Genomic DNA, 72089 nt, shown 5'->3' with positions numbered 1-72089 from the left:
TCCAACAATAGTTTAAGCCTACATAACTGTTGCATTTTTCACATATGAAGTTCGACATAGGACAACATTATGTGAAAAGGCCAAACTTAATTTTTCATTACGTAGCATCTGTGGGTGGTTAGCCAGCGACGATGAGATTCAACTGTAAGATGGCTGCGGCAAATATAAAAAAATTAGAATTTTTCCATATGGGATTGCCGAGGACTGAAAAAAAGATCCGGATACCGGTTTTTGATATCCGGATATCAAAAACTGATATCCGGATATCGAAAACCGGTATCCAGCATCCGATATCTGCCTCATCCCTTCCCCTTCAATATCTGGTACTGATATCCATCTAACCCCTGATAGACGGATATCGCCCAATATCCGATATTCGATATCCGGAACCGTCCCATTTCTTTCTGGATATCGGATATCGATTGTCCGATACCGGATATCGGACGGATATCGGGACGGGCGAACCCTATGCTTAAGTAAGGGGTCGAACCCTAGGGAGGTGGTGGTAAAATTCACTTTTTATCAACTTAGGGTTTAGAACTCTAAATTGGAATGATATGACATCCTTTTACTCAAGTGATAGCAATGCTTGTAAGTTGTATTTAATGTTCTACTTTTTTAAATTCCAGTTGTTTCAATTAATAGAGACTTAATTTCTGATTTTTTTTCCAATGAGCATCAGATTTACGATTAGTTAGCAATTCTTGATAAGAATTGCTAAATGATCCCTCACTTAGATTGACTATGTGTCCATTTGATCTTAGATTTTTGGAATGTTAGCATTACTCTTCACTAAATTGTTTTAATCACTAAAATCTAGATCAGAGTTCGACCATTGACATTCATCATTTATTTTACCCAAAAACTTTATTCGCGTTGAATTATGTTTTTGGGTTATTTAATGAATTGGAATGGTTTAGAGAATTTATTAAATTCTAATTGACTTATTCAATTTTTTAGGTAAAACATGCTCACTGGTTCCTCACGGATTGGAAACCACAATAAAATTTTTTTGTTGTTTTTGAATTTTTATCAAAATTTAATCTCAAAATTGGGGAAATACATTAAATACATTATGATCTGCTAATTAAGGAAATTGGGATCTAATTTGAGTGATTAAAGATTAAATTCGATTCAAAATGGTTTAACCTAAACTATTGAATATTAATTGATTCGAAAACAAAATAAATATAATAACTTGGAAAAGTGATAGTTTGACAAGTGAAAGTACCCTAACTTATTAAAAAATATGCAAACGAAGGACTACATGTAGAAGTTGACTGATGACAGAATGGTTCGATGATTCATTCAATACACTCCTTTTATCTTCAAGATCACAGTGTTGCTTGGTATTCGATGGGCTGGAAAGTCAAACTATTTATGGGATAAAATATATTATTGATCAAATAAACTCTACAATGATAATGATGATTATTATAGAAAGCTAATAAAGGTTATCATACCAAGATTCATTAACAAGACTGATACACAAGCATGGGGAACGCACAAATGGTATTTTTGATGTTTTTTTATTGGTAAAATCATGATGCCATGTAAGTCTAACCTTGCAGTTATGCCTGTAGACCGATCCATTCATACCGTGTAGTGTTTTTCATCCTTTTTGGGCGTGGAGTGAGCATACATGTCCCAATTACATACAGACCCTACTCGCCCATGCCCATGTTGCATGAAGGGAAAGGTACATAGGTGTTACCTAGTGAAGGCCGAAAGATGGTCACTCGTGCAAGTAGGAGTTGGGGGAGCCCTCATCGCAATGAAAAAGTGTGGAGTGCGTAGTCCGCCCCGCTGTTCACAGATGTCATCGTGGACGTGCGTGAATTGACGAACTATCACGTGAGAGGGTGAGCTCTCCAGCCTCAAGCTCTCCATGCTATCTGCCACTCCCGCGGGCCTGCCTTCGACAATGTGTGCGTACAAAGGGCTGGCAAGCTTAGGTATTCAACATAATAGCATCCACGAGCTGTCGGAGGAAGTGCTTGCCAAGAAAGGAAAAGGGAGGAGGGGGGTTGTGTGTGTACAACGTGGTTGGCAAGGGCATCTATTGTCTGATTTCCCTCGTGCAGTTGGTGACTAATACTAGTTGTGCGGGGGCGGCACCACATGATGTCCTGTCATACGCGTTGTAGTCTCCATTGGGAGCATTTGCTTGCACAAAGCATGTCAACTAATACTTGTGAGTCTGATTCTAGGACGATATGGTGAAGGTTTCGTTCCTCGCATAGAAGTAAACTATCACGCATCGCCATGGCCTCGACTAGTGTATTTGTTTGTATGCCGTAAAAAGAGGAGAAAGCAAAAAGAATACTCCCTGTATGATCCTGTAAGATACCACCTCCCCCTATTGGCCTCGAGTTCCCTCTTGCCGCACCATCCATATTTAGCTTGAGGATGCCGATTGGCGATGGGTGCCAACGCCGAATGCGAATGGGGGGGAGGGTCATCGGGATACTCCAAGATTGAAGGAGGTCGCAGGCTAGGGTTGAACTAGGGGCACGAGGTGGTGAAGGGTGATGTGTATGACGTATCTATTGGTTGACTTGTCACATAATATCCAAGTCGCGCATGTGAGTTCCTCCAAAACAATAAGAATTTCATCCTTTCCAAATCTCCCATAGTAAGTAAGCTATGGTGAGGTGTAGGAGGGGGGCTTCATTTGGAGCGTGTTGGCAATAGATACGTCTTACCAAAACACTCTAACAATGTTAGAGTAGAGTAGGTACCGAGAAGTGGATGCCAATGGTGTGTGATTTGGCGCCAACAAGCTAGAATTGTCTCACTGTGGAAGAAAATGTGCCCTATGGACTCAACCTAGGGAAATGTGGGGCAGCAATGGCAACGCGAATGGAGAGATTGACCGACATGGGTCACTCGATCATTAGTTGAGAGGCCACGATGCAAAATTCTCCTGAAGAAGAAGGAGACACGAGTAATAATTGCCGGATGCCAGATTCGACGATCCCAGTGCAAGGCGGGGATTTATCACAACCCATCAAGGGTAACAAGTCGACGATCCCAGAGCAAGAGAATGACCCATCAAGGGTAAGCGTCCAAATAGGACAATCCTAAGTGGGCACGATGGGAGTACTCAGGGCCTAGGGTAACAAGTTGATGGGAAGGCAATGTTGCTCCCAAAGGTGGCTTGTGTCGCCTAGTAATAGTTGCACCATAGTCAATCTAAGGCGATGGGGCTCAAAGTGGGGGTGACGGGCTAGGGGTGCGTCAGTGAGCCATGTATCATACCGGCATTAATCTCACCTCGGCCAAGTCTGCCACATGAGAAGGCCCTGGATATCCATCTCACGCGCCCACTCGCCATACTTCAATGAGATGAATCTCCCCAATGGGGAGTGCATGGTACGCATATGCCATACGAGCTTCTTTTGAAGCATGTCTTGGACGTCCAAAATATGTCTAATCCTTAGACCCCCCTCGTCCATCGGTCGACAAGCTATCTCTCAAGAAACCCAATGGTGGAGACTCTCTCCCTCGAGGTGACCAAACCATAAGAAACGTGCGCACAATTGCTCCACAGAGCGAAGGACTCTTAGAGATAATGAATGGACCTCAAGGGTATGCAGCGGAATACTCATGTGGATGTGTCAAATAAGTTGGATGCATCCTCTAGGGGATAGAAAATAAAGTTTCTGTCACTCTAGTTTCTTTCTCAATTCGACCAGCAAGGCATCAAAATAATGATGCCTCGCACTTTCGAGAAAGATAGAGCATTTAAGATAGTCGAAAGGGAGGCATCCTCGTTGGTACCTAGTATAGTGTTGAATAATCTGAGATTGTTTTACAGTGGTGGACGGACTGACCATAAAGTTTCCCTTCGAGGCATTGATGAGCTGGCCAAAAGCCTGCGCGTACGCAGCGAGGACGCTCATAAGTTACTTAATGGATAATTTAGATTCATTGAGGATAAGGATGTCATCATTTGCAAATAGAGAGTGCGAGAGGATTGGGCATCCCCTTTTTGTAAAATATGGTTGGATGAGGTCGCAGGCGATCGCTCGTGTGAGCGATCGGCTAAAGACCTCTTCCATCAATATAAAAAAGGTGGGTGAGATGGGATCACTCTGCCGTAGACCTCTCGTGGCCGTGAAAAAACCTGTGGAGTTTTCGTCCACCAAAAGAGAAATGATTCTCTCTAATGTAGGCATCCACAAGAGTGATGAATGTATCAGTGAACCCAAAGCAACATCACATTTGGTAAGTAAAGTCCACTCGACTCAATCAAAATCCTTCTCCATATCTAGTTTGATGATGACATTCGAGCCCCAAATATGAGTATCTAGTGACTAGGCTAACTCGTGAACGATCATGACACTGTCTTGGATCTGTCGACCCTTGACAAAACCACACGGTTCAGGTGAGATAAGTCTATCAAGGAATGTCCCGAGTCGATTTGTAATGATCTTGGATGCAACTTTATAGCATATATTACAAAGACTAATAGGGCGAAAGTTTTGAAATGAAGTTGGGTTGCCCACTTTTGGGATTAGCGCCAAGAAAGTGGATTTCCAACTTCGAGTTAGGACTTTGCGTGTAAAGATCTCCTTGATGGCAAGCACCAAGTCTGTGCCTACGATATCCCAACATGCAATATAGAATTTTGTTGGAAATCCATCCGGTCCCGAAGCCTTGCTCCTACCCTAGGAAAAGACTACCTCCCTGATCTCTATTCACGTAGGAATGGATGTGAGTAATGCATTTTCCTGGTTGGTCACCAAGTGAGGGATGGTGGCGAGTAGGTCCTCACTCACGTCAGTCAGTTGTGAGGCAAGAAGCGAGCTATAATAATGAACGAGGGCTGGGTGGGGGGAATGACAAGGGATGGGCTGACTGGGAGGCGTAGGCTGACTAGGAGATGGGCAATGAGGGGTACGTGTGGTGGAGGGCGTCAAGACTCGTCGGGGAGAAAGTGGAGGAATGGAGTGGCTAATAGTAACAGGAGATGCGGTTAAGGGATGTGGGGACGGTTGCTGAGTAGGGGGTGGTATGGAGGACTAGAAGATATAGGACAAGAGGAACTAGGGGAAGGGGAAGTGGGGGTAACATGAGGGGCACTAACACGACTCACACCTACCTCTTGGCGGCCATGAGTATCAGATCCATCCGCTACCTCTAAAAGAGCAAAGGTATTCGAGGTCAATGTTGGGAACCGAACCTCTTTCCTTTTTCTCGATAAGTGGCTAGTAGATGGGGCATCTTGTGCCCTAGGTTTGGGACGCTTATCAGCACCCTTCTTCACCGACGATGCCGCTTTCGGAGTAGGTCGAACCGAAATAGGTTTGGCCAGCACAGGGCCTTGGGCTAAGGAGGGCGACCCACTCGATACGCCCTGCGATGAGGGGGTCGGCCGTGCAATAGGCAATGGTCTCTGGATAGGGTGGCACCCTTGGGTAATGGCTTTCGCCTCTACTATATAATCATCGCAGGGGAATAGGGTGAGGTAGTCCATCTGGGGGGCTGGAGCGACCTGTGAATGGAGTGTCCCAAAAGTGTGTAGTGTGTACAGAACTGCGGGACGTTCTCATACACTATGGTTTGGTGAATCATCTCATCCCCGTTCCTAATAAGAATCATGCGATGGAGGGGCTAATAGGTCTGTCTCCACACAAACCCGCGCATATCCCAGGCGATTGAGCAGATGTACATCTTTGTCAAGATGTATAAATGTTCCTACAACACCGGATAATGACTCCAAGGTAGTGGGCGTGAAGAGATGAGGTCGTAGGCCCAGGAAGCCTATCCACATTGGGACAGAATGGGGGCATGATCACGTGAAGTGCTCAATTCTCATCATTCTGTCCCTCCCTATTCCAACACATGTGGGTCCAGGCTGCGTAGCCCATTCGCTTGTAGTCTTACTTGGTCCACTCGCATGTTTGACCAAATCATTAGGAGCGACAGCTAAACCAATCTCAAGAGCAGCACGTAAAGTCGCATCATTCCAAATCCGGTCTAGCGGGCCAAACTGTTCAAGATAAGCCAATTTGACTGTGTCGTCCCTAGTTAGTGCGAATGGGTTGACCCAGCCTAGGTTGGCCAGTTCGGTCACGTCAGGTCTGACCGTTCTGGCCGGGTCAGTCTGGTCGGGGTCGGTTGATTCTACTGGTTTGGGGTCGCCTGATGCAATCGGGGCTTCTCAGTCTGTGTCAACTGATTTGATCAAGTCAACCTAGTCGAGGTTGGCCAGGTCGACGAGGTTGACCCCCGACCAATTCGTTCGTGTTAGCCAGATCAACATGGTTTGAGTCAGTCGAGTCAACCAAGTGGACTCGGCCAAACTCATCCAAGTCGACTTGGACTAACTCGGCCAAGTCGACCGAGTCATCCTAGTCTGGATCAGCCAAGACGACCGGGTTGACTTGACTTTACCGAGTCGGCTCAGCCTAACTCGACCAGATTGACTAGGTCGACCTGGCTAGAGTTGACCAGGTTGATCCGACCTAACTCGACGGAGTTAAGCCAGCCTGACTTGGGCGAATCGATCGGGTTGACCCGATCAGACTCAGCCGAGTTGATTGGGTCAGCCTTGGCTAAGTCGACCAAGTCGACCCAATCAGACTCGACCAAGTCGACCAGTTTGGTCCCAGTCAGGATTGGCCAGGTCGACCGGGTCGAGCCCGGTCGATTCGATCAGGTCCACCCGGCCAAGATCAGCCTGGTCGACCTGATCGACCCAGGTTGAGGCATTTGAGTCGACTCCGCCAGGGTCGGCTGAGTCAAGGGGTGCAGTCAGCTTTGCTATTGACGTGGCCCCTTGACAACTGTTTGTTTGAATGTTTTCCTTCGCATCCGACAGTGGATGAAAAGGCAAAAAGTCAAAAATAGTGGGTGGGGCGGTAGTTTGAACTCCCGACAATGCATTGGGGGAAGGGTCTACGACTCCATCATTTGGACTGTCACGATCGCGACACCTGGGCATCACGACGGTCATGATGGGCTCGTTGACTGCTCTGCTCCCGATAGCATTTAATGCTGTCGGTGGCATAGCAGATGCAAGTTTATGGTTTTTATTTTTCTATTTTTTTATTTCTATTAAACGAGAGCCGTTGGATTTTTCTAGGCTGTCGGATTCGACAGCCTGGATGAATCCCATGGCTGATGTGGTCGAGCGATGCTCACTTGACGTGAGCACTACATCAGACGGACAGGGCGTCGATTTTTCCATGCCCAGAACGAAGCTCCGCTGGCATGCTGATGTGTTTTACACATCAGCTGGCCAGCTGGGAGGTCGCTCAGTTTCTTCGGCTCGCATTGGATTGAGGGCCGCAGAATTTTCACGATAAGAACAATTTAAAACATAAAAATTTCTGAAATTTTTAAAGGAAATGTCAAAACAATTAGAACGAGTAGATGCACCTTGCCGAGACAAACAAATGAAGCCCCAATTTGGTATATTTTCAATCTCTAAATTGATAGATATCGAAGATTTAAATTTTGAAATAGAAAACTTACCTTGGAACTTCAGTCCCTTCGATTAAAAGATATAGTTAATATTCAAGGATTTCTGTGAAAAATTTCTATTAACTATAAATAGGGGAAGGCCCATAAAAGTTTTTACTTGGTCCACAAATTTTCAGGTATCCATCCTTCTTCTCCAATCTCCCCTGGTCTCCTCTCCTCTCTTTATGCGATCCAAATATTGTAATGATTAAAATGGAACAATAATGGGAATCATAAAGATAAATAAAAATATTTGATGCCCGGGGATTGCATAGATACGTCTAGAGGATGGACACATCGACAAATCAACACATTTCTCTTGGAACTGATATATTTGGATTTGATGATTCATAAGAGACCAAAGTTGACCCATCCAAAGTTTGGCTAAAGTCATTTCTCTTTGAACTGATAAATTGTGGATATGCTCCATGCCAAGGTGATTTTATATTTATGTTTTATAGGTCATGACAATTCCATTATTCACCTTATGTTTCATGATTATTTATGTTCATCTCAACAATGGGTACAGGAAAGAAGACCGATCAAAATTGAGTGGACATCAGTCCTTTGTACTGTGATGGAAAGAGAATATAAGGAGTTAATGACTTTAGGAAAACTTTTAATGGGTCAACTTTGGTCTCTTATTAATCATCAACATAAACCTATACTATTCCAAGAGGTAGAACACTACACTAACAAATGTTATGGTGTAGACATGATAAATATTGATCGACATGAATGGTCAGAGCTTCCCCATGACAGATTGAACGATCTCATAAGCACTTAAGAGACAATGATAGGAAAACATAAATGATAGGACTATTTAATGGTTAACTGAGTTAGAAGCTGGAGAAAGCCCCTATTTCTTTCTTCCCATAAATGTAGAGCTGAATATGTGCAAGATAATATAATGAAGCACCAAGAGAAGGCTAAAATGAGATGCAAAACATAAATGAATCAATTCATAACAATAAGCTTAGCATCAATGTACTGAACATAGAAAATGAAAACTATCATAGAGATGTCAGAAAAAAAAACCTTAAACATGAGTCATTTAAAACTGCCACAGCAATATATCTTCACCATTTATTTTTAAATTAAAAATTAATCTCTGAAAGGGACCAAAAAATGCAAAATCAGTCAAAAACCTAGCACATGAACATATGCCAATACATATATCTTACCAAAATTTACTCTCCTTAAACATAGAAAGTCTCAAATACCTATTTAATTGGGAGAAAAGGTGAGCTTATGTACAATTTATACTAGGGTTGTAAATTCCTCCTTTCTAGAAATATGCATCAACAGTCCTCTATATAAAAGAAACTAAATGATATCTTCCAACATATATACATAAACTATATCAAATGAGTGTATGAATCTAGAGTCATCCAAATAAAAAACCTTTACACAATGACATAACACCAAAAAGTGAACAAAGCTGAGAATGTTAGTCATGCAAAGATATGATAATTGAGGCCCAAACAGAAAATGAAAACAAAAAAAAATAGTGATTACAATAAGTTTCATTCACTGCACATTCACTCTTCATTTTAATAATGCCAAACCAATAAGAGATTATTCAATTCAATGTGATGAAAAAGTGATAGCATCTTCAGACAAAAAATTAGATAAATATTGAAATCAATTAAAGATTTTGTATGTCAAAAAATTTACTTACGACACTCCTAAAGTGAAAGTTATCTGCAGCGAGTTGGATAAATTAAAACACTTTGATGCTGCCATTGTGGTTACAGCAATAAATGAGCCTCATGTATCGTCGCAATTTGGAAAATCTACAGGATTTAAGAGCTCATGAAGCCATATTATGAAGAATATGGGGAGTCAACAATAAGAATATTCAGATGGATATATGAATTTTCCTCAGAAAATGAATTCACTATCCCCTTATATGGATCGGATTCGGAAGATTGTAGTTCATTTTTTATCTAGAGATTTTCAAATCCATTGCTTCCAAGCTGGGAACATTTATTGATGTGGGTGAGGAATTAAGCTTATTCACAACCCTCGTATGGGCTACAACAAGCATGGAAGTGTGAATATATCTTCAAAATGATTGATTTACCTCAATATAATAGGGATTAGGGAAACTTGTAAGGGATAGAGTGATAGTTTAATGCTCTTATGTATTAGGTCACAAGCGAAAATAATGCAGTAAAATAATTACCTGACATATTAGTCTGGAATTTCCAAAGCCACACAATCAAAAATTATGTTACACAAAACCAACAACTACCTATTAATTGGATGTCTAAAATAAAATTAAAGAATGGAACTAAGCTCAAATCATGAGAAGCCTATTTCAAAAAGACATGATTCCAGAAAAATATCCCAAGATGAAGGTAGATCTAATCATAACATAAAATCCTACCGAAGCCTATTTCATAATAATACTTTGGCTTTATTAAACGTAAATAAATATATAAATGAATTTATCATAATAGACCTGGACATGTTTTACTAATCTATGCTTTTCTAAGGAGGAGAATGGAGCTGGTATTCTAAGTCTTTAATAAATGATAAATGCCCTCTATATGAATGAGCTTGGCATTTCCACAAACAATAATAATGTGCTCCAAATCAAATGGACATGTACCAAAAAATTCCAAAAGCTCTATGAAATATATTAAAGAAATGAAAGAATCATACAATGGAAATTAGGGCAAGGAAACATAAATGCCTGGTAAACAAAGCATACTGAAATAGGAATTTAAGGACACATACCTAGCTTTCGATTTAATTAGCCCCAACACAAAGTTAAATAGGTATCAAAATGAAATTGGGAACCCCGTTTAAGTAGTAGTAAAAGCATTGAACATATCATTTATGGGTATTATGTGGTAGTCAAGCCAAATCACACCACCGTATTTTATTTAAGCTCATTAATAAAATATGAGTTCATTATTATTCCAGTTTGATGTTTGTAATGTAGCCCATGAATACATGCAATGACACTGTGAATTATGTGAGATCATAATATCGTGACCGCTAATCTTGAACATGTATTTTAAATATTCCTATTGGATGGATAGTCGAGATGGATGATCCTACTTATAAGATGAGTATGGTTGATCTTGTGGTTGTTAGTGTGGCCATACTAATGATATATAGTGGGTGCTCTTTGGAGAAAGAGTTTGACGAATTGATCCAAATAATCTCTAAATGGTATTGTACCTAAACGTCAGTCAGGTTGACTCATGTTATGGTTGTATAAGTGATCTATTGACCTGAGACACCAAAGACATCGTGGGTGGATGACTATATTTTGATTACAACTTACAAGTCACTATTAACGAGATTCGAACAAGTCATAGCTCGGATGTAGGAAGATACCTGCATAGATGATTGAATGGTATAAGAGAAGATTGACTCAAGGAAGATAATGCAGCAAATCTCTAGCCAGGGTAGTGAGGATATTGGAGAAGGTGTTCAAAAATGATCCCCATTATACATTATTACTAATCAAATGACAGATTAGGCTTTGGCGATCAACCATACCCTAAGTCATTCTAGAGTCTCGTGTGGATGATGGATTACACATATACGGGGTAACAAATGATGCTAATGGTTCACTGAGAGAGTTCAAACACTACTCAGTATCTTCTAGAGCACAAAGTGTAGCTTGGCACTCCATGTTCTGGAAACTTAACCGATCAATTGGGTTGAATTAAACCTTAGTTAGATAAGTTATATGTTGATATAGTTAATTAATAAGGTTGACCAATAATTATAATTGGGCCATTAAAGTTACTTACTAGAATCATAGATGGGCCTAGAGGGTCACAAGCATAAGATCATAGGGGCATTGGTGAATATATTTTACTTAATGGGTTTTTGAAAAAAACTTAAGTGAAATATAAATAGGAGTATAGGCACCCATTTTAAGCATCCAGACCAACCAGTATTGGGACCATCCCCCTTTCTCCACTCTGATCTCTTATCCACTCAACCAAGGACAGTGTCTTCATGGTGAGAAGATCTTCAAGATTTTCAAGGAGATTTGAAGAAGAAGAAGTGGAGGTCCAAAAGCAACGTGATTGTGTGGATACTTCTAGAGGCTGTGCTCATGAATGGCTTCAGAAGAATCTCAGAGTGATCAAGTCAAGTGATGTAAAAAAATGGACGCCGAGATCTTACAGCTCGTGTTACACCACATTGAGGGTGAGGGCAATCATGTTATGTAGTGGAGACGACTAAACTGGACATAATGTAAGTGAAGATGTAACGATGAAATCAGTGAGAAGTATAAGTTTGGTGTCGACGAACACCAATGACCACTAGGCTATGGTAAGTGTGACTTGGAAATGTCACTAGGCTCCCGATGACCCAGACGACGGGTTGAGGGTGTACAGTGCGTGTACGACTATTGCCGCTTGTAGGAGCACCTTTCGAAGCTCCAACCAAGATCATACCAATAGAAATCTATTCCCACTTACATTTTCCTATCTATCACTAACCTAACCCCAGAAGTGGAGAGAGGCTCGGGAGGCACTGAAAGACATTATTGAACACGTAAGAGGGATGAAGTGTGAGCGTACTCGAATTGTGACGGCTGGGCTGACGTTTGTTTTAGCGATAACGAGGTCGGTAGGTGACCCATGGAGAATAGTCGATTGATGACGAGCAACGACCAGGCACTGACAAATGATGACAACGATGGGAACAAAAATGGCATTGACATGCGTGGTGGCAACATCGATGAGCGCGGTGGTGGCAATGATAGTGCGACAACAGAGTGGCACAGGCTCGGGGCGGGAAAGGTGGAGCAACAACGGGCATGGCAGTGAGACATGGCAATGGGTACCGCGGTGGACGCGGAAGCGGCCACTCCAAAATGCACTATGGCAGGAGCAACGTTAGGCGCAACGACGTAAGCGGCAGTAGGGCTTGGTGGCATAAGCCGCAGCGGGCGCAGCAACATGCGCAACAATGGTAGGGCGTGGCGGCGCAGAGGCCACAGAGTTACATGGCGCGGACGCAAAAAAGTAAGTAGGGCACGAGGGCTAGGCGACACCAGGGTAGTGCAGCGTAGAAGTTGCAGACAAAAAGGCGCGGATACGGCTGGGCGCAGCGGCAATGGCAGGGCAATGCGGTGGTAGCAGGGCGTGGCGACGACAGGCAGCTAGCTGCTGACGACCGCGGCAGCGGCGGTAGGCGACTGGTGGTCATGGCGGTGACGGCAGGCAGCTGGCGATCGCGGTGGCGATGGACGGCCACAGCTGCGATTGTGTCGGCGGTGGCGGCTGGCGGCCGCGACAATAGCTGGTGGACGCAGCTGCGGTTGCGACCACGGCTGGCGGCCCCGACTGCGGTTGTAACCGCGATTTGCGATCGTAGCTACGGCAGCCGCAGTTTCCGGTTGGTGTTGTAGTGGCGGCCGGGGATGCGGACGTTGCTATGGCTGGTGGCCGCGTGTTGTAACACGTTGATCAGAATTGACATCTTGTGTTACGTGTGGAGAGTAGACTCTAAATGCAATGAAATGACGTGAAATTAGCGTATATGATTTTAGAAATCAATGTGGAGAAATATTTCAGTCGTTGATGAAATGAGTCGTAAACCAGCAGATAACACGTGATGGGTGTGTCACAATCTATGTAAACAGTTCGAACGACGACAAGTGACGGACGTTCCCGTCCAAGAGCGTCCACACTACCAATATAGTCGATCCGATCCAACACCGTCAAGAAACCTCTCTAACACAACAGGGTGGCTATTCCTAAATTTTTGATTAAGATCACTCAAGGCGTGAGCAGCTAAGAGACCGGCACTGAAAGAACTAATCAACATAACAATTAATGAAGGGGAACGCACATACCTGGGGTGCTGCGGGTGAGGGAGATTGCACTGAGCAGGCGTCGTATAAGATAGTCTCAACTTAGGCGAAGGAGACGTCGATATGCCTCTATCAGCGTTCCCAACAAACCAGAGCTGGCTGTATTCAGGTTCTCAGAGCAATAACCAACAGATTTTTGGTCTCAGATGCCGACAGATCGATGAGTTCAGAGTCACAATACATCGTAAATGATCAGATTGAATGTATCCCGCCCACGGATCGTCACCCTGTGAGCACCATTCTCAACCAAGTCGGCCATTAAATCTTACGACGACTGTTTTCAGATTCTCAATCTCAGAGATCTTCAATGTGGACTGTTTGATCTTCACGGCTGGACGCAACAGAAGAATACAAGAATTGCCAAAAGGAGAATGATCGATACCCGCGTCGGAGCTATGACATTGGAATTTGTTGAGGGATAGCTTGTGCCACTCGGATTCAATTGACGACGGGAAATCCTGGGGCTCGTTGGTCGCGCAGTTAGTCACAGTATTTCCGTGTTAGGATTCTGTGGAGTTCGGGCAAGGAGACGGCACATACAAAACTGGATTTTCCTTGATCCGACAAGATCTGTAGCAACACGGCAGGGCTTTACTGGAGACATGATGGGGTTCAAGAAGCCCAATTTCGTGGAAGAGTACGGGAGACCAGACAGTAACCCAACGGAATTGTTCAGGATCAATGTGAACGTTCTTCTGGCGAGAGGATTCAGCTTGATCAGGCTGACCAAACTAATGTGGCGGCGCTTCAACAATGTGTATATAAAACACTCTAAATCGATGGGAAGAAACACAGGTCTTCTTCTTCTACGACAATTTCTTCTTCCTATGATTCTTCAACGATCTATTCTTCTTCGTCTCAAGCAAAACAAGCACACAAGGAACAAAAGTAACTGTTAATACTCAAAACGAGATGTAGCAGTTATGGAAGCCCAAATTGGGACCCTTTTAAGGGGAAGGCCTATTGGGCCTCATCTTAAAAGGGGATTCTTTAGGGGGAGAGGAAGCCCATTATGGATTTCTTCCCCCTAAAGATGACACTTAAATACAACTAAAATAAACACGAACGATAGGGTGAGTGGGAGAGGGAGGCCGGTACTCATGCAGGAGGGGCCTCCAACAATTCAAAAACAATGAAAAGGAGAAGTACACGAAGACGTCTCGGCACTGTCCAAGACGACGCGATTGTTTCTTCAAGCTTGATAGTGGAAGTGTTGGTTCTTCACGTCGGCTCTGGCTCCGCGCAAGGGCTGGCGACGAGTCTGGACACGGTCAGCTGGTTGGTCCTCCATCACCGCGGTTGTGGTCGCAACTACGGCTAGCGGCTGCGGCCGCAACAGCGGCACGGTCGGCCGTGGAGACGTCGATCGCGGGTGAAAAGGACGCTGGCAGAGGCATCGGAGCTTCGGCAAAGACGACAGCAGCGGCGGTTTCTGGCAAACTCTAGGGTTTTTTTCTCTTTCTCTCTTGATTTTCATAGTGGCATTTTTGTAAATATGATGAAAACTTAAAAAATTTAAAAAAGCAGGAAAAATCCTTAAAAAATCACATTTTCTTCAATCTTCTTTCTCTTATCTTCCTATGGGCAGGCCCCACATTTTATAGGGAAAATATGGGCCTTTCCCCTTAGAAATTAAGGGGAATAGGTCCAATGAAAAGTAATTAGGGCCCCCTAATAGAAGAGAGAGACAAACTAACACGCCCACGCATGTGCTAACACACAAGCAAACATGTAGGTCCGTACAGCGGTCCAGACACGTGCAAATAACCAAAACATACACATACACGGCCGACATACAAGGCCTACTTAACAAAGAAAATATAAGGAAAGATAACGTCAAACCTTTGTGGGCCGTTGACGAGGCCGGGTACTCCGAAGGCTGGGTCTCGCACCTGAGGCGTTGTTCGATGAACTGGTTTGATGGAGCCTTCGAAGCAGGATGGTCCCCCATCATCAAGGATGGAACAAGTTCCCTGTAAGGTACATGTGTCGTATTAATTTTAAAGATAATTTTGGAATCGAACTCGCTTCGGCATTCATGGAAAAACTTATTTTCCATGATTGAATCAATGCACAAAACCCAACAGTATTCCTTAAAAATATAGTAATTTTATACTAATCGTATCCATAATTAATGTTTAAATGTTAGAGTAAATCATATAAATGTAGTCCTAACAATATTTCATCCTACCTAAGTTAATAGACAAAGTCTTCAGTGTTATATTTTACTTCTTTCTTTACTAAAAATCTTTATGTATATCTTTACCTCTATATCTATTCTTATCTACCTTCTATATGTTACTCACATGAAAAGTATACACTGAGCGATACATTAAGAGATTTTGTTCGGTTGATGGCATGAAGGTGGAAATTTGCTATAATTATTGATTACGACATCCTATTTATAACACCAATATGTGGTTCCGCTTATTACATCTACATATTACACAAAATCATAATCTTTATTTTCATAACTAGAGGAGGTATCAATGGATATTCATTATGAATTTAAGGTATTTTTATGAACTCTAGAATGACAATGCACATAAAATATTATACTTATAAAAGATAACTGTTACTCAGGTGGAGATGTACATAAAAATATTCTAGGTTTTAACATAGATAATAATCAACTGAATCAGTTGAACATTCATGATTTATGTAATTTTTGAAAATATAATTTTCATGCATCGGATTCAAATTTAGGACGATATTCTTGATCATTGCACGGAAGATGATATTGTATGCAACTAAATAACGATGGTTTTGTGAGTATTTTTAAGATGATTATATATAAAATGACCCAAAAATAAATGCCATTTTCAGTATCATTTAGCTTGCTCTCCTGCCAAATTAATGATTTAAAATATTAGGGCTCATTTTTAATTTTTTGGGATTATCCGACAATGTAGTATTCATTACATAAGGACATTGAATATGCACCAAATGTTTTCAATCATGAGTTCTGATTTGACAATTCATGTGATATCGCAGGAAGGGTTTCTTTTTGAGTTTTGCGCTCTCCAAAATTTTGATTATGTTAAATAATTATTTCATTTTGATTTGACAGTTCATATTAGAGTGATTTTTAATTAGGATCAGGATAAATTATAGATTTATTCAAAAGAGAAAATTATAGATTTAATAAGATACACTTTAAACATGTGAATATACCTTAGACCTATCTAAAGTTTTTGGTTAGAAATAATTATTTTGTAATGATTTGGCATTTTAAGTGGGAATAACCTGTCATGTCAAACAAATATTAATAAAATGATGGGTGGAAATAATATGTCAGGTAATTTTTTTTTGATAAAATGACTAAATGAAGTTACAAATATCATTAAATGTGTAATTTTTAACTACTGAATCTTACATATCATGGTATCATGACATTTTAATTTGATATGGTATATAACTGATTTTAATACTTAATAGTTCATTTAATTTGATATCGTAGATAACTGATGTCAATTGATTTTAATACTAAGAATTTATGGATTTCGAAAATGATTTTATGAATTTATTTTTAACAACGATTTGGACATTTTAAGATAGAATAATATTCTTGCGCTAAGATTGATTCCATGGCCAAAAGAACCTATAAATATCAATGTATTGTCTACTTTATTTAATATTTGGGAATAATTTATCATTAATTCATGAGATTGTGATTATTAAAAAACTAAAGGGTTAAATTTGAATTTTAGGGTCTCTTTTTGACATTTCACGGAGTTACCAGAAAATTATTTTACCCTATTAATAGAACTAATATTGTCCTCCCATTTTATGGAAATTAAAATACAATGTACATTATATAGATTGACTTTGTATTACATAGAATAAAAAACCTTAGGAAAATAGGAATTAAGGAAAATATGTTGTACACGATGATGGATATGTATAAAACCTATAATTTGAAGTTCTAATTAGAGGAAATATTGCCAGATCATCACATTCCATGACATATGATGCCCAAAATAACCACACACATTGAATAAGAATTCAGATGTCAACAAAAGCTCCCTTATCTTGTGATGCAGGACAACTAGAGGAACGTGTGCAGGCAACTAAGGAGATGGGATGGACGACGATGGGTGCAGAACGCATGAATGGTTTAGGATGGCGGGATAAAGCAGACCACAAATCCACACGACCGGTTTCAAAAACTTAAAACCGATGAAATAATGGTGGTGCAGCCCCTTTCCTCGTCGAGGGCGGGAGTACTGTCTTCAACCACCATGACGATGCCAAAGCACCATACCCAATACTTTCGACTTCGCGTTCGCGGGAAAAACTCACGAAAAGACCTAATCCACTAATCGTTGAAATTCCAAGAAACTCAAAGCAAATCCGATGGCGGTGGAAGAATTCTCGTGTAATATTGGACGGAGAACACACAGCATCAAAGAGTTCATGCGTACCTCGGCACCGGAGTGCGTGATGAGGCTGCGGGAAATTCTGGTCGTAACGTGGCTTGACGATCCGGGCGTTGTATGGCTCCGCTTGGATGATATAGCTTGGCGATCTGGGCGTTGAGCGGCCCTGGCGATGGGACGGCCAGACTAAGCCTGGTTGCTCAGTGGCCGGAGTGGTTGGGCGTGGGCCGTCGTTGGCGGGACGATTGACGTGCGCTTTTACAGGGTGTCGCGGATCCAACTGCGCGGTCAGTTGGCGGGGGATCAAGGGGGGGAGTCGCCCCCTTTCGGGGTGCAGGGCGGCGCCCCGACACCAAAACGACATGCACGACGACCTGTGGTGGCGAGGGCGTCCAGGGCGTGGGCGGTCGGCGTGGCAGCCAGCGCGGTGTCGCCTGCGCGGGCGGCCGGGTTAGCGGCCTGCGTGGGCGGCCTAGGCGCGGGCGGCCGGTGGCGGCCTGCACAGGCGTGGCTGGCGCGGGCGGCTGGCTTGGCTGCCTACGCGGACGGCCGGCTTGGTGGCCTACGCGGGCGGCCTAGGCGCAGGGGGCCAGTGGCGGCCTACACGGGCGTGGCTGGCGCGGGCGGCCGGGTTGGCGGCCTGCACAGACAGCATTGGTGCGGGTGGCTGGCAGGCAGTCTGCGCGAGGGAGGGTGACAACGACGGAGATGGGGATGAAGATCGGCGCCGGCGGTGACGACGGTCCGGCGAGGATAGGGTTAGGGCAAGCCTTCCAAGAAGAAAACTCAATTCTTGAAATAAACTTTGCCAAGTGTTTCTTACGACATTGGCCTTCATATAGGCCTTGGAGGAAAGAGAAAATACGGGAAATGACGTAAAAATAAAACGTGGGAGACGTGTAATCATGTCACGTCAAAGGGCAGTTCTGGATCTGTCGTTGGCGACATGTCATGATGCAAGACGTCTCTTGGGGCGGTGGTGGCACGTTCGAAGTCTGGCAGTTATTTGGTTGATGTCGATGACGAGTTTGCATGCCCCACATGTCGGATGATGTTGGTGGCGCGTCCGGTGCCGATGCGTTGACGTCGTCACCACCATCTTGCTGTCAACGAAAGGTCAATTCAATAAGAATTCAGATTGCATCTTATGATGTTGATGACGTCAATGCAATCAATGAAAACAGAAATGTTGGTATGACATGAAATACCATAAAGCCAACTCGTCTATCACATAAAAATTTCAGGTAATGAAAGGTAAAAATATGCTTGCGCTCTTATACTTGATTTGACAAAGGGGGAAACGGCATTTAAGTTCCACTTTAATTAGTTCAAGACATTTTCATAATATTTGAACAGTTGAGTTTTTTAGCATAAAACCACTTACGATAAACCAAGATCATAAATGATGTTTGAAACCAAATTAGATAAGATTAATACAGACATACTCAATTTTCAATTTCATGTTCCATATCATTAGAGTAATAGTTGATTTGAGGAGAAACCAAAAATGTTATTATTGTTTACATACTAAAAAAAATAAAGGTTTCTTCACAAACTGATAATCCATTAAGGTGTCATATATATATATGAAGGATGTCTTCATATTGGAAAGACGATACATAGATGCCTTAAGAATCTTGATTTTTGCCTCATGATGGATCATTTTCCCACATGAAAATCCTAAATAAACTTGTGCCAGAAACCATGCAACTGACAGCTTCTTTCTTTGTTACACGTAGAAAAGATAGAGAGAGGGAGAGAGAAAAATACGAGAAAGAGAAAGAGAGAAGAATTGTGAAAGAAGCTGTGTAAAATACGTGAAAATGGGAGAGAAAGAAGAAAAATGTGAAAGAGTGAGAAAGAGCAAGAGATGAAATGCAAAAGATATATATATATATGTTCATATAATAAAATGAGAGAAAGAGAGATACAGAGAGAGAGAGAGAGAGACGAAATGTGGGAGAGAGAGAGAGAGAGACGAAATAGGAAAGAGAGAGAAAATGAGATAGATCGATAAAGAGAGAGATAAAATGGGAAAGAGAGGAAATGAGATAGATAGATCGATAAAGAGAGAGATAAAATGGAAAAGAGAGAAAATGAGATAGATCGATAAAGAGAGAGATGAAATGGGAAGAGAGAGAAAATGAGATAGACTGATCGATAAAAAGAGATATGAAATGGGAAAGAGAGAGAAAGTGAGATAGACTGATCGATAAAGAGAGAGAGATAAAATGGGAAAGAGAGAAAATGAGAGATAGATCGATAAAGAGAGAGATAAAATGGGAAAGAGAGAAAATGAGAGAGAGATCGATAAAGAGAGAGATAAAATGGGAAAGAGAGAAAATGAGATAGATCGATAAAGAGAGAGATGAAATGGGAAAGAGAGAGAAAATGAGATAGACTGATCGATAAAAAGAGATATGAGATGTGAGAGAGACAGAGATGAAATGGGAAAGAGAGAGAGAATGAGATAGATTGATCGATTAAGATACATGAAATGTGAAAAAGATTGAGCGAGAGTCGTCAAATGCGAAAGAGAGAGAGATATGAAATGCTAAAGAGAGGGAGTTTGAGATGGACTGATCTACAGAAGGAGAGATGAAAAGCGAAATAGAGAATGTGAGATAGACTGATAGATAGATATGTAGATATATATATAGAGAGAGAGATGAAATGTCAAAAAGAGAGAGAGATGAACTGGGAAATAAAAAGAAAATGAGATAGATTTATCAATAAAGAGAGATGAGATGTGAAAAAAGAAAGCGAGATACGTGAAATGTGAAAAAGAGAGAGATATATATGAAATGCTAAAGACAGAGAGTTTGAGATGAACTGATCTATAGAGAGAGAGAGATAAAAAAAGAAAGAGAGAGTGTGAGATAGAGCGATAGATCGACATATAGAGAGAGAGAGAGATGAAATGTGATAGAGAGAGAGAGAGATAAATGCGAACGAGAGAGAGAGAAGAAAAGGGAAAGAGAGAGAAAATGAGTGAGATTTGTAGAGAAATGAAATGCTAAAGAGAGATATCAAGAGAGAGAGAGAGATGAAATACGAAAGAGAGATATAGAGGGAGAGAGATGAAATGCGAAAGAGAGATATACAGAGAGATGAAATGCGAAAGAGAGATATACAGAGAGATGAAATGCGAAAGAGAGATATATAGAGAGATATGAAATGCGAAAGAGATATATAAAGAGAGAGAGATATGAAATGCGAAAGAGAGATATATAGAGAGGGAGAGAGAGATGAAATGCGAAAGAGAGATATTGAGAGAGAGATGAAATGCGAAAGAGAGATATATAGAGATAGAGAGATGAAATTCGAAACAGAGATATATAGAGAGAAGAAGTGCGAAACAACGAGAGAGAGAGAGAGAGAGAGAGAGAGAGGGCGATGGAGAAGAATGGGCAACAGTCAAACAAATACGTTCCGTCAGTTCCTTATCACAGGGGCTCCTTCCCTCCTTCCTCATCGGAATAGCGTTCCGTTTAAATCATCGCCTCTACACAACCGTCGTCCTCTTCCAAACCAAACCAAAATTATCATTCGACAGCAGAGGAAAGAGCGAGAAACTTCGATACAATCAAGAGAGATGGACCCAGAAATCGCAAGAACAGCGGGCACGCAGTCTCCCCACAAGTACAAAACTCTTCAGGCCTTCTTCCGACTGGCCACTGCCGCCTTCTTGGCCACGTCAGCCCTAATCATGGCCCTCAACAAAGAAACCAACGTGTTCGGCTATGTGAAGATGAAGGTCACCTACACCACTATTTCTATCTTTGAGTGAGACCCTCCCCAAACTCTTCTCTTTCTTCCTCTCTCGCTTTCCTTTCGTCTTGATTTACACTGCAAAATCCATGCGCACTTGTGCAGATTTTACTTGGTTGTTAACGTCGCAGTTGGTATGTACTTCTTCTTTTGTCCCTTCTTCATGTTTCTACAAGGTGCAAAGAGGGCAGTCATCCACACTCTTGATCTGGTATGATATCAAACCCTAATTAAAACCCTATCAGAGAATCAGTGTGATCCGAGCATATCTTGTTTCTGAGTATTTTGCTTCTTTTGCATAGCTTAAAGAGATAGTTAATGAAAGTAAGTTTTAAGATATCATGATGATAAAATTTTAATTTTAGATTAAATACATATTTTGTTATAGTAAGTTTTAAGATATTCATGATGATAGAAATTTAACGTTAGATTAAATACATAGTTTATGATAATAAGTTTTAAGATATTCATGATGACAGAAATTTAATGTTAGATAAAATACATAGTTTATGATAGTAAGTTTTAAGATAGAAATTTAATGTTATATTAAATACATAGTTGTATAGTAAATTTTAAGATATTCATGATGATAGAAATGTAATGTTAGATTATATAATTAGTTTATGATAGTAAGTTTTAAGATATTCATGATGATACAAATTTAATGTTGGATTAAATACATAGTTTTTTATAATAAATTTTAAGATATTCATGATGATAAAAATTTAATGTTAGATTATATACGTAGTTTATGACAGTAAGTTTGAAGATATTCATGATGAATATATTAAATACATTTATTCAATACATAGTTTATGATACTAGATGTCAAGATATTCATGATGAATATATTTTAGATTAGATTTATGTTCCAGTTATCCCTCATTTTATGATTTATGTTTAATCTCCCGTCCCTGTGGAGAAGACCTTGCTTATTGCAATACTCCTAAGTGGAACTCTTAAGAATATGATATAATCAAGTGAACTTAATATACATTAAATGCAAAATCATCATGAATATCTTAAAATTTACTATCATAAACTAAGTATTTAAGCTCTGAGGTATGTCTCTGAGGGAGAACTAACCCTAGAGAGAGCTGTTTTCTATGGTTTTTTGGTCATTTTGTTTATACTTCTATCCTTGTAGTATGCAACTTGTGGAGCAATGGCGGGGTTGGCGTCGGCATTAACTGTTGCATATGTGGCAGAATACGGCGAGCTTAACCCAGGGTGGTCACCTGTTTGTGGGTATTTCCCTAAGTTCTGCCACCAATCGGCCATATCTTTAGCTTGTTGCTTTTGTGGCTTCCTCAGCTGCTTCGTCACCACAGCCTACCTGGACCTCCCCATTGAAGCTCCTTGAAAATCATTTTTTTATTTTTTATTTAATTTCCCCTGGTGGAAGAATCTCGCCTCAGATTGATTTTTCCATTTACTTATTGTGTATTTATTTAATGATTATTTTCTTTTTACCCTATTATGTCCATTTACTATATGATTATGTCTCATCTGTCATCTTACATCTAATATCCATTTGGTAAATTTCAAGCTCTCACGTTCTGTTTCTAGATCATTATTTATTCAGTTTGCCCTTTTTTGTCTAGATACTGTATTACTAAGTATTACGTGTCATCTTACAAAATATGAACTTTCTAAATTTGTAAGAATTTGAAATCTCACGCTTTATTATTTAAATTATTTTTTACCAGTGCAACCATGTATGACTGATTATTATATTACTAAGCCTTATCTGTCATCTAAAATCTAACATAATTTTATTAAATTTCTGTGAATTTTAAATAATCACGTTCTATTATTTAGATCATTATGTATACAGTTCAACCTATTATTTCCATATTATTAAGTATTGTTTGTCATCTTAGATGTATTAAAATTTTAGTAAATTTCTGGGTTTGAAATTCTCACATTAGTTAGTAAAAAATATGCACGGACAAATCAAAATTGACGTTGTCAAACCATAGACGACTATGATGAGCGATGTTTGTATAATAAACAGTCTATAATAAAAATAAATGATTGTCGTTTCATCGGTCTTAGCATCATTAATTGTTTTATGATATCCTATTTTTTTGAGGACTGGCAAAATACAAATAGTAAAGCATAGCTTTTTCATATTCTTTACGTTACAGTCCCACAAGTCCAACCATATTATACAATAAAGAGGAAGAATATGGAGGGATAGATAGAGGGAGAGAGATAGAGATACATATATCTATATAGGAATATAGAGAGAGAGGGATGGAGAAATGGAGAAAACGAGAGAGATACATGCAGAGAAAGAGAGGGAGGGATAGCTGGAGTGAGATATTGGAATGGAGGATGAAGGGACAGAGAAAGAGAGAGATAGAGAGATTTCTCAAACTAGAGAGAGATGCATATAGAGAAAGAAAGTAGGGATGGAGAGAGAGAAAGGGAGAGGAGGGGTGGAGGGAGAGAGAAAGAGAGAGAGGGATGGGGGGAGAGAGAGGGAGAGAAAGAGAAAGAAAAAGAGAGGGGTGGAGTGAGAAAGAGAGAGAGAGAAGAGAGATGGAGGAAGAGGGAAAGAAAGAGAGAGGGGTGGAGGGAGAAATAGAAAAATAGAGAGAGAAGGATGGAGGGAGAGAGAAAGAAAAAGAGAGGGATGGAGGGAGAGAGAGAGAGGGGGCATGGAGGGAGAGAGAGAAATAACAAGAGAAGAAATAGGAATGGAGGAGGGAGAGAGAGAGAGAGATAAAGAGAAGGAGAGAGAGAAGGATGGAGGTAGAGAGAAAGAGAGAGAGAGAGATAGAGAGAGAGAGAGAGAGGAGGATGGAGAAAGATCATGAGGGGATTGCAAAACTCTGCTGAATCCAATTCGGGGGATCTGCAACTATGAAAATGTCGGATTTCTCAAACTCCCCAACCTGCAAAAAATTAAGCACTTCATGAATTCTGAGAAGATTGTTGAGAGAGAGAGTCGATGTAGACGCCAAAATTAGGTAAAGAGAGAAAGAGATTGATAGAGAGGTAAAGATAAAGAATTGGACTAACCACCAAAAGAAGGATAGAATATTGATTCGGAGATAGATAAATAGAGAGAGGGAGAGAATTACATTCCAAAAGGAGAATTATGGAAGAGAGAATTGAAATAGCCACCATGAGAGATAGAACATTGATTGGGAGATAGAGAGATCAAGAGAGAGAGAATTCGAGATTCTAGGACACATACCGAAACCGGATTTGACAAGAGAATGGGCATACCCACGAGGAGGATGGAAAACTGACTGGAAGGGAAAGAAGTGGAAACAGAGTGATATAGAGAGAGAGGAGAGAGAGACAAGAATGGGCATATCCACGAATGACTGATTGGGAAGGAACTCAATCAATAGAAAGAGAAAGAGAAATGGGTTAGCCACAAGAAGGACAGAAGATTGATTGGGAGAGAGATATAGATTGGCAGAGAGAGAGATAATTGGATTAACCACAAAAAAGATGTAGCATTGACTAAGAGTTTGAGAGATACATAGATAGAGAGAGAGATAATTGGATTAACCACAAAAAAAGACAGCGTTGACTGAGAGTAAGAGAGATACATAGATAGAGAGAGAGATAATCAGATTAACAAAGAAAAAGATGGAGCATTGATTGAGAGTTAGAGAGAAACATAGGTGGAGAGAGAATTCAAGTATCTCTAAGACTGATAACCCATTTGAAATGGGGAGGGGAAGAGAGAGGGGAGGATGGGAAACTGATGGGAGAAGAAAGAAACCGATTCTCTTTGAAGCAAAAAGAGAGAAAACGATAGAGGAGAAAAAGGTAGAATTGGATTAACCACAACATCAAGGACAGAACATTGGGTGAGACTTGAGAGGGACAGAGAAATATATAGTGAGAGTGAGTTCGAGTGTCCACAACACGAGAAACAGAACACAGATTTGTAGAGAGAGAGGAGATTGGGCATATCAGATTGGGAGGGAGCGAATTGGATCAACCAACAACGAAGAGAAGGATTGGTCACTGATTGGGTGAAGAGGGATATATAGAGAGAGGAAGAGTATTAAAGAGGTAATTTACCTTCTCTGAACAATGTGGACAGTAGTGGTACTTGTGCCAAAGACAGTCTGTACAGGGGCAAAGGAAGCAGAATCCAAGCATGAAGGGAGCCATGCAGCCAACAAGAGCTGCTAAACTTATCTTAGACCTGGGCATCAATACCAAGAACGATATCATCAGCCCCAACCCTGGAAATTAAATTTCTCTCACTGAAAAAAATTAATATTCTTTCACACTCCCACTCATTCAGAGAGACTGAATCTATGTCTAATCCTCCCCATCAAGTATTTCCGTCACATGTTCAAGTGAGCTCACTGAAAAATATGTTGTACAATTAAGGAGTCCCTGTGGGTTTCGTTTTTGATCATGTGCTTGGTCAATCAATTTGATGAAAAATTTGAAAGAAAAAAACTGGATATGCTTCTTGAATCGAATGAAGATAATCAGAAGTGGTCTCATGAAGCAAATCTCAGAATCGTGAAAGAACTGACATGAAAACAGTGAGATCTGAGAAGATGAAAAAATCACAATCGAAAGTGCTTTGGGTGCCCAAAACAATCATAAATTCATTGGCAATCATCTAAGAAGAGATCTTCGGTAGCCGAAATCGATCTAAGATGAAAAAAAGTCCCCATCTCAATCGATTAATTAGATCCAAAAAACAGGAATTCGAAGTAAAGCCATCGAAATAAGACAAACGGGATATGCTTCTGAACACTAATTAAGATAAAAATAAACGATCTACTCAAGAAAATCGCTGAAACGGCGAAAGAACCGACACAAAAAGGCAAGTTCAAAGTAAATTATCTAATCAAAATCAACAGAAGCGATCTTATCAAGCAAATCTGAGAATCCCGAAAGAATTGACATTGACACAACGAGATCGGAGGAGCCGAAAAAATCACCATTGACACTGACCAGGGGACTCTAAAAACCAAGGTAAAATTCATTACTCAAAATGAACAGAAACGATATCATCAAGTAAATCTCAGAATCCTGAAAGAATTGACATAAATCCTAAGTGACCCGAGTACTCTAAAAACTCAGAAATTCAGAGGCAATCATAAAAAAGACCTAATTCTCTGAAATCGAACTAAAATTAAACAAAACAAACAATTCAATCGAGAAAATTTCCAGAGGGGAAGAATCGACCTGACGACGGTGAGGCCGGAGGATCCACAGAAGGCGCAATTGAAGGGAGCGGGGGTGTCCCTATACATGGTCTGATGGATGGGCATTCCTCTGGGATCGCCATAAACAGCGTTCGGCGGGATCAACCCCGCCTGGTGCGGCGGCGGGGCAACGTAGAACACTTGCTGCGGCGGCGGAGCCACCGTCTGCTGATACCCAATCGGAACTCCATACGCCGGCTCTCCTCCCATCGATCTTCCTCTTCTTCTTCTTCTTGTTCTTCTTGTTCTTCTTCCTCTTCTTGCTCTTGTTCTTGTTCTTGTTCTTGTTCTTGTTCTTGTTCTTGTTCTTGTTCTTGTTCTTGTTCCTGTGCTTGTTCTTGTTCTTGTTCTTGTTCTTGTTCTTGATTATTTATTGAAAGTTCAATTAAAACCGCGTAAGAATGGTTCAGAGAAAGCGGTCCAAATTATATCAAATAAGTCAGTCCAAGGGCCCTCTAGAATTAAACGCTTTTATTGGGCTTGTTTTCCAGAATAGAAGCCCAGCCCAATAACTATGAGAAGTTTGCCAGAGTAGGGGAACGGATATCTATAGTTCCGGATCATCCCGGACGTGGACGAAGGACGGAACGGGATGAATTTCGTCACGTCCTATGTCCAATTTTAGCTCAGGGACGAAGAATGGGACGGTTTTTCGTCCACCGACAAAAAAAGTGTCCGTCCAATAATCTGGGGACGGTTTTTCCTCCCGTCCAGTCCGCCCGGAACGAGTTTTTGTCGCGAAATTCGTCCCGGACGAAAAAACACATTTTATATTTTTAATAGATTATAATATATTATAAATTGTCCTAACGAGGCCACGTGGCAACATCTCAACCGTCGGATGTGAATCTGGCGGTTTTCCGTCCAGATTTGTCCGCCCATCATCCGGAGACCTCCAGACGGACAATTTTTTCGTCCCACGGGACGTAAGCTGTCCTGTCCGGTGGTCCCCGGGATGAACTTTCGTCCCAAAATTCGCCCGTATCCTCGGACAGGATGATTTTTTCATTCCGGGACAAAAAAATCGTCCAGTCCGCGTCCCTGCACTATACGGACATCGAGGGTACTACTAACAGTATTCATATCCGATATCTGTTATCCGAGATGGGGATATCACGATATCCTGTATCCTAGAAATGCAGTAGACTGCCCATTTCAATGTTGGTATCTCTATCGGATGTTGAACTCGGCACGGTCCGGATGTCGATGACGGATATTGATGTCGATTATAATAACAATTATTGTTATGTTGATAGTGATGACAGATTATGATATTGATCTCTGCAATTATCCAAAAAATGTAGGATGCTGCCAATATCGATATAGGATACCGATGACGGAGATTAATATCAATTATGATAACAAATATTGTTAAGCCAATATTGATAACTGATTACTATATCGATATGTATAATTATCCAAAAATGGAGTAGGCTGCCAGTATCGATATAGAGAACTCTATTGGATACTGATAACAGATATCAATATCGATTATGATCATGAATATGGTTCAAACTTCACAAAGGTTTATGAAGATTAACATGATTCAATCATGTGTTTCTAGAAAGTGATTCCCTTATATGTTTTAGTATCCCTTGATTAATTCACTCACTGTGAACCAATTCATATATATGTGTCTACCTAGTCAGTTGACTAGTCAACCAAAATTAAATTGAAACAATTAACCTCTCTATTTCACACTTTGTATTCAACTAATGGTCATAGATGAAACCTGCAACAGACTATATACTTGGAGTGGTAGATGAGAATAACAAAATTTGCATCGCTGAGCAAGGTTGAAACCTATTAGCAATGAGATAAATCATATGAAATTAAGCTGCTAAGAAGAAGAGCTGAAATGATGTAATGCTAGCTAATTTCAAGGTCGTAACATTTTTTGTTTTTATTTTCTCTCTCTATCTCTGACAGCTCAACATTCACATGAGGGCATACAGCATCTACCAGAAAATCATATGTCAAGTTTGTGACATAACTATTATTCAGAAGTCAGTTTTTTTCATTTATATTTAGTTTTTTGGAGATGTATGATAGAAAACTATATTCACTTCCTTTTTCTCTCTTGCCTAACAGATCAATCAGAAAAAAAAACTAGCGTATTAACTGCCATTTATGTTGCATTTTTTCTGTAAAGGCCATAATAATATTCATTTATTATTTATAAATCACCGTATAATACTTGACCCCTTTTTATTTAGTGAGGATTCAACATGTTGAAGAAATTTTGTTCATTTTTTAATGAAACCTCCTCATCACCATCAAGGACCTTTATCTTCACATATTCACAAACTAAAGATAATTTGTGACCAAAAACTACAAAGAAGAGATCATCAGAGAATTTTTTTATTTTCACTACGGACAATTGTACAAAATGAAATAAACAAAAACTGCAAAATGTCTACAACATATTTTAAATTTACAGAAAATTGATATATTTATTTTCTAATGTAGAATATTGTGTTGAATAACCTGGACATTACAGATGTAGTAAAAGACGATTAAATTGAAACTGTCACCCAAAGGATTTTTCAGAAAAGATACTTCTTGACTAAAAACTGGCAGATTATATTTAATTTGGAAATTATTTACATATTTTCATTTACATAAAGAAAAAATGCAATTAAAGACCATAAAATTAGGATTATCAACAAAGATTTATTGAACTGAAGAACAATTTTTGAATTCAAACTTCAATGGGGGATTAAAATTTTCATAAGGAAATCTGTTTATTTATTTCTTACTACATAAAGTTATGGGAAAAATCTTGACGAATGCAGAAATGAAAGCGCAAAAATGAAGATTATTGCTCCAAGAAGGTAAGCCTTACTCATGATTCTGCTTTCAGTGTTGATCAAGATGCTGCCGTCCCTTTTTAGTTTGCCACTAAGGTGTCTCAAGATCTAGAAATTGATTAAATTGAAAAATAACATTCAAGATAAAGAACTCTAAGTCTTAGGGGAATGACAACATGATCATCAAGGTCGACGTCATACAAATTTGCATTATCGTGTCGAAAAAAACACATAACACACACACAAGTTCCTCGATACTCGACGCCGCTAGACATGATCTGAGAATAACCTTTCTGAAGGAACACTCATCACAGATATTGCTAAAAAATTATTTCCATGAACGCAACTTATGAACTAGAATTTTGGGTTAAAATGTTGTTTAAGGTTCTGATTTGTGCATCAATATTTCTAAAAGTATTTATTAGTACAGGGTAAGGGTCAAATCCATAAGGAGCAGGTAACGATATAATATATATAATATAATATAATATATAGTATATAAATATAATATATATATTATATGGGCCTGCTCCTGATGGGCTAATGGGCCTGTTCCTGAAGCTTTCTTCCTTCATAAGTTCACGGCTATCAGCGTACTATAAATACCGTTCAATACCGCGTTGCCAGCTCTAATTACAAGGAAGAACAAGAGGGAAGATCGGCGATCGTCGAGCTGCCAGTTGAGAAGAATCGAGGGTATGGACTATCAGCATGTACCCCACGGGGCTCCCCCTCCGCCAGGCAAGATCTCTTCTTTTAATTTTTGCAATTCGGTTCATTTTCGTCTTAATTTTGTAAAATTTCATCGATTTTAGCCGGGATCATCAGCGATTCTTTGGTTGGAACGACTGTATGATTGTTGATTTTGTGTTTCTGTTTAGGGTTTTCTTACCCTTATGCTCCTCCTCCGCCGGGTTATCCTTCTCCGGCGCCGGGTTATCCGCCGCCTTACCCTCCACCTCCTGGGTACCAGTGTTACTTTGATTGCCCTCCGCCTCCGCCTCCGCCGCCGCCTCCTCACCCATATCACCACCACCATCATCACCATCATGGCCACGATGATGTCTCCTGCTTCTCGTTTCTTCAAGGATGGTACGTGTAAATTCCAGATTTAATTTCCAATTTTGTTGTGCTCTGACTTATTTGTGCATTTTTTTTACTCCTGATGCTTTGGATGAATCCCTGATTTCATTTGCAATCTTGCATCTCTTGTAAATTATGTGAAATAGTCGTTGTGCGTCCGCAATCCTTGTCAATTAAGTTTCCTCATTTAACTGACCGGCTGAATTTTTATATATTTGTTGATTATATTTTCTCGCCTTTCATTGTGTTCCTCACATATTTTGTCCAATTTTTTTCTACTTTATAACTTTTTTGGATGTATTTGTTGTCTGCTATTGGTTTCAACTCGTAAATGTAAATATCTGGGTGCTTATGATCTGTCTGTATCATTCATGTCATGCTGTGGAATAATTTTTGAAAAATGTTGCTTTGTTGCTGATCATATATCTTTGAAGCTGTGTACTTTGATACTATTAAATAAATATTTTGCAATCTCTGTTGAACACAATTTTCGTAAAAAAATTTAAGCCAACAAAAATGGTAGGATCGGTGTGGTGATAAGAATTCAAGCTACTGCAGTTGGTGGCGTTTTATGTTAGATATGGGTTGATGAATGTGATACTATCGAATAAGGTTTCATTATATTGGTGAACTAAGTTTTTTCTCATGTCGGCACATGTTTGGAAACATATGAAGAGACGATGCATTTTGATGAATCATCGAAGGTTTTTGTTTTCCCTGCGCCTGGAATCAATAGAGTGGTATCTTCTTGAATATCTTGCCGGCGGGTCTGGCCAACACCTTCTTGTTTTCATTGTTACAAGTCTAACATGTTTTGTTTTAAAAAAAAACAAGTCTAACCTGTTTAATTTATGCCTTTTTATAACTTTCTATTCACTTTATCTCAATGTTCAATGTTCTTTCATCTTCTCTTACATTAGCTTCGCTGCCCTTTGCTGCTGCTGCCTTCTGGAAGAGTGCTTCTAGCCGTACAGTTGTCGAGTGCATGATATTCAGATTGTTTTATTTCTATATATTTGGCTTTCAAAGTGGATGCCATTGTAGGGGCCAAAACATTCTATGTGATGTGTGTGAGAGCCAGGAGGCAATAATTGTGTAAAAATAAGTTATTTTCTGTCATATAAATGGCTTCATCTTCAACTTTCAATTCCATCATGAAAGAGGATGTAAACAACACCAAAGAACTGGTGATGGGCTTATGAGGTAAAAGCAGAAGCATATGTTAAAAATACCAGTATATTTCTTTCATGTCGCTATTTTCTTTTGAAGAAATTCTTTCATGTCCCTAATGTGTGTCGCCCATGAGCAAAAACACTAGCGGGTAAAAGATCCACAGTTATAACTTGCATTATTTTGATAAGTTTAATGCTTACTATGATGATAGGTTACAAGAGAATGCAAGTTATGAATGCATGTTATTAATCACACGCTGGCTGTTTAGATAAATGAAACATTTGTGCCTAATAAAGTCTTATTTATCTATTGATCCCGCGAAAAAGTTTCTTGGCAAAATATTAAAATTTTACCAAGCAGAATTATATTTTTAATTCTTCTGAGTTTCAGATCTATCGTAGGTTTATGATGATGCGTATGAAATCAACAACATTTGGATAAGGGGATTGATTAGGTTCTTATGAATATTCCACTTAATGTTTTATATCAAGTTGAGGTCTGTTCAAACCATGGTTAACTCATGGAATATGTCCCATATGATGGAACATTATATACTAGAAGTATATATTGATGAAACTGAAGAAAATCTGAAGTTTTCACACAGTGCTTTCATATTCTTGAACTGCTGGCTTTCATAATATGGAGATTAGGTGCAGAAAAAAATATTTGAATACGAATCTAAATGTTACAAAGTAAATTTGCATAATCATAATCATGGCTCATTACTGCTTGTAAACTCGCGCCTTGCAGAACTTTGTTTTCATCTTTATTGACTTTATTACTTGTCATTGAAGATTCATCTAAATTTATTGCCCTTAAGTGCTATCAAATTTGGATAATTTTTGCCTTTCGAAAAGCTCATCCTTTTACCCATTGTAAATTTGAAATTTCTGTTTCTTTCAAATATAGTGCTTGTTAGAAAGAAAGAAAAAATGTGACTGCAGTATCAGGTGGAAAAAATGATAAATGAGGGGGAATTGATGAAGCTCTGTTAAGAAGCTAGGTTTTTATATCCTCAGTAGGTAGTTAACTAGAGAAATTAGTACATTGGTAGAACCATTAATAGAAGAAATAAAAAATAGAGAACTTGATTGTTCCTCAGGTTTTATTTAGGATATACAAAATAAAATATACAAGTATTTGAATAAAGACAACTCAAACATGATCAATGACTGAAACAATGATCTTCATCTCATAAAACACAATCATCTCACTTAGAAGGAATTTCTGGGAGGTTTTCAAAAAATCAAGTGTGATTAAAGCCCCAAATCACAGGTAGAAAAGTTTTGTATTCAATATATACATATTTAAATATTGATGCCACTGTACGAATGGATAAATTATCCTTTGGATGAGGGTAGTGTCTTGCTAGTTCTGCTAACTCAGTAGGTGTTCTCTTGTCATAAGAGTTGACTTAGCTGGGTCTGCCACTCATCACCTTCCCTCGTAATCTAATTTTAATTATTCAAAAAATTTAAATGGTGTATACTTTGATTATGCAAGAACCCAATTCATTGTAAAGTAAATAAAATAACAAAATAATGTATCAGCAATTTAGAACTATAGCCACCTCTCAATATGAGAAAAGTCTTAATCAAGGCCAATGAATAAAAAACACTCAAACCATTTATAAAGATACCTATTTATAGTGGATTTTGCTGAATTTAGATTACACGTCAATTGGAATTAGTAATATGCCATCTAACTTGATTTTATCAAAACTAAATACTTGAACAGTGGTCAACAGACCATAATTTTTTGTTAACAATTCCTTCATGGATCAAGATCTAGGTAGTAAGAAAAAAAAACTATTCCATTTGAATATGGCTTTTATTTATTTAGAATGGATTGGGAAAATGTATTCAGCAAATATGATTAAACATTAAAAATTTGTAAGCAGGCTAATTCAGCCCATTGGATGTATTTGCACCAGTAAGAATTACATGGAGCCAGGTGTTTAGTATACAAAATTCCGATGGGAATATATCTAATGTACCATCAGGCAATATATTTGTCTTTTGACAACAGCATGATGGTGCTGAGAGTTTATATGAGATTGAAAACTTAATCATGGGAGATAATCATCACAAAAAATCACATGATCCTTCATGATGAGCAGGGTTAATGAACCCAATGCTTGAAATATAAAAAGAGACAACCAAATATGACAAAATTATGACAGGACTAGGTTGAAGAACTCTTTGAAATTAATTCTCAAGGAGTGGAAGAATTCTCAAAACAGTAGTCTGCCTTCTATTTCCATGCCCAAAAACCAAGCCAGAGTTCACTAGACATAAAATTTTGTGCTTTTACTCATGTTCTGTCTTGTTCAACCACTTCTTTAAAATCATCCACTAAAAACTAGGCATCTCAGATCCAGCAGGCCAAAACCCAGACTAATACTATAGAGCAGTGGCTGCATCAACAGTTCCACTTTCAAGAAAATGATGAAGGAGATGAATTTAATCAGTGTGCCCAGCCACAACCCCTCAGAGGGTGAAGACACAAGGAGGAGCATCGTTTCTGGGCCCGGCCAGTGTCCTGTACAGGTACATCTTCTGAATCTTCTTCTCCTCTTCCCCAAATTCATCATCATCATCATCATCATCCTGAATCACCTCCACATTCAACCATGGTGCCGCCGCCGCCAATGCCTGGCAGGCCCTCAATGTCAACTCGCACGATGACATCCACAGAGATCGCATGCCTTCGAACCTCCCAATTTCCCTGAGCAGTGCCGCATCCCCGAAAGGACAGTCTCTGATCTCCAGCTTCCTCAGGCTCCGGCATCCATCCATCAGATACATCATTCCTTTATCGCTGTCCCCGGCAAAGGCCACTGACAACATCTCAAGCTTCTCCCCATAATTGCCGATGTAGAAGAAGACCCGGTCTGTGAGCAGACCGGACACCGACAACCGCCGGAGCTGTCGACAGGATCGGACGATCGCGCCAAACCCTTCGTCCAGTGGCTCGTTCGTTTCAGGATCTGGCTTTTGCGGGGCGAGGATGCAGAGCCGGAATCGGATGAAATAGGGGCAGTTCTTTGCCACGGCTATGAGAGCCGCATTCGTCATGCGGTTGCAGAAGTAGAGAACGGAGTTCAAGCGGGGGCAGCCTGCAGAGATGGAGACGAGGCCCTCCTCGCTCACAGAGTTAGCTCCTGAACTGTAAGGGTCAAATGGAAACACCCTTAACTCCTCCAGCTGCTTGCAGCTGGAAGCCACCATAGCCAGGCCCTTGTCCCCTACGCAGTCCAGCACCTGAAAGACCAGCAAGATTGAGAAACCTACTAAAATGACGAAGTTCTAGAGCCTGACTCCATGAAATACTTGGAAAAAAATGAGAGGTACCCAGAGTTTCTGGAGCTTGGAGCACCGGCAGATTAGGTTGACGAGGTCCCCGGCTTGAATGGCAGGGGCATAGCTCAGATTCAGGAAAGTCAAGTTACTGCATAAGGGATAAATGGAAGGTAGGCAGCCCGGGGAGACGTCCCAGAAGCCAGAGAGGCTCTTGATGGACTTGCAGCGGAGGAAGGCGCGCGACAAGTTCTTGTACGCATCGGACCGAGGATCGATGACAAAGGATCCGGTGCCGAGGTCCTCCAAATGCGGCGCCTTGGTGATGATCCTGGAGAGGGTTTTTAGCGATACGCTGTGGTTCATCCACAGGCTCCTGAGGTTGGGGCACCGGGATACGAGCTTCTCCAAGGCCGCCGAGTTCACTTCCCCTTTAAGACATGCAAAATTCAATGACACTAGCGACGTGTAAGACTGGGGGAAGCAGCTCAGCCACTCCCCTCGATCGTCCACCTCGTTTTCGTGGAGCTCAAGCTTCCTAAGGCGCCTGAGGAAGCACAGCAGAAGAGACATCACGGGGGTCAAATTTAAGCCAAAGTACAAGAGTAAAGTACCAAACTGTATGAGTACAAGGGCTGGGAAGGGAAGTTGGAAGTTATCCCACGTAGATCAAGAAATTGATAAATCAACCAGATTTTAGGGGTTCACATATATCAATGTTTGTGTCTCAATGATGTTTATCATGACGATAATAGATTTAGGATGTTACACGGCTGACGATGTTATCGATGCAATCGCCATTGACGGGGTCATTGTTGAAGAATGACATTGACAAAGTAATGGGTAAGCACTATAGTTCAGGGAAGCGGACAGGACGAATTTTTCGTCCAGGGACGAAAAAATGGTCCCGTCTGAGGACATGAACGAATTTCGGGATGAAAATTCATCCCTTGGACCACCGGATGGGACGGTTTTCATCCCGTGGAATGAAAAAATCATCCGTCCGGAGGTCTTGGACAATGGACCGGCAGATGTGGATGAAAAACCGCTGGATTCACATCCGACGGTTGAGATCTCGCCACGTGGCCTCGTTATGACAATTTGCATCAAGGTCCCTGTATTTTTTCGCGCATGCAAACCGACGCTGCTCAGAATTAATTGTACATGTGTCCATTTAGATTCTCTCTCCTCCATATTTCCCTTTAAAAACTTAGAAAAATCTATTTTAATATATTGAAAATATAAAATGGGTTTTTTTCGTCCGGGACGAATTTCGGGACAAAAATTCGTCCAGGGAGGACTGGACGGGATAAAAAACCGTCCCGGTACGATTGGACGGGACGGTTTTTTTATCGTTGGACGAAAAACCATCACGTCCTTTGTCCCTGAACTTACACTGGACGTCGGACGGGACGAAATTCGCCCAGTCCCGTCCATCGTCCACGTCCGGGACGATCCGGAACCATAGTAAGCACCAACCGTCTCCGTTTAGGTACCATGCAAGGAAGGTTCTGCAAGAACTCCATTTAACATGGTTTATTGTTCTAGTCCAGAATCAACAACCCGGGCCGGGTCACTACTAAATGATGGGGTGCCACAGATGGGTTAATACTATTAAATGATGGGCCCGCCAACATCAACTGTCATTTCACCTCATTTTTAACCAGAAAACAAAAAAATCATGTACTTGATGATGACGAATACAGAGTTTTTTTCATACTTGGGTGATCTCTTTCCCTGACAACATTTTCACCATCAATTACAATGACATCAAAAAAAGAAATCATTCCAGACATTCCGAATCCTACTGGGTTCTCAATCTCCTCCGGTTTTTAGGGAAGAAATGAAAGGGGAAGAACCCATTTTCTAGGGCAAGAAGTTCATGATTTCCTATGAAAAAAAATCAATCCCCATGTTCAAGCAGCTCAAAAAAGTTGAATCAGTAGCTGGATAATTTCAGAAACAAAAAAAAAAACTGAATTCTTACGCGCAATGTGTGGCAATAGCAGCAAGACCATCAGTGCTGAATCCATCGCAGCTGACGAGACAAAGCGCCTTGAAACAAGGAAAGGATCGAGCAAGGAGCTCCAGACATTCATCAGTGACCACCATTCTCTTCAGATGAAGCTCTTCAAGATCAGGGCAGCCCCCAGCCAATGCCTCAATCCACGGCCGCGCAAACCCTCCCCAATCCTGAGGCACAAGATTGAAGTCCGCAAAATGGGGCTTCCCCTTCAAATTAACCGATAGAACGCGAGGAAACCTAGAAATCAACCTCTCCGGCGCAACCGCATAGCAATTCCCGACGAACACGCTACTCCGACTAAGCCTCTCAACCCTGTACCAAGCCTTGCACACCTGCGAAACTATGTTCCGATCGTGATGCGAGCCGAGGAAGCTGAATATGTGCTCCACAACCTCATCCGGGAAGTAAACCATGGAAGAACAATCGAAGGAACAAACCCGACGCCGATTTCCCCCGGAAAACTTGGAAATACAGCGATCTAAACCATCAAATCGGACCAAACTTTTCAATAAGAGTGAACACCAGATGAATCACCGTACGAGAGTGCAGATCCGGCCGCCGATCCCAACTACGAATGAAATCGAGCAGGAAGATCGCTAGTTCTTGTTGTTCTTCGACGATCTCCCTGTTTCTCTCTCCTCGTCTCGTTGTCAAAGTGCTTTTCTCTCTCTAGAGAGGGCCGATCCAACGGCTGTCGTTGCACGGGCGGCTGATCATCAGGGATTGTGGCCGTTCGATGGCCCCTCGCGTTCTGTCCTTATCTGCTGACTGTTCACGGCACGTGCCTGGGATTTTGTTTCCTCGTGAGCCCCTTGATTTCGAGAAATTGGAAATAAGTTCTTTTTGGTTCCTTATGAGCAATTTGGAATTGTTTGTGGGTTTGGTGGGGGAAAAAAAGAGGGGTGATCTGGGCCGTCCATGCTGAAGATGGCGATGATGATGGGACTTCCCTTCGGCTTGCTGTAATTTCGAAGAGAAAGAATAGGAGTATTGAGATAGTTTGCGAGGAGAGAGAAACCCATGAAAGGGGAAAATACGACATCATGAATGAGAAGGTATGAAATAAGAGATGGTCCACTTGTGCTACCGAATATCTTTTATGCAATTGTGCGGTGCGGTGCAATTTTCCCACGGCACGTCCCACAAAAAATTCGAACATTCGCACCGCACACCGCACAGACCTTTGTCTCGCTCTCCTTTGATTTCTCTCCCCTCTTCCTCTCTCTCTCGCGCTCGCTCTCTGTCGCTCTCCTTTGCTTTCCCTCCCCTCTTCCTCTCTCTTGCTCTCCTTTGAAGAAGACGCTCCCAAGCCCAAGGTACTAATCAACGTAGTTCTTGGTCTCTCCTTCTATGTGTATTTATCCATCCATCTATCTATCTATCTATCTTGATTCTTCCTCGAGAATGGCATTTGCTAGATTCCGAGTTTCGTATTAGTAGGTTCTTCAGATATCTCCTCTCTCTTAAATCTCTATCTATCTATCTCTCTTGGTTCTTCACAGTTCAGATATATCGTCTCCGCTCTCTAACTTATGTATATATATATCTCTCTCTCTATTCATATATATATGTATCATCTCTCTTTTATCTCGCTCTATCTGTCCTTGCAATCTATGTATTTATTCTATTGATTCTTCCTCCGGGATAGATCACATCTCTCAATTCTCTCATCTCACCAATCTCTATAAATCTCTCTTGGTTCCCCTTTAGTAACATATCAGTCTATCTGTATACTTATGTATATGCATCTCTCTGTGTCTATCCGTGTATCTATGTGTCCCCTCTCTTCTTTCTTGGTCTATCTATCTCTGTAATCTAACCATCCTCCTATTGATCTCTATTTATATCTCTATGTTCTATTGAATCTTCCTCAGATTAATTCTCCCCTCTTTCATATCTCTATGTATCTATCTCTTCAATCTCTATCCATCTAACTATTTCTCTTAATCTTCCTCAGATATCTCCTCTCCTCTCTCTTACTTATGTATCTCTCTCTGTCTATCCGTGCATCTATGTGTCCCCTCTCTTCTTTCTCTCTTGGTTCGCCAGAGTTATTATATATATGTGTACTTATGTATATGCATCTCTCTCTTTCTATCCGTGTATCTATTTGTCCCCTCTCTTCTTTTTATGTCTATATATCTCTGTAATCTAACCATCCATGTATTGATCATAATATTCAAAAATGTAGATAATTTCATAATTGTGATGTTGATCGAGCAATTCGATTTCATGGGTATGCTTATGTTCGTCCTAGGACATCGATGCCAATGTTTCAAAGTAATTGTCATTGTTCATCACGTTGTACGAACTCTATCCTTGTCAACCTAGTTATACGTGTAAAATTTTTTTAATGTGCCATTGTAGTCATTATCAGAAAAGGTTCAAAATTCAAAGTCAAACTTAAAAATGCATGTATCAATGTGTATTTTCCTCTTGATAGGATTTTGTTCGATATGTTCTGATGATCACTCTTTTTATCCAGTTTTACGAATACTTATGGGTGTAAGGACCTGTTTTGAGATCATCATTTCAATATTTTATGAATAAAATGTTTGCAGCCGTAACAAGTGAATCAAATGTTTTCCACACAAACTTAAAATTTATTTTTTTTCATGTTCGTAGGCGTTGACCACAATACTAAAAACGAATGGTATATATCATCAGTTTGACAATTATCAGTTGTGCATTCCAATTGTGGTCAGCCTTGATAGTGTGGTGCACTCTCTTGTGAGTTATTTGATATAATTATTTTTTATTATTTCCAAATTTTTGTCTTTTTATGAATGTTTATGGCTACATGTACTCATTTTGGAATCGACATTTGATTGCTTCAGTTTGAAATTAAATTGCTTGTTCTATATATATATATATTGCACTAGTGTCATATGGCTGAATTGTTCGTTGGTTTCATTATTTGAAAAATAATATGAATGTCTAATTTCATTCAAATTAAAATTATTTGTCCCAACCTCTTGGTTAGATTCTAAGTATACCTTGTTGGGTTCTAGAGGCTTTGACATGGATGAACAAATCAAAACATTCCGCAGTGGAAGCCTTGAGTGAAATCAAAACGACATCATTAAAACTATGAAATGAAGTACCTTTGCATAGATCGCATCCATGATTTCTTGGATCCCGGAGGGAGACAAGTCGAGCTACTCAAGTGTGCAGCCTCTAGACGTATCCACGCAATCCTCGGCATGTTGAATCTCCTCCTTCTCCTTTACGAGCCACAATCTACCTCCACCGTCTTCATTACGTCGTTCCGATCGTATCGGGCATGTAGAGAGATGCAAGAAGAGTGGAGAAGAAGGGGAAGGCCCGTGAAAAATTCTGGCCTGGGTGAATTTCGCTCAGGGTCTTCCCCTATTTATACTAAGTGAATATTTTTCATAAAACCCCTAAAACTTAAGTATATCTTTTGACATCCAAAAGACCATTTGCGTGTGACCCTCTATGTCCATGTATCAGTCTAGTTAACAACTCCAGTGGCCCAATAACCTTTATTGGCCTTCTAAAGTAATTAACTATATCATCATATAGATTAATTAATGTTGGATCGATTTAACCCAATCGATAGGTCGAATCTCCAACACATGGGGTGCCAAGCTACACCTCGTGTTCTAGAAGATACAAAGGAGTGTGTATGTTATCAATCTTAAAATGTTATCAATCTTAAAATGATTTAAATCTATTTTTAGAATGCATTTCTGAATTTTCTGTATTTTTTGGGATTTTATAACAATATATTCTAAAAGAATATAATTTTTGAGACAGAATATGATTTTTCTGGAATTTTGTTGACATTAAATTGAGAAAGATATGAATTTTCTAAGTCAATATATATATATATATATATATATATATATATATATATATTCATACGTATTTTTTGGGTCTTTATTTTATTTAATATGATTTTTTAAGTATTTTTGGTTTTTTTTGGCGCAAGATCACGTGGCATGCTCATGTCCACTCATTTCAAACAAGGAAATGAGAAGAAAAAGAGGGTGACATGGCACGTTGATGCATTGCCACGTCAGCCTCGAGAAAAAATGTATTTTTTAATGTTTTTTCTTTGAATTTCTTTATATTTTTTCAAGTACACATGGCACGGAATACAAAGGGCGCCCACACGAAATATGAAAAGCACAAAATATGAAGTGCTTTGACTTCTTAACGGGCACAGAAATTGGGTATGTTGATATGGAGAGAGAATGAAATAAGGGCTAGGATTGCTTCTACTTCAAACGGCCATAACTTTTGATCTACAACTCGGATTGAGCTCAAATTTTTAGCACTGCTTTGTCTTCCCCTCCTATTTCTATCCATACCTCTGATCTATAAATAAAGGTCTGTATCATTGTGAAATTCATCTTGAACTTTCTTCGTACTTGTGTGGGCTGATTGAAAGATAATGAGTTTTGAGATCCATCAAGTGTGTTCTTGGTGTCTTGGGTATGTGGGAAGAAGCATAATAGAAGAGGGGGAGCTTATCGGGATTCACAAATCACCGTGATCCTAGTGGAACGTAAGGATCTAAGGTAAGTGTCTTTGCCTTATGTTGTTTTTCTCTCGACATCATCATTATCATAATTGTAGTTTTGTTTATCAAATTTTCATTTATCATTTCACCTAATTACGCCCCTATTATTTCTTCTCTCTATCTTCTCCATCGTACCACTCTACATCCTATCCACTACCCTCGTGCATACCATCGACCATCCTCATGTCCGTCACATTCGCTTACTCTTTTCTTTAAGTTAAATTAACTTATAGCTTACGTATCTTTGATCAATATCACTAGCTGACGTCCTCGAATCTTGTTTTCATCGATCCTCTCGTTCATCATCATCGTTCCCTATGGAGACGATCCATACTCATCACTAACTATGTATTTTCAAGTACGGTTATATATATTTTTATTGAATAATCTCAATCACCAATGACGAATTTTAACCCTAAAATTGAGATTATCAACAAACTTCCATCTAGATGACGTCTTTGGTGTCACAGGTCTAAGGACCACTTACACAACCGTGACGCAAATTGACCTGATTGACAGTTCAGTATAATACCATTCAGGGATTCGTACGGATCAATTCAGTAAACTCTTTCCACTAAAGAGCACCCACTATCTATCCTTAGTGTCTCCACACTAATGGTTGCGGGACTGGCCATACTCATCATATGAGTGAGGCTAGATAGTGTTATTCTATCTGGATACTTCGATGTCCTTCTCGAGTATCCTTCGAATAGGAATGTTTAGAACACATGCTTAAAGACTAGTGATCTCGATATTACGATTTCATCATAATTCACTAATTCCAATAAGGTATTCATGGACTTCATTACAAGCATCACACGTGCACTATAATGAATATGTTGTATTAATGAACATGGAACGAGATGCGAAATGTGTGATTGGCTTGCCGGCCACATGTATTTCCATTATATCCCCATGATGTTGTTAATGTATTTTTATGTTCGCCATCCCCTTTATGAGCTTGTGATGTCTTGAATTTATTTTTCTTCTCACCATCCACATTATGATCTTGAAAATTATAGGATGGAAGTTGGTATGTCTTTGCATGCACCTTATGCTGTAGAAGATGAATAATATCATAGTTGCCCAAACACCAAATAGAAAAAGGCTTGCCCTAATGCATGTGATGCTCTAAGGCACTACACAGATTTGGGTGGGAAAAAATTCAAATGTAACTTGTGTGGTCTCATTGTAGACCGTAGTAAGTATCAAAGTAGGACTCCATTGTGGAGGAATTTGGAAAGTTCCACAGTAAAATGTTTCAAACTTTTAGAAAAAGACAAGTCGAGTTTCAAAAGAGAGAACAATGTCAGTTTTTTTTGACACCGCAGATTTTAAGAAACATTATTGTAATAGGCGTACAATGGAGAAGACCAAATAAGAGCTGGTGTGCTTTATTTGTCTTTCTGATTTTCCATGGGTTATTTTTAGGAAGAAGTACTTCATACGACTTCTCCGTTACATTGCTCAAGAAGAAATATTAGTCCCGTCTATAAGGGATATCAAGGCGAAAGCATTTTCTCTCTATCAAGATATGAAGAAGATTGGTCCAGAATGCACGAGTGTCATTAACACTTGACGCATGGACTTTGGAAAACAATATTACATTTTTAGGTGTGAATGTGCATTGAGTGGACTCTAAGTAAAAGTTGTGCAAGTGTGTTCTAGGCATACGCCAATTGAAGGGGTCCCACACCGGTGAAAATATGAGTGCACAAATCCTTGAAATCCTAGAGCGTTTGACTTGAAGAAAAAAGTAGAGGTTACTTCATTGAATAGGGCACCACTGATTGTTTCTCCATTGCATTATATTGATGATGCAATTTTGTGCAAGTGTGTGCAGTGACCATAGACAACGTATCGAACAACATAAAGATGATGAGCATTTTTGAGTAACATCTGAAGTTAGTGAACCTTGTAATTCAGTGCAGGTAGACACATGCTTTGTGCTACGCATGTGATAAACCTTGTGGTCCAGGCTGGGTTGAGCTCCCTACGTGTGACAAAGACAACATTAAAGTTGTTAATTATAGATGAGGACAATATGGTTGGTATGAATGATATAGAATAAGGTAACACACTTGCTGCATTAGGTACATCTACACTAGGTGATGTCGTACTCCGGCTTCGAGAGATAGTTACAGGAATACGGGTTCAATACAACGTGAAGAATGCTATGCAGCGTTATGCACACAATTTGGATTACTTGATTATAGAAAGGTTCCGTTGGACTGGCCAACAAGATGGATTCTACGTACGCAATGCTACTAACTGCTATTGAGAAAAGTGATGTTATAGGTATCATTACGTGGAACGTTTTTAAAAAATAAGTGTTATGTGATGAGGAATGGGCAATTATCAAGGAGTTTGTGAGTATATTACAACCCCTTCAGTCGACTACTACAATCGTATGCCGATCAATAGTGCCCACAACAAATGCCGATCAAGACCCCTTCACTAAGTCATTGCACATACACGATTATTTTGTCCTAGTGGTTGCAGTCAAGTAACCATAGCTTCATGGAGGGATCAAACTCTCAAAATCATCAAAGCAGTGATGACACACTTGAATGCTGTAATGATTGGTACTAGAGAGTGAATGATGTTACAATTCAACAATGTTATATCCATCGGACATCATACATCAGTGTACAAGGCTTGTGAGGTGATGGAGACCAAAATGAGCAAATATGCATCAATCCTCACTCGCTACCAGGCCTTAATCGTTGCTGCCCTCGATGATCCCTCCATGAAGCTACTGTTACTTGACCGTGTCCACCGGGACGAAATAATCGTGTATGTGCATAATTCGTTCAGATTCTTTTGGATGTTTTTGACCAGAGTGGATGTCTACAACTTCTTCAGTGATGCACTAGATGAGTTGTTACCAGACAGTGATCATACACCAACCATTAGTCCAGGGCACGAGCTAGATGTGTACATGAGCTCACCTCCTCTCAAGGGGACAAAACTATTGCATTGGTGGAAAGTAATAGGAGAACACTTATATTTAAGGATGGCAATAGTTGCGAAGGAATTTCTATCGGTCTCTGCAACAAGTGCGCCCTTTGAAAGATTCTTCTCTACCGATTGTGATGTCATCAACTACAAGCATTCCAGGTTGATAGCAAAGAGCATCGAATTACTAATGACACTCAAGTGTTGGTGACAAGCGGAGGACGATGACGACAATCATATCAAATAAATAGACAAGGATAGTGACGAAGACCCGAGTGTTCATTAAGTTCATTTCTTTTTCCTTCAACTTGTTGAACCATTTATACATTTGTTTATGTATTGATGATAGTTGTGGTGGCATTTATACTTCAGTAATTCTTAACATGTTATTTATGCCAATTAGTTAAATTAGGTGGACTGACTAAAATAAATGTTCATTTTAAAGATTAAATACTTACAAACAATCTATTACTGTCCACAAATTTGATGGACGTAAACTATTATTATGGTCACCTAATTAGTAAATGTTAATTTTATAGTAATAAATAATTTATTCAGAATAATTATTAAGTAGATACCTAATGACGATAAACTATTTTCATTTTGACAGTTCCTTAGTTATAAATATTAACTTGGAACATGAAACATTTACTGTATGTTACTAAAACTATTTGTGATGGAAATTAAAACAATAAGTATTTATTGTATGTTACTAAAAATATTTGTGATGGAAATTAAAACATGAAGTATTTACTGTATGTTACTAAAAATATTTGTGATGGAAATTAAAACATGAAGTATTTACTGTATGTTACTAAAAATATTTGTGATGGAAATTAAAACATGAAATATTTACAGTATTATAATAAATATTTTATTCTGAATAATCATTGAGTGGATACCTAATGAAGATAAACTATTTTTATTGTGATGTAACATGAAATATTTACTGTATATTACTAAAATTATTTGTGATGGAGATTAAAACATGAAAAATTTACTGTATATATTAATAAATAATTTATTCCGAATAACTATCGAGTCGATAAACTATTTTATTGTGACAATTTCATCGTTATAAAAAATTTACTCATGGAACATGAAATAGTTACTGTATACTGGTAAAAATATTTGTGATGGAAATTCAAACATGAAATATTTAATTTCTATAATAATAAATAATTTATTCCAAATAATTATGGAGTGGATACCTAATGATGATAATTTTTTTTATTGTGACAATTTCATAGTTCTAAATAAATTTCCTTTGAGCATGAAATCTTTACTGCATAATAATAAAAAAGTAGTGAAGGCAATTAAACCATTAAATATTTACTGTATACTAATAAATATTTTAGTCATGGAATCATAGCCATGAGACAATTTTTGATAAATCTGGAATTGATAAATGTTATCCTTTGTTGTTTAATTTATGTAATTAGCACATTTTTATCCATTTAAATATTTTAAAATAGGGTTTTTATAATACTTTTATATCTTAATTACTATTCAAAGTGAATCCTGGTTTTTCCCTATTTTCTTGTTAATTCGTTAATGTTATGAAATTTAATTAACCCTGGAATAACTCTATTTAAATTAAATTGGCACATTTAAATAGCTAGTTTACTAATATTTTATGTGGAGACAAAGTTATATGTTTTCTAGAATTTTATCGACTTATTTGGGAATAAATGATTTTTAAAATTGAAAATGGGTATAGTTATAAGGAAGTAGGATTTCCAAGCAATTTCTAAAGTTGGAGTAACTTTTCTTTAAGAATTACTGCACAGATTCCCACTGCACATTGCATAGTGGCTTTCGTGCGATATACAACTCACACTAACTGTGCAAATTTGCGCACCGCACAGCACTACCATCTCTATATGAAAGTAATCTCTCTCTCTCTCTCTTTCCCTTTCTCTCTATCTCCGTTACTCTCTCTTTCTCCCTTGGCCTGTCTTTTTCCTCTTCTCTCTGTCTCCCTCTATCCCCTGCCCTCTGTATTTCTATATCTATCTCTCTGCCTCCATCTCTCTCTCCATCTTTCTCCCTCCCTCTCTCTCAAATTCTCTCTCCATTTCTATATATATCTCTCTCTCTCTCCCACTCTCTCTCTTTTTTTGTCCCTCTCCCTCTCTCTCAGTTTCTCTCTCCATTCCTATATCCTCTCTCTCACGCGCACTCTCTCTCCCTCTTTCTCCCTCACTCTCTGTCTTAGTTTCTGTCTTGATTCCTATCTCACTTTCTCTCACTCTCCCCACTCTCTCCATCTTTCTCCCTCACTCCCTGCCTTAGTTTCTGATGTCGGACGTCGTGGATGGCGTCGTTTGATGGGTAAATTCACTAAATGAATGTAACTATGTGATGCGATGAAACCCTAGACGAGTGTACGTGCAGGTTCGACTTGGGGAGGATAGCCGGCTTCCGAGCTCTAGGCAGGCAACCAATGACGAAGACAATGACCTTCTGACCCTTGTCAGAGTGACAAAGGAGACTACGGCGTCGAACAGAATAATTCCGTAGGGGCTCGCACGGAACGGACGGGCTCAACCTGTACCTGGGAATTCACTCAATTCGTAGTGTTCTCGATAATTTTCTCTCACCTAATCTAACCCGAGCGCGGTGGAGTGCAGCCAAAAATATATTATAAGACGTAAGATAACTGACGAGCAGAGGGAAACGGCGCACCTCGTCGATGGTGGCATTCATCGGTGGAGTCTTTTTCGGCACAAACCGGTATGGGCAGGGAAGGTGGAGGTGTGCCAGAGACGGGCACATTATAGCTCAACAGGCAGCCACAAAGCAACACTAGAGCAGTAGCTGAAGATCAGAGGTGAAGAGGACAGAGAGAGAGAGGGTCCCACTAAAGAGCTAGAACTAGAGGGAGGCGTAGCGTGAGCACAGGTGCGTGCGGTTATAGTGGCGACTGCGGGCAACAACCACCGTGGCTACGTGCAATGTGGGTGACGAATACTGGTGTGAATGTGGCAGCGGCACGGAGCACGGCGGAGGCGAGCATTCAATAGCCATTAGAACACGCTGGGCGCCAAGCAGTACATGTGATTGGTGTGCGTGGACCAGTGGCAATGACACTATAAGATGCGGTGTCATGGACGAACTGGCTGTGGAGTGACAGAGCAAAAACAAGTGTAATTTTGTCATTTTTGCTTCAGTAAAATAAAATTTTATTTTGTAAACTTACTCAGATATGTATAGTGTTGAGAAAGGTCATCTCCACGGGGATTGGAACTTAGAAGTAGAATTAAATAATGAGTAAGAGGGTTAACAAACACCACTACGTGTTTGTTTTAATCTCTAAGTGAAAGTAAGGAAGAATTTAATGGTGATTTATAAAGGACAATATCCTTACCGATTTTATGTAGAGCTCAAATTTTATGCACGGGTAATGGATACATATTAGTGATTTTTAAAAAAATTTGGAGAATTTTAGACATAGTTTATTAGGATAATTTTGAGGATCAATGCCTGAACTCAAACTGTTTGTTAAAATGCCTAAAAGAAGATTTTGAATTTATATGGAATTTTTATAGAAACGAGAGAGAATGTTTAAGGTATTTTATCAGAGTATTGATGTAGATTAGGAAGTATATCTTCCTAGAGTTTATTGTATTTTTTAGAGAATTTTAATTGAGTTAAAAATATTTTAAATGATTTTAAAAGAGTTAAAAAAACATCCACACCAAGTGCTCGAAGAAGTGCTTAAAAGAGTTTTCGGGTTCTTTTATGTTTTTGCTCGAAATCGATTTCACTTGATTTGGAGGGAGTGATTTTATGATTTTAGCCTTCTGTTGATTCTTCTTGTCCTCTCTCAGTTCCCTGACAAGGTCATTAAGAGTTTCATTAGTTTGATTTACACCATTTTGGGAAACAAAAGGTTTTGTGTAAGGAAAGTGTGTTGGAGCACTAGGCCTTGATTGGTAGTGCACTCCCCATGATGTTGAGCTGGTGGGTTCACATTCTTGTTCCATTTATGTCCCCCAAAGTTTCCTTTGGGAATCCCAGTATCATGAATTCCTTGTTGTCTCCCGAAGGCATTCACTTGCTCTAACATAGGGCAAGATTCCTCTGTATGATTTTGAGCTGAACAAACTGAACAATACAAGTTAGACATATTATTGACTCCATAAGATAAATCTTGCACAGGCGGAGTTTGCATAAGAGTCTTGAATTGCTGAGAAAGCTCTTCAACCACCCTTCCTATCTTTCCAACATCCCTTTCAACCTTTTCAAATGGGATATTTGGTTCTACTGCTTTAACATTGATTAATCCTCCTCTCTTAGATATTGTACCTCTACCATTGTATGAGAGACTCTGCTCATATGCGCATCTCTCCACCAACTTTTCTATAAAAGGAATAACATCATTAACATATGCCTCTACAAATAATCCTCCACTCGCTATATCAATTAGGTTCCGCTCTGCGTCACTCCAGGGTAATTATATGCGGAACATATATCCTTAAATTCATCTAAATAATCGTAAGGTTCCTCACTAAATCTTCCGTAAAATGTTGGGAGAATCTCCAGTAGATGCGGATCAATTTTAAACACCACATTATCTGCTATAGGAGCTGAGACCCTAGTAAAAGGCTGGCTTTCTAGTGGGTCAGAGAATTCCATAATCCTCATATGTCTCATACCTTGCTCTCCATTCATACCTGGATCCTGCTGATTTTCCATTTCTTCATCCTTGTCGTTGTCTGTTAGTTAGAAGATCCTCCACCGTTTTTGAACGATTTCTTGATTAATGATCTTCTGCCATTCATAAATATCACTCAACACAATAATTAGTTCAACATGGAAATATTCTATTCTTAACACTTCCTTAACAGAAAATAAATCAATCTATGTGTTGTTGCCCCTCCCTAGCAACAGTGCCACTTGATAAGTTGAAATTCAAATGCTGATTTGATCGTTGTGTAATGTCAACTTATACAATAAAACTCTCATCCTTTTGTTTAACTTAATAGTAATGCAGATGGTGAGTCAGAGATCGAACCACAAGGAAGGGTGTACTTAGATTGACTGCTCATTTATGTCTCTATGAGTTGAACGACAGAATTTAATTATGAAATGAATGTTTAAGTGTGCTATTTGTCACTGAAATCCACTCACATGCATTAAACGATAAACTAATAACTCGAGTGCTTAAACATTCAAAGTTACCAACTAGTTGTAGTTTGTGATTCACACTCTAGTCGATAGAAATCGGGGTCGAAGATCAACGTGGTAGCTCGGCGTCTTCGAGTTACCTTCTTCTTCAGTGATTCTCCTCAGCTCAATCTTTCTTCATGATTGTACACATTTCGCCTGGAGCTTGGCGAATTCCAAAACATGAATGCATATTTGGTGGAGGAAGTATTTCACGATGAAGAAGAATGTCTATTTCTCCCCTCCCCCTCTTCGTCTCCCTCTACAGCTCAGAATCTCGCCCCCTTCCCATTTGCCTCCTCTTTTCTTTTTCCTTTTCCTGCCTCTCTTCCTTCTTCCAGGTTGTTGGATCTTTCCGCCCACAAGCAGCTGTCGGATCTATTCCGACCAAGCTTAGTCCAAAAATTTTGCCGCGCCCCTCTTTAGTACAATTTCCCTACATAAAAACAACCATAAGGTCCTACATTGTGGTCAGCGGGAAGGATTTAGTCCCATATGGACTAATTACACATAAGGCGCCTGTATAAAAATCAAATTCAGTAGTAATTATTTGAATAATTGTCTCCCCTTGTCATGCTGTTGTTGGTGTACGCCTATGTTGAAACTTCTGTTCTGGGTGGGCATGCTGCCTACTAACTTACCACTCTGCTCCATTTGCTTGGAAACCCCTTTTTATTGTAGGAAACAGAAGCATTGTGAAATAAAACACCACCCAACACATTCGGACTTCCAATTCTTCTAAAACTCATTAGCTTTCCCTTTTATAGTCCTTTTGCAATTGCTAACTTGTCATGACACAATTTTGGTTCATTACAAAACTATATCTATAGATCTTCATGATGACATCATTTAAATCAGGCATGATCATTGATGGCTAATTTGGTAATATGATGAAAACTCCGGATACTTTTAAGTAAAAGTAACCTAATTAGCCTCTCGTTCTGATGATCTATGCCATGTATCATGCATGTTTTTTATGTTATCATATAGCCCCCCACTTGAATTATTGCTAGTCCCTTAGCAATGGTTAAGATATTGACGTGGGAAGTAGTAGAACAATGCCATTATTCGATCTCACATTTAAGGAATGAAACATCAGTTCATCAATGCAGATCCACGTAGGGTCATGAGAGTCTAACTCCATAGCTAGTTTGGTCTTCTTAGAGTATGTTGAGACTTGCTAAACGGCTATGATGCTTTCACTTCAATTTGAGTCGAGGCTGGATCATCTGTGGGTATGATGCTATGAGAAAAACGTGCTTCTCACTCTCTCATCAAGTGGGGCTAGTTCTTCACCCTCTCTTCATAATGGATCTTCATATTCACAGAAAAGAGGCTACTTAGTGTACACAGACCTTCCCAACTCATCCTCCCTTCAGAGTGCATCGTCAAGAGTGTTCCTATGTGCGTGAGCATCCTAATAGGTGGCAGAAAGAAATAAATATTGTAGCAGTTGTGGGAGAGGCCAGAATATTCGGGCTCGAAAGGTGTATAATCTATAAGCCAAGAAAAGGTTCCACTTATGAAGGCTAATGTCCCGGGTAGTTTGCATGCATAGATAAGGATTGCCAAGATGTGAAAGACAGTAAAGAGCGTGAGCTGCAATAACAGCTGTGATGAGACTGTTGTAAATGATGCCATGCCACAATGGTAATGAATGACATGACAATTGTGAAAAGGCACCATTCTTTTTTCTTTTCTTCTTTTTTTTCTTTCTTTATTTCTCATTTATTTTTTAATCTTTTTTTTTATATATTTCTGTCCTTTCTTTTTTGTAATATATGAATGAAAGACTATTTCCTTTTCACAACAAGTTCCGATTCAAAGGTGAACAAAGAAATGAGCAAACTGCAGCTTCCACATAAGTTGGAAATGTTTGTTATGGCATGATGAATGTTCTTCATTAGCAGCTATTGTCCATGCGACTTGGCAGTATAACCTGCATGCACTAGGTGACTGAGCGGACCATGCACATATGCTTAAAATTGCGCGGGATCTTAGAATCATAAGTGAGGCAAAAAAAAAAGGTGCTACATGATGAGGACTGTGGAAGGCTTAATCGCATAGAATTGGGTGAATCAAGGGAATTTTCAATGCACTCTGTTGGAAAATTTGAGCTGCGAAGTAGATTTGGTTGTCATCAGGGAAAGGAAGGTACTCATTGCTCACTCTTTTTTTCTCGTAGTCACTCCATATTCTCCTCATAGCACATCAACCCATTGCGTTCCCATTAGATAAAAAGATGAGAAAATGCAAATAAAAATTTCAGGAGATCACAGGAACCTTGTTGTCATTTCCCCCTAGGGCTATGAGGCTCTCTTTCTCCAGAATCTGGATCACCTTTGAACTCTCTCTTCCACAAAATTGTAGAAAAAGAATGGATCAAAGAAACCTGATGCACTAGGCCTCCAACATCAAGTTCAGGATGAGATACAAAGAAAGAGGAGAAGAAAATAAATATAAGTGCCATAACTTTTCCAGCCATTGGATTGAACTCCAATGGTTTATACGGCTAGGATTTGTTGATTTCTAGCATGGACTGATGGGGGACCATCACGCCAGCCAAGACACGAGACGACGTCAACAATGCCGCACAGCTCGAGCCAACATTTGCGACCACGACTTCAAGTACCCGACATAGCTGATGACCGCGAGTATTGAATTTTATTTTCTTGTATTTTAATTTTCATGAACGATTCGGATGGGCCGCCATGTTTGGGCTTCGTTAATTGTTATCTTTTCATTTATGTTGTTGATATATTTTTATGGGGAAACCTCGTCTCACGACAGTTTTCCCCTATGTCGGCCCACTTTGGCATCCTCCCTCTAGATAAAGGGACGGGATGCCCAAGGATGCCTTAGAGTGTTATTGAGAATTTGAAAGGTTGTCTTCGTTTGGCTTCTTGCCCCACCTCCCTGGGGAGTTATATTTTACCACTTTTTCTAGATTGAATCATGGGAGGAGTCGGCCGCACATCGCCAGTTCACCATGTGGAGGACACTTCGTGGAATAACCACTCATTGCCGGCCCCGTCCCCTCCTCAATCATTGTTTCTTGATTTCCTTGGAACGCTCAAGAATCTGCCTCCAAGATTGTTCGACTTACAAAGAAGATCGCCTGCTGCGGTCTTGATCGTCCAGGTCTCGCCCCCTGTACGACAGCTCAGTTCCACTTGTCTTCTTCCAAGAATTCCCTTGGGTTAGTTACTCTCCAAGAAACAGATTCTTGGAGCCCTCATGGTGTTCTTGAAATCCAACCGTCAGCGGCACTCCGCCATCGTTCTGTGCCTTGCAGCAGCCCTCAAATTTCCTCCATCCAAACTCTGATTGACGCATGTGTCCCGATCTGCCGACGTCCGCGCCTGCGCATGCCTGTGCAAGCACACCACGTCTGCGCGTGCTCGTTCAACCACGAGCAAGCATGCTACGCACTGCACCCCGCGTGTCCAAGCGTTTGCGTGCCCCACCTTCTCGCACATTTGGGCGCCTATGCGTGCATGCCCGGGAGTCCGCGTGGCCACATCTGCGCATCACCCGTGCGCACTCACCCACTCTCGCCTCCATGCCAGTGAGCGTGACCACCATCCTCGTCGTGCATGTACCAGACCATCGTGTACGCCTGCCTGTTTAGACAATAGTTTGGAATTGCCACTTTCATGCATTGCGGCCATGTGAACACAATGAGTATTCCCTGCTTTGGACTCTGGGTTTTTGACCCCCACAAGGTACTACTACTCCTCTCTTTTTTCAAGATTTATTACTTCCTTCAGTGTTGTCCTCTGCTATTTGTTCCTCTGTCGAGTTTTAACGACAATCTAATAAGATTAGCCACTATCACCGAGAGTCAGGCTTTATTGCAATTACTGCCTAATTACTTGACGAAGGAAGTTGTGGATGCCAGTGGGCCCTCACGCCCCTCGTGTCATAGGTGTCTAGTGATCCCAATCGGATCATTGGGAGTTTGATTGTAACCATCCAATTTTCGTAATTTTAATTGATCATATCTTAAATCAGCCGTTGCCCTCGTTATTCTTATTGGATAATTTCTAAAACTTTTGCATTCATCACTCAATTTCATGCATTCTGTTCCATCCCTTGTGTTGTAACATGAGCCGACCGATCTCGGTGCTCATCGTGTTACATCATGCACCCTCGTTTCCTCTACCTCTGATTTCAAATTCAAATTGTGGGTTAGTTTCACAATTTTGACATTTACTTGACCTGGTCCTTATGGAGGTTTGAATGGGCTGTTACTGTGCTTCTTGTGCATTAGACCTCCTCTTATTATCTATTAGATGGCTTAAGTTTCTCCTTTCCTCCCATTGTATCCTAAATCCACCATATTATTTACCTAAATCCTGTTTTTTCAAATTAAACTCCAAGAAGATGTGAGAAATCCACTTGACTCTAATGGGTCAAGTGGGTTTAGTCTCAAAAATCAATCATATATATAGATAGGGCATAGAAAAATAAATAATTATTTATTTTTCTATGCCCTATCTATATATATGATTGATTATTTTTTCAAAAAATGGTGAATAATTATAGCACAAATCTAAAAATATGTTGTAAAAAACAAGTATAAAAGTATAATTTTATTGATCAAATTTGATGTTATCAGTATCATTGGCAAATATGGAGCAATAGAAGATCGGTCAAGCCCTCTTTGAATTGTATTGGTGGATGTGTCCTTGTGCAATACCTCGAGAGAGACTTTTACAAAAGACTTCTTCAATCAAAATGAAGAGGATGGGGGATAGTGGATCACCCTGGCTGACACCTCGTGTTGCCATAAAGAAAGGAGTCGATCTACCACTGAGTAGGATGGAGAAATGATTTTATGATCACATGCATTGAATAAGTTGATGAAGTGCTTCAAAAATTTGAAGTAGTTAAGGACTTCAATAGGGAGTGGACTCCATTCTATCAGAAGCTTTCTCCATATCAAGGTTGATGATGACGTTGGATCTGTGAATGTCGTAATCAAGTGATTAGGCCAATTCATACACAATCATGATGTTTTCATGGATATGAAGACCATTGATGAATCCATAGTTCTCTAGTGAAATAAGTCAGGCAAGGAAAGCTCACATTCTTCTTGTAAAAATCTCTTACAAAACTTTGTAGCACACATTACAAAGGCTGATGGGTTAAATATCTTTGAAGGACGTCGGGCTGGCCAACTTTAGAAAAAGGTGGTGTCAAGGAGACTTATGGTGGAAAATCTCCTTCACAACACATACTAGATTGGTGCCAACTATGTTGCAAGAAGCGAGAGGTTCCAAGGACGTGGATAAGACCACCTCTTAGATCTCCTTATGGCTAGGAACTCTAGAGATGTCTAATGCATCCTCATGATTTGGCATAGAACAAATGGAGGAGAGCATACTTTCCAGTAGCTCAGCCGATTGAGAGGTGAGAAGGGTACGGAAATAGTCTATACATGCTTTCTTCATATGCAATGGGCTTTGATCATAGGCTTGATAAACTGAAAATTAGGATGTTAATTCGTATTTTAAATTTAAATTAATTAATAATAATTTATAAACTTTTACTCCTAAAATAATTTCACTAGTTAATGGTGAGCAAGAGTCGCCTCCACTGATAACCAATATTTAGGGCTTAAATACTCTGTAAAGGATGATCCAAGATGTATGAGAGGAGACACATAGGAAATAAGATATTGTGATGTGATGAATACAAGGTGGTAAAAGGGGTGATAATAATTATTTACTTATAATTATATAAATAATCATATGGGGAATAGGTGAGAGGGCATGGATAGATCAAATGAAAATGAGAGAGTGAGATAGATGAAGATGTGAAGTGATGATGGATGTGGAAGATCAATCAGAAGATAGGATGATGATATGGGTGCATGGATGTGAGTGGATGTGGATGGATGATGGTGAAATATATTGGAAAAAGAATAAAGGATAATAATCTAACTAACGGGGTGTGATGGAAGAATGGATAGGTGGTTGTGAAATGGAGAAGGAGATGATGGACTAGATGTTTTAGGCTTTTAATATGAGACGAAGGTGACAAGATCAAGATTGATATTGGAGATGGCTGTAGTCAGATGAGATGATGGAAGATGGTGATGAGAATGAGATGATGAAAGTACCAATGTAGATCTAACTAAAGGGTTGTGAAGGAGAAAAATTAATGTAAGACAAGAGACTAAGCTTAGATCCCTATCTTCCGTAGGGATCAAGGTATTTTTGTAATTCAGATCAGCTTCTACACTTCTTTTCTATCTTCCCAAACACTCAATACACTAAGAACACTCTTGATGCACCTTCAAAACTTCACTTTCTTTCAATCCACCTCTATAGGAGGAAGTGATCTTAAATATAGTTTTACAAAACTCTGAGGCTCTATTTATTCATTTGGATTGAAAGAGTCATGAAAAAGGAAGCTCCGCTCAAAATTTCAGCCCAAAACTCATGGATTGTCAGATATCATGATTTGAATTTGAATGATTCTCAACATTCAATTTTCTCTCTCCTCAAGTTTTTGAAGTATAGGAAAGTCAAAGAGCCATTAAATAATTCCAAAAAATAGATATTAATTAATAAATTTTTTATTGATTGGTATATTTGAGTTTTATAAATGATTAAAAATATTTAAAAATTATTAAATTAAAATATGATATAAAAAGAAATTTAACTATTTTGGGCTTGATAAGACACATAGATGATTAATTTAATTCAAATAAACATGTAAATGAGGTCATATAAACCTACTCAAATGCATGTTATCAGATTCCGCAACTTGAATCATTGCTATTCCCTTAGGAATGGACTCTAATATCGATTAGAGAAGCCATTCACCTTGTGAACCTAACAACATGACCATGAAGTCATTAAACAGTGACCATGACAACTCTAAGTATGAATATACCCATGTAATGCTAGAATACACATGATAAACTCCCTTGTAATTTTATAAGAGCTCATGGTCATGAGGAGTGAAGCATACTTCTCGTTGGGTATGATACTATAATTTAGACGATGCTCTCTCACTCCTTCCTATCTATGTCAATCACTCACAAGTGACAGAAAATTATGGTATCTATATGATGCATAAATTATAGATATTTTTATATGTTGGTTCAGACCTCAAACCCCTTTGTAACATGTTATGGCCCTCCTACATATTAACATGTTAATATGTAGGCTTGTGTCTAGAAGAACCAGATATGACTTTAAGGAATGGAGTGAAAATGACCCATATTGAATTGCCAAATAAGTGGTTGGATATGGCCTGGTAGCATCATGGATCCCATTAGACTAATAAAGGTAAGATGGTGTTTATTGATTAGATGTGAATTATGGGACCATATTTTCAGGTTGCCCATGCTGCAACAATTCAGTGGGTGGTATGTCATCTTCATGAGCACATGGTCTTGCGGAATAACGGGTGTATCTCTGGTGTCATGTAATTGTGGACTTGGTGAGGTAGCTTCCATTGAGGTTAGTTTCATTATCTAGTGCATCTGAAGATGATGCATATCATCCTTTCCATTGGATGTAGATCGACTGGTCATCCCAATGACTTAAGAGGATGGGAGGGATATCTGACATTTTTTCAGATATTCCATCATAAGTGGGTTCCCAGATATATCTATGAGTGAGCTATGGCCTATATCAGTATCTATGTGTGACTCCACCTCGATCAACATTGTGTCATTTAGAGGTTGAAGGAAAAGAGCAGATGTGAGTGTGTGAGAAGGAAAAGAGTGGATGTGAATGTGAGATAAGCAAGGAGTGGGGCGGATGATGTGATATCAGCCTCTATAGGTTGAGTAGTAAGTTGGCCTGAGATTTTTAAAGTGGAGATGTCAGCTTTGGTGGCAGTAGAGCATGGGCGAGTAAGGCTGAGTGAATATGGGAATGATGACTTTGGTGGAAGGGAGGTAATGTGAAATCTGATGGGATGGGGTGGTAGGATGGTCGGATGATCTAGTTAGAGGTAGGGGGGTGATAAAACCCTAAATTTGGTATTTATTTCAAGCAATGAGCACAATTTTATGCACATTAAGAGTTTAAGTGGGGTTGTTATCATATATTACATGTTAATTAATTTTTTCAAGTGAATTCTGATTTGTCCCTAATTTTCTGTTAATTTATGAATTTTATGGAATTTATTAAAACTTAGAATAATTATTTTTAAATGAAAATGGCAAGTTTAAAAACTAATTTTAATCTTAATTAATGTTGGGACGACTTAATGAATTTTCTAGAATTTTATAGGATTTTATTGGATTTTGTGGGAATTATTTGAGGAAGAAATAAATTTTTAAATGAGAAAAAGTATATTTATAAGAAAAATAAGAGTTTGTTAGAAATGTCTGAAGTTGGAGGGTTTTTCATAGATTTGTGTTGCAATTATGCCCTTAAAACAGCTCTCGGTCGTGTGCGCAGGCGTAAAGATACTATTAAAATAGTTACTGGATTTTATTACAATTAAACAGGATTTTTTTAATGATTTTCAGGAAAAAAATGAAAGAGAGAGAAAGCGACAAGGCATAAACACAAATAATTTCCAGTTGGCATCTATTTGTGCGCGCCGATTTAATTAGGGACTTAAATATTGGGAAATTATCTCTCCACGCGGCAAGTTCACATCTCGTGCAGCGCATAAAAAATGCAGGCATGCTATGTGATGTGGTGCTCTTTGATTGACTTAAGACAGTAAAAGCACACATGTACGTAAAAAGCGCTATGTATGAGGTTTATTTTTCTAGTTTTTTCTTATTTCCAACAGGGGGTACGTGGCGCGTGGAGAGAGGAGGCGCCAAATGAACGTGAAATTTTGCAGCCAATCAGAGAATGCTACAACATTGCGTGTAGAAAAAAATTAATTAAATAAATGAAAATTGATCCAACGACTTAGATTGGTTGATTTTCATTTATCAATAACTTTATATCCTAAAGTCCAATTGAGGTATTTTTTTATGAATTTGCTCATCTTGACTTCCTCTTTCTATCTGTACTGTTGGATCATCAGATCAAACCTACATTTATGGATAAAAATTAATTATTAAATGGGATAAAATGGTAATTTTTACCATGTAACCTAAGTATAAAAGCCAAATTTTGAGAGAGGAGGTCATTCTAGAGGTGACTCTAACACAGATACAAGACATAGAGGAGCTTCATCTTGGATCGACCCTATTAGGTGCTTTCTATTTCCTTGTATTTGAATTTTAGTGTCATTTGGAGTATTTAGTTGTCTAATTTTGTGATTTTTCCTATTGTTTTGGTATGCATTTGTGAATTGATTGGCTTGAGCAGCATGTACGAGCCCTTACTAGGATTGAGAGGAGAGATTGTAAAATTTACCTAGATATTCCGTCTGCACATTTAATTTTTTTAAATTTTTTTTAATTTCTAGGAGATATTAGATTGCCTTTATGATCTAATAGTTAGTAAATTTTGTCACCAAATTTCCCAAAATTAAACTAAACCCAAATCAGATTGTCTTCTTATGCCCTCTGATTGACCCCTTTGATTCTTTTTATTGGATAAAAGAAGTCAATCTAAAGCTCCTTCCTTCTATTTTTATCATCTCTTTTACCCCCTTTCTAAAGTTTTTATCTAATTAGGGTGATTTGATCTTCACTGAAGATTAAATTAACTCAAATTAGCGTAAAATTATTCAAGCAAATTACTAATTGAATACCTTACTAGCTTCCCTTGGACGATACCCACTGGTGGCGCACATGACCACACACCATCACCGGATGTGACACCACTACCGCAAGAGATGTCCCGTGTCGCCAACACCGACTTCATACCTGGGATGCAAGCGTCATTAAAATCAGATTTGATTTTTTACGTTAATTAAAATTTCTCTTTTCTCCAAGGCCTATACATAGGCCAATGTTGTACTGAATCATTTGGTGATTTTTATTTGGAATTGAACTTTTTTTCTCTAAAGAAAGTTGCCCAAATCTCCTCTTTGATGTCGCCACCACTACCGTCATTGAAAGGAGGTCTTCTCCCATAGCCGTTGTCACCACGTTTGTCGCCCGCCGTTGGCGCACCACGCGTAGTGCCTGCCCACACGACCACTGTGCGCCGTGCCCATCTGTGTGGCCACGACGCTCTGAGCCCATCCGCGCCACACCTGCCTGTATGGCCACCACGCGCCGCGCCCGCCTGCACACCCATCGCGCACAGCCATCGCGCGCTGCGCCTATCCATGCGGCCACTGCGTATCACAGGGCCACCACGTGCCACGCCCGTCCGTAAGGCCATCGCGTTGCGCCTGATCATGTGCCCAAAGCATGCCGCCCCCCCCACCCAGTTATCGTGCACAACACTGCAACCACGACCACCGCATGCTCACTTACACGGTCAACATGCGCGGCATTGCCCGCACGACCACCGCACGCTGCCACCCGCGTGCATATTGTGCACCATCACTGCTTGCTTCAGAAACGTCATCGCCTGCTTTAGAAATGTCAATCTGCATCAGCCTGCCCCATTAACCGTTTAGGTTTTGGGGCGCTGCCCCAAACCTCGACACCCTGTCAAAGCGCACGTCATTCGCTCCAACCAATGACGCATCAACAATCTTTTGCATTGCTCTTCGCACTACTATTGTGCCAAAGGTCAATTCTTCTCTCTTTAGTGTCGGAATTACCTCTCTAATATTTCTCATGTATTTTTCCACTGGTATCGGACTTGATTGACTAGGTTTGAATCTTCTTGTGATCGACCATATGAGATATTGGATTTGGAGCTTTGTTTTCACTGTGGTGGGTGTAAGATAGTCCTCCCACCCTCGACCAAGGAAAGGGGCCGCATCATCAACATTTTCACCAGATTTAATGAACGAAGTGGATCGTGTTGATTTGTGGTCTTTTTATCCATCCCTAGTTGATTTAGCCTATCCTACCCACGTTAGTCCTAGTCATCTTGCATGGTATCAGAGCCAAACCTGTGTCTGCCTATCTTTAGGCAAACACGTTGTCGCCATGACTGATCCTTCCCTAGATAACTGTGAGGTTCTATTTCTATCTGAGAGTCATCACCACTTGCTCCACCATCCTCATCACGTAGGGATGTAGATCGTATGTTAGAGGTTGTCTAGAATGGTTTTTGTGAGGTGAACACACGTCTAACCGACATGGAAAATTATCTAACCAACTCCATTGATGTGGTTAGTGAACGAACTCATTAGTGGAAACTCCTCGAGTGGTCATTTCCCTTTTTTGAACAGGCCTTAATCCCTACCTTGAAACAGAATTGCTTGTTCAAAAGGCTGCTACACTTAAGCAAGCCTATCAGATAGTAGGAGATCTAGAACTTTGCCAAACAATTTATAACACTCCTGTCGTTAGTGGTCGTTCCTCTCTAAGCAATCGTGCATATCCCTCTTATCCTAATAGATCATCTTCCTCGAACCCAACTCTAGCTCTTCCCGCACCACTACCCACACCGAATCGTTCATCCATTGATCAACGTGCTCTTGCTCCTACACCTCAATCATCCACCACATTGCCTACCAATGGTCATACCTCGTTATCTCTCGACTTTACCGCAAGAGCCCCCACTCATCCAACCCCATCGTAGGTTGGCCCGTTTGGCATGACGTGCTTCAAATGCCAAGGACGCGGCCATAGAGCATCACAGTGTTCATCTAGAGAATTACACATTGAAAATGAATATTCTGAACTTGAACCTACCATCGATGATCAGCCTATTGATGAGGAAGACTATAGGATAGAATGTTAAGTTGTAGATGAATTCGTCAATGAGGATGGTTTAGTGAGTTTTATTGGTATCACCGATTGTCTGCCATCTCTTCCTTGGCATGATCCATATACTTCCGCTAGGGGAATCGTTTGCTGCACCCTTACCCAACCTTATACCGATGATTTTATATTAAGGACATCCATAGTTTATACTTATGTTAAGATTGGTGATAAGATGTGCAAGATGATCATTGATAATGGTGGTTGTTAAAACCCTTTTCAGATGCCATGACTTCACATTTGGGATTACCTCTGATTGATCATCTTCACCCCTATTACCTCTGATTGATCATCCTCACCCCTATTACCTCTGATTGATCATCCTCATCCTCATCCCTGTGAAGAACCAATGTCTCCTTCTCCTCAAAGTACAATCATATAAGGAAAAGTTTTTTTGCAATGTTACCTATGAAGATTGGAAGTATTATCTTAGGTCATCCTTGGCTTTATGATAACGATGTGCACATTTATGGTAGGAGTAACACTTGCTCTTTTAGTTATAATGGCAAGAAGATTACCAGGCATCCTTAAACCCAAATTCCTAAGACTCCGACTCCAAAATCTACTTCATTAGGTTTATATCTTCTTAACATGCGTCAATTTTGAAAAAAATCAGATAGTGAACTGTCTGTTTGTCTAGCCATGATCTTTGATCATTCTACGGAAAATTCCACCCCTCCACCACCAGAGATTTCAGAATTGCTAGCTGAATTTGAGTCTGTTTTCCCTTAGTATTTACCCAATGCCCTTCCTCTTGTGCGAAATATTCAACATGCCATTGATTTTATTCTCGGCTCATCCTTGCTGAATCTCCCTCACTATCCTATGGATCTCACACGATATAAGGAGCTTCACCGTCAACTTTAAGAACTGTTGGACAAAGGATTCATTCAAGAGAGCCTTAGTCCATGCACATCCCTTGCACTTTTGGCTCCTAAGAAGGATGGGAGTTTACGCATGTGTATTGATAGTAGAGCCATCAATAAGATCACCGTTAAGTATAGGTTTTACTTCAATGCATGGATGGCATCTTTGATATGATGGCTGATTCAGTGATTTTTTCAAAAATTGATCTAAAGAGTGGTTATCACCAAGCCAGAATTCATCCTGGTGTTGAATGGAAAAGTGTGTTTAAAATTAAGGATGACTTATATGAGTTGATTGTAATGCCTTTTGAATTATCGAATGCTCCCAGCACATTTGAACGGGTTGATTAACCACATTCTTAGACCTTTCATTGGGAATTTTTTCGTAGTTTACTTTGATGATATACTCATTTAAAGTAAATCAAAGAATGACCATATCCATCACCTACGATGAGTATGTGAATTTTTAAAGGCCAAAAAATTATATGCACATCCTAAGAAGTGTTCATTCCTTGTTGATTGTGTCTCATTCCTTGGATTTATCTTATCTGCACAAAGAATCTCAGTAGATCTGGCTAAAATGGACGCCATAACTGCCTGACCCACTCCTAGGAACACTCATGATATTTCTAGTTTCCATGGTTTAGCTACCTTTTATCGCCACTTCACTCCGAACTTTAGTACTATCTTGGCACCCATGACTGAATGTATAAAGGTTAACCATTTTGAGTGGACTACTTCAGCTGAGAAATCCTGAGGAGATAAAGATTAAGATGACCCAGGTACCCATCCTCCGTTTACCAGATTTAGTAAAGTCTTTGAGGTCGCATGTGATGCATTTGGGTTGGGAATTGGAGAAGTTTTGAGTCAATAAAATCATCCCATTGCATATTTTAGTGAGAAGTTAAATGATGCAAAGCTCAAATACTCTACATATGATTAAGAATTTTATGCCACTGTTTAGTCCCTACGTCACTAGTGCCACTATTTTCTTTCTAAATAATTTGTTCTTTATTCTGATCATGAGGCATTGAAGTATCTTCATTCACAACAAAAGTTAAATCCTAGGCATGGTCAATGGGTTGAGTACATCCAGTCATATACCTTTGTCCTAAAACATAAAAGAGGAATCGAGAATTGAGTTGCAAATGCATTGAGTAGGCAAATCCACCTGCTTAATGTTATGAAGATTTAGGTGATTGGTTTTGAACAATTGAAAGAGTCTTATGTAGATTGCCCTGATTTTTCACCTATCGTCCATTCCTTTGAGAAAGGTCCCAATCCTAAGACAAAAGATTATGTCCTTGAAAATGGATTCCTTTTTAAGATCATCACTTATGCATCCCGCAGACATCTCTTAGAGATTTTATTGTTTGAGAAGTATACGTCGAAGGCCTAAGTGGTCACTTTAGTCAAGATAAAACCATCATCAGTTGAACATTAATTCTTTTGGCCTTCATTGAAACGGGGTGTGGCAAATATTGTATCTCAATGTCAAGGGTATGCATTAGCCAAACAGGTGAAACAAAATACAGGTCTCTACACTCCTCTCCCTATCCCTCATAGACCGTGGGATGACATGAGCATCAACTTTGTTTTGGGACTTCCCCGCACTCTCAAGCGTCATGATTCCATCATGGTTGTGGTAGATCATTTTTTTGAAATGACCCATTTCATTCCACGCTCCAAAACTTCTGACGCCTCTCGTGTTGCCCAACTCTAATTTAATGAAGTTGTCCATCTCCATGGTCTTCCAAACAGTATAGTATTTTATTGACGTGTTGCCCACTTGTTATTTTTGGAAAACACTTAGGTATCTTTTAGGGACTAAACTCAAGTTTTCCACTATTTTCCATCCACAAACTGACGGTCAAACTGAGGTTGTTAATTTGAGTCTAGGCAATCTTTTACGAACTTTAGTTGGGGGTAATCTCAAATCTTGGGACAGTATCATTCTGCGCACTGAGTTTGTCTACAACGCATCTGTCAATCGTACCACCGGCATGAGTCCTTTTGAAATTGTACATGGTCATTCCCCACAAAAATCTACCGATTTGATCTCCATGTCGCCACATGCTAGAGTCTTAGACGACGGTGAGTCATTTGCAAAGCAAGTGTGCTTAAAGAAATTCATTATCACAACACCGGGCCATTCCCGATCCTCAAATGAGTAGGGGAAAATGCCTATATTGTTGGTATACCCTCTACATGGGGGATAAGCTCCACTTTCAATGTTTCAGATTTGGTGTCTACAAAGCCCCACCTCTCTCATCTAATGACCCCTCCCTACCCATGGCCTTTCTGATGAGCGAGTTTGACTTGTCCACTCCCCCCCATTACCTTCTGGTTGACATGAAGACATAGAATACATACTAGATGAGGTAATTGATGGAAATTATGTGGCCGTCAAGCCAATCACACTACCATATTTATTTAAGTCCATTGAATAAAATATTTACGTCCATTATTATTTTGTATGATGTTTATAATGAAGTCCATGAATGCGTGCAATGACTTAGTGAATTATGATGAGATCATAATATAGTGATCACTAGTCTTTAAACATGTATTCTAAATATTCCTATTCGATGGATAGTCGAGACAGACATCAAATTATTTAGATAGAATAGCACTAGCTGATCCTACCTATTCGATAAGTATAGCTGATCTTGTGGCTATTAGTGTGGTGACACTAAGGACAGATAGTGGGTGCTCTTTGGAGAAAGAGTTCACTGAATTGATACGTATGAATCCCTGAATGGTATTATACCTAAACGTCAATCAGGTTGATTCAAGTCACGGTTCTATAAGTGATCCACTGACTTGAGACACCAAGGACATCTCGTGAGTAGACGACTACATTTTGACTATGACTTATGAGCCTTTAATCATGGGATTCAAATAAGTTATAGATCAGATATAGTAAGAAGCTTACGGAGATAATTGAGTGGTCAAGATGGGATCATCCGCCCTCAGTATAAGAGGAGATTGACTCGAGGAAGACAATGCATAAAAATCTCTGGCCAGGGTAGTCAGGATATTGGAGAAGGCATTCTCCAATGATCCTCGTTACGCATTAGTATTAATCAAATGACGGATTAGGGTTTGACAATAAACCATGCTCTAAGTCGTTGGAGAGTCTCGCACGGATGATGGATTATACATATATGATAATCGATGACGGTAAAGGTTCCATGAGAGAGTTTGAGACTACTCTGTATCTTCTAGAGCACGAGGTGTAGCTTGGCACCCTACAGGCTGGAAACTTAACCTATCGATTGGGTTAAACCAATCCATATTTAATTAATATATATGTTGATATAGTTAATTAATAAGGTTGGTCAATAAATGTTGTTGGGCCATTAAAGTTATTAACTAGAATGATACATAGGCCTAGAGGGTCACACGCACAAGGTCATAAGAGCATTGGTGGATATATTTTTCTTTGGCAGTTTTTGAGAAAAACCTTAAGTGAAATATAAAGAGGGTAAGGGGTCTCATTTTAAGGTACCCATGCAAGCCTCATTTGAGAGCCTCCCCCCTCTCCAGTCTCTTCTCCACTCATCCAAGGAAGAGTGTCTTCATGGTGAGGAGATCTTCTAGATTTCAAAGAAGAGTTGAAGAAGAAGACATGGAGATCCAAACGCAGAGTGATCGCATGGACACTTCTAGAGGCCGAATGCATGAACAGCTTTAGAACAATCTCGGAGCGGCAAAGTCAAGGGTGGAACGAGTTTCCTAAAAGGTACAACAAGTATTTTATTTTATAGATCGATTGAGAATTGATCGACCATGCTTCCGCATCCATGGAACGTGTTTTTCCAGGGATGAACCAAAGCATAGAACCCAACAGTAATTACTTTCACCGAGGGTGGAACAGTGCAAAGGTTTCTTGTTCGTTGGCAGGGCAAACCATCGACGTATGATTCGTGGATTGCGAAAGAAGATTTGGCATGCGTTCACCCAAATCTACTGACCCCACTCAAACTCCCTAAGGCCAACTCGTCAGAGTTGAGTTCTTCTAACCCAGGGGAATTGGTGGTGCACACGCCACACACCATCACCGGACGTGACACCACTACCGTAGGAGACGTCCCGTGTTGCCAACATCGACTTTGTACACGGGATGCGAGTGTCATTAAAATTAGATTTGAATTTTTACAATTATTTAAATTTTCTCTTTCCTCAAAGGCCTATACATAGGCCAATATCGTATTGAATTACTTGGTGATTTTTCTTTGGAATTGACCTTTTTTTCTCTAAAGAAAGTTGCCCTAATCTCCTCTCTGCCATTGCTGCCACCGTTGAGAGGAGGTCTTCTACCCATAGCCACTCTCAGCATGTTTCTCGCCCGCCGTTGCTGCCACCGTGCAAAGTGCCTGCCCAAACAACCACTGTGCACCGTAATCATCCGTGTGGACACCGCGCATCGTGCCCGTTCATGCGGCCACCGTGCGCCATGCCCATCTGTGTGGTCACCGTGCTGGGCCTGACCATGCGCCCACAACGTGCCACCCCAGCCTACACAGTCATTGTGCACAGCGCTGCAAGCACGACCACCACATGCCGCGCTTGCCTGCACGGCCACCATGTGCTCGCTTGTGCGGTCATCGTGCGCCAGGCTGCCTGCATGGCCACCGCATGCTGCCACCCGTGTGCCTACCATGTGCCATCACTCCTTGCATCAGAAACACCATCGTTTGCTTTAGAAATGTCAATCTGCATCAGCATGCCCCATTTACCGTTTAGATTTGGGGCGCTGCCCCAAATCCCGACACCCTATCAAAGGGCACATGATTTGCTCCCGCAAATGATGCATCAACAATCTTCAGCATCACCTCTTTTCACTTCTCTTGTGACAAAGGTCAATGCTTCCCACTTTGGTGTCGGTATTACCTGTCCAGTATTTCTCGTGTGTTTTTCCATCGTCATCGAACTTAGTTGACTTAGTTTGAATCTTCTTGTGACCGATCATTCAAGATATTAGATTTGGAGCTTTGTTTTCACTATGGTGATTATAAGACTAGATTTGGAAAGGGACTGTACCGTCAACATTTTCACCAGGTTTAAATGTTTGAAGTCGATCGTGTTGATTTGTGGTCTATTTTATCCATCCCTAGTTGATTTAGCCTATCGTACCCACGTCAGTCCTAGTCATCCTACATCCCCCATACTTATCACTATACATCTTAAGTTAGGGTTTTATAATTTTTATTGTATAAGTTAAAATCAACAATGACAAGGGATTAAAAAATTCCAAAATCCACCCCTATTTTTGGCTTATCAGGGGCAATGTGGAGAAGGGGATTGTGAGTTGGTGGTGTGTTGGTTGTCACTCTAACTTGTGGGAAGGTCAGCAAGAAAAGCTAACGACATGCATTATGGGTCTCTAGGCACCCATCGAGTGTGTCATGGCATCCAATGTCTCCAATGCACAAAAGACATTTGATGCTGGGATGACCATGGCGGCATGGGTAAGGGTAGGGCATTGCTGATGGTTAGGTTTCTTCCTCCCTTAATGGAAGGAATTCAAAGACTAACCAGTCACTAGGGTCATCATGTTGGATCTCTGTCTTTTTCCCTCTCTCTCCCTCTCACACACCCTTTCTCTCCATCTCCCCCTCTCTCTATGTCTCCTTCTCTCTCTCACACACACTCTCTCTCCCTCTCTTTCTATCCCTTAGTTCCACTACACCACCTGCCCCCTCCCTTGACCAAAATGTATCCATCCTTGACTTAGATGCCTCTAGATGTATCCACATGGCCCTCAAAATGATGAATCACATTGTCTTCTTCTCAATCAAGACTAGAAAATCCCATATTGACAACTCAATCACATTTGTGCAGTTTTAGGTGCATCATAACAAAGACTGTTTGCAATGCCATTATTTGGGCTCACAATTTATAGTCAACATATGTTGACCCACAAATGTTCTTTATGTCCACACGTCTAAGGACCACTTACATAATTATGGCTTGAGTCAACTTGTTTGATAGTTAGGTTCAAAAACATCAAGGGATTTGTATGTATAAATTAAATAAACCCTTTTCCTAAACCACAACCATTATCTCACCTTAGTGTCTTGACAAAAGGGTGACATGATCCATAAGCCTAATCATATGAGAGGAATGGATAATTGTTAACACCCCACATATTATGATTTTCCATTTTTGTTAGTATTAAAAATGATTTTATATGTACCAGATATCCTGAAATAATTAGTTTACTTTTCAAAATATGCAATTGTTTTCTAGCTTTTTGGTAGTTTTGTGGAATTTGTGACATAATTTTTTTGAAGAAAATATTTCGTAGTCAAAATATAATTTTTAACATTTCTGGAATTAAAATTTTAGATATTGTTTTTCTATGTAAAAAATTATCAGTTTTGATATTTTTTATCCAGTTGTGATATATGTTATGGGAATTAGATATTGATATATGCCACTATTTGATTTACTTGAATAGTGACTGATATTTATTTTTTGGTCATCAATGCAACTAATCATTCCAAAAAAAATTATTATTCTATCACAAGGTGTGTTGCCATTATGAACTATCATTAGCTGATAAGTCATTATTTTTGAATGTGTAGAAGACAGGTCTACAACATGCCTTGATTATTGGCAAAAACTGTGATTTGGAAGTGGGACACATGATGGTTGTACAACATGCCTTGACTATTGGGAATAAATTCTCTGTAACTCTAAAAAGATGGCACACATAAGTCTCATAGCAATATTGGCCAACACAAGGAAATGACGTTGTTATGTCATTCAAAGACAACTTCGTCACATCACACATTCAACACAGTCACAAGTGTTTTTTTTTGACATGGGGACATGTGGTCTTGTGCCATAAGAAAAATCAAAGAATGCATCGATGTAGTGCACTGTGATGTGCCACTGCATCACAAAACTATTATGATTATTTTCTTATTTCACATAGGACATGTGGGATTTTCACAAGTTAATCCCACACAAACCAAAAAATATCAATTATTGGCTGTGAATCTTCGAGAACATTAAGGATGTGAGATCCTAAAAGTGATGCAGGATCATCACTGAAGAGGAGAGAGAGACATAATTAACTTAATGACCTAGACTGTACAAAATTCTTTCATCCCCATGATATGTAACAATTTCCTTGGAAGTCTCTTCCAACATTTGTAGTCAATTGAAAGAGAGTGACCCCATATATCCATCAAAGAGAGTGACCAAATATATCCATCAAAGAGAGTCTACAAATCACCGTGGTCCTAGAGGAACATGAGGACCTAGGGTTAGCCTTCTTGCCTTACATCAGTTCATCTCCATCAATAATAAAGGAGATATATATCCATTTATATTCTTAGTGATGGATATTATCTGGTCGTCAAGCCAATGTCACGACTATGTTTTATTGAAAGAAATATTTATTCATTATTATTCCTGTGGGATGTATATGATGAATTCAATAAAGATGTGATATAACCTAGTTAATTATGTTGAGATAATAAAGCAATAATCCATAGCATTTAATTGTGGATTCTAAAGATTCCTATTCCATGGATACTCAAAAGGAACATCGAGTTATTTGAATAGAATAGCATTATCTGATTGTACTTATATTATAAGCACGGATGATCCTATGGTCATTAGTGTGGAGACACTAAGGATAGACGGGGGGTGCTCTTTGGAGATATTTTGTGGTATTATACTGAAACATCAAATAAATTGATTCATTTGTTACTTGTATAACTAATAGTTTGACTTGGGAAACCAAATATATATAGTGGACAAACAACAATGTTTTAACTAGGCTTACGAGTCTCTAATGATGGGATTTAAATAAATCTTATCGTGGATATAGTAATAAGTACGCAGAGGATACTGAGTTGTCTGCCCTTAGTATAAGAGGAGATTAACTCAAGGAAGATGGTGCAGCTAAATCTGTGGCCAAGGTAGTGAGGATATTGGAGAATGTATTCTCTGATGATCCATGTTATGCATCATTACTAACTGAATGGTAGATTACGGTTTCACAATTTTTCCTAAGTCATTCAAAAAGCCTCACATGGATGAAGGATTATAAATATTGATGGAAATATATGTAGCCCGCAAGCCAATCACACATTCCACATCTTGTTCCATGTTCATTAATACAACATATTAATTATAGTGCATGCATAATGCTTATAATGAAGTCCATGAATACATGATCAAACTTAGTGAATTATGATGAGATAGTAATACGAAGATCACTAGTATTTAAGCATGTGTTCTAAACATTCCTACTCGAAGAGACACGAGAAGGAGATCAAAGTATCCAAATAGAATACCACAATCTAGCCTCACTCATATGATGAGTATGGCCGGTCCCGTAGCCATTAGTGTGGATACACTAAGGATAGATAGTAGGTGCTCTTTAGTGGAGAGAATTCACTGAATAATATTATATCGAACTGTCAATCAAGTTGATTCACATCACGGTTTTGTAAGTGGTCCTTAGACCTGAGGCATCAAAGATGTCTTGTGGCTGGACAATTGTACTTTGACTATGGCCAACGAGTCTCTAATCGTGAGATTCCAAATGGTCTTAGTTCAGGTACATCAAGAAGTTCACAAAGATGATTGAGTGGTTAAGATGGGATCATCCGCCCTTTGTATAAGAGGTAACAAATCAAGGAAGATGATGAGATGAAGTCCTTGGCCAAGGTAATGAAATATTGGAGAAGAGTTCTTCGATGATTTCCAAATGCACTAGTACTAACTTGGATGACATATTAGGCTTTGATAGTTGATCATTCTCTAAGTCATCCTAGGAGCATTAAGTGGATGAGTGACAATACATACATAGTAACCGATGATGAGCAGGTTCCATGAGTGATTTGATACATACTCATTTGTATGTTCTAGAGCACGAGGTGTAGCTTGGCACCCCACGTGTTGGAGATTCAACCTATCGATTGGGTTAATTCAATCCAATGTTAATTAATCTATACGATGATATAGTTAATTAATTTAGAAGGCTAATAAAGGTTATTGGGCCACTAGAGTCGTTAACTAGACTAATACATGGGCCTAGAGGGTCACACGCAAACGGTCTTTTAGACGTAGGAAAATATACTTAAGTTTTGGGGTTTTATGAAAAATACCCACTTAATATAAAAAGGGGAAGACCCTAAACGAAAGTCACCCACTTAATATAAAATACCCACTTAAGTTGAACTATTCTCATTAACTTTTTTCTTCCTTTTTCTTTTCCAGGCCTTTGATTGGCCATGATGGCTAACGATGATAGTGGGGCCCTCTGATTAACCAGTCATAATAGAGAAAAATATTATGATGGGGCAGCTGACGTGCTTGATGGGTGCACCATGAGTAATAGGGGTCTACTGCTTGATGGGTGCTTGACGTGCTTGATGGGTGCACCATGAGTAATAGGGGTCTACGTGCTTGATGGTTGCTTGACGTGCTTGATGGGTGCATCAGACCCTAAACGAAATTCACCCAGTACAAAATTGTTCAAGGGCCTTTCCCCTTCTTCTCCCTTCTTCCCACAACCCCTTTCCACTCCCGATGCGATCGGGAGGACGTAACGATGACGATGGAGAAAAAATGGGGCTCGTCAACAAGGAGGAGATTCAACGTGTCAAGGATCACGTGGATTTGTCTAGAGGCTGCACACTTGAGCAGCTCAACTCGTCTCGCTCTGGGATC

General features: G+C 39.7%; 3 protein-coding genes and 2 long non-coding RNA genes across 6 annotated transcripts; 3 read left to right on the top strand and 2 right to left on the bottom strand.

Moving 5' to 3' along the window:
• Positions 1-21075: 21075 nt before the first annotated feature.
• Positions 21076-22952, top strand: LOC144711284 (uncharacterized). The gene is made up of 3 exons (XR_013583512.1): positions 21076-21495; positions 21586-21691; positions 22628-22952. It is a non-coding gene; the product is annotated as an uncharacterized LOC144711284 (long non-coding RNA).
• Positions 22953-23586: 634 nt separating this feature from the next.
• On the bottom strand, positions 23587-27075 carry GILP (GSH-induced LITAF domain protein). The gene is made up of 3 exons (XM_078585099.1): positions 26665-27075; positions 25534-25660; positions 23587-24383 (listed from the first exon to the last, which is right to left on the bottom strand). Exons 1-3 carry the CDS (start codon positions 26892-26894, stop codon positions 24300-24302), a joined length of 441 nt encoding a protein of 146 aa, XP_078441225.1. The 5' UTR covers positions 26895-27075; the 3' UTR covers positions 23587-24299.
• A 3013-nt stretch (positions 27076-30088) lies between these two features.
• LOC144711365 (proline-rich family protein) lies at positions 30089-31724 on the top strand. Its single transcript, XM_078585352.1, has 3 exons — positions 30089-30235; positions 30376-30586; positions 31498-31724. Exons 1-3 carry the CDS (start codon positions 30193-30195, stop codon positions 31541-31543), a joined length of 300 nt encoding a protein of 99 aa, XP_078441478.1. The 5' UTR covers positions 30089-30192; the 3' UTR covers positions 31544-31724.
• Positions 31725-33980: 2256 nt separating this feature from the next.
• LOC144711014 (transport inhibitor response 1-like protein Os04g0395600) lies at positions 33981-37685 on the bottom strand. Of its 2 annotated transcripts, XM_078584909.1 has the most exons (4): positions 37325-37465; positions 37037-37242; positions 35104-35596; positions 33981-35013 (listed from the first exon to the last, which is right to left on the bottom strand). In XM_078584909.1, exons 2-4 carry the CDS (start codon positions 37159-37161, stop codon positions 34240-34242), a joined length of 1392 nt encoding a protein of 463 aa, XP_078441035.1. In that variant the 5' UTR covers positions 37162-37242; positions 37325-37465; the 3' UTR covers positions 33981-34239. The 2 variants fall into 2 exon arrangements, with proteins under 2 accessions (XP_078441035.1, XP_078441034.1); XM_078584908.1 differs by having other exon boundaries at positions 37037-37685.
• A 119-nt stretch (positions 37686-37804) lies between these two features.
• LOC144711015 (uncharacterized) lies at positions 37805-41486 on the top strand. Its single transcript, XR_013583445.1, has 3 exons — positions 37805-38391; positions 39701-39805; positions 41182-41486. It is a non-coding gene; the product is annotated as an uncharacterized LOC144711015 (long non-coding RNA).
• The last annotated feature ends 30603 nt before the right edge of the window (positions 41487-72089 follow it).

The sequence above is a fragment of the Wolffia australiana genome, chromosome 13 (assembly GCF_029677425.1).
Source record: "Wolffia australiana isolate 7733 chromosome 13, ASM2967742v1".
Classification (NCBI taxonomy): Eukaryota; Viridiplantae; Streptophyta; class Magnoliopsida; order Alismatales; family Araceae; genus Wolffia; species Wolffia australiana.
This window is presented reverse-complemented; position numbering and strand designations above follow the sequence as displayed.

Bases quoted from the DNA above. Each gene is read 5' to 3' on its own strand.
- GILP (XM_078585099.1), bottom strand. From the start codon at position 26,894: ATGGGAGGAGAGCCGGCGTATGGAGTTCCGATTGGGTATCAGCAGACG. The intron at 25,661-26,664 runs GTCGATTCTTCC...ATTGATGCCCAG, and splicing joins TCCGGCCTCACCGTCGTCAG to GTCTAAGATAAGTTTAGCAG. The intron at 24,384-25,533 runs GTAAATTACCTC...AATTTTTTGCAG, and splicing joins GTCCACATTGTTCAGAGAAG to GTTGGGGAGTTTGAGAAATC.
- LOC144711365 (XM_078585352.1), top strand. From the start codon at position 30,193: ATGGACTATCAGCATGTACCCCACGGGGCTCCCCCTCCGCCAG. The intron at 30,236-30,375 runs GCAAGATCTCTT...GTTTCTGTTTAG, and splicing joins CGGGGCTCCCCCTCCGCCAG to GGTTTTCTTACCCTTATGCT. The intron at 30,587-31,497 runs GTACGTGTAAAT...CTCTTACATTAG, and splicing joins TTCTCGTTTCTTCAAGGATG to CTTCGCTGCCCTTTGCTGCT.
- LOC144711014 (XM_078584908.1), bottom strand. From the start codon at position 37,488: ATGGTTTACTTCCCGGATGAGGTTGTGGAGCACATATTCAGCTTCCTC. The intron at 35,597-37,036 runs GTAAGAATTCAG...GTGCTTCCTCAG, and splicing joins GCTATTGCCACACATTGCGC to GCGCCTTAGGAAGCTTGAGC. The intron at 35,014-35,103 runs GTACCTCTCATT...CTGGTCTTTCAG, and splicing joins CCAAGCTCCAGAAACTCTGG to GTGCTGGACTGCGTAGGGGA.